This window comes from Phasianus colchicus, unplaced genomic scaffold, assembly GCF_987193195.1.
Source record: "Phasianus colchicus unplaced genomic scaffold, bPhaCol1.hap1.1 HAP1_SCAFFOLD_80, whole genome shotgun sequence".
Classification (NCBI taxonomy): Eukaryota; Metazoa; Chordata; class Aves; order Galliformes; family Phasianidae; genus Phasianus; species Phasianus colchicus.
The window spans coordinates 1-71,350 of NW_028325252.1; the positions used below are offsets into that span (position 1 = coordinate 1).

A 71,350-nucleotide genomic window follows, 5' to 3' on the forward strand; every position below is an offset into this window, starting at 1 on the left:
AGTAATTACAGAACTGTCATTCTCACTTCAGTGCCTGGTAAATTTATGGAGAAAATGGTGCTAAGAGTTACTTAAAAACACCTGAAGGATAATTCTCTCGTTGGTCACACCCAACACAAGCTCATGAGGGGAAGGTCCTGTTTAACTTAATGTCCCTTTATGACAGCATCACCCACTGAGTTGACCAAGAGAAACCAGTTGAGGTTATCCTTTAAGATTTCAATAGAGTATAGAGAGAATAGTTTGACTATTTCTCACAGTATCCTTCTGGGCAAAATGTTCTGCACAGGGCTACACAGAAACATAATTTGATGGATAAGCCGCTGGAGAATGGGTCAGAACATAAAGAACATAAAGGACATACAACTATGGGATACTATCTAAAGGAGGGCACTAGAACTGAGTGATCTGAAGTTCAAAGTTTCATTGGGATTGACTGCTTGTTCAGACTGGGCCATTCCCACATCCCACATCCTGGCATGAGACACACTGCTCATATGGGATTTGGGCCTCACGGTATCCCTGCACCCCATGCAGAGTGGCAGCTGCTGTCCCACAGTCTTCCATGTGACATCAGACAAACCTCCATCCCACTGCCCCAGGAAGGGCCCTGAGCCAGCAGGAGGGACACGATCTCCCTGCCAAGGCTCTGGGGATCAGGCCTTGGCCTTTCTGCTTCAGAAGACAAAGGAGGCTTTGCTCAGCATCACAGCCGCCATCCCAGTGCCTTGGTCTGCCTGCAATCATGGCTTCCAATTATCTGCTCTAACAAGTCCCTGGGGAAGCTGGCTTGTGAATGGTCCTCAGTGGGGCCCATTAATACTCCAGGAAACTTCACTGTTCCTTCAGACTTTGTCTTCTTGAGCACTTCATGCAATCTTCTCTGTGCACTGGAGGTTGATGGACTCAGCAGCAAATGCTCCCTGGGACCCATTACAACCTGAAGAGCCTTCCTGTGCCTTGTGCCTTCCTGTCATCTTCTTCAGGTGTTCAGAACTTGTGCAGCAAACTGGACAGGTATCGGGAGAGAGTTAAAATTTGAAGAGAATGATGGGTATTTATGAAGACTATTTATTTATTTATTTATAGTTGGGTTTAAACAAGAAGATGAAGCAGCACTTTGTAAATGATATTGATCCAGGATGTCCCCTAACGACCTTTGCCTCGTCACTGTGTGGACAAATGTCCTCTGCAGCTACCCCACCCCATTTCTACTCCCATTGGCCCCATGGGACTTGCATCAGTTTTCCTCACATCACTTTTCTCCTCTGCAGTCACCTGCTCAGTGCTAAACCTTGTTTGCACCATCTCCCACTGGCTTTCCTCAGAGAACCAGCTGCACATGGGTAATGAAAGATTTCTCTCTCTCTTTTTTTTTTTTTTTTTCCCAATAATTGTAAACATGATGCAATTGAACGAACTGTAGAGCAATGTAATCAACTGCATGCCTTGTCCAAGCCACACCTAATGAGGTTTGTCTTGGGAATATTTGTGCAAGAAATATGTTAGGCAGAGATAGGAAGGCATAGATAGAATCACAGTTAAGGAGTTGATCAAGGAGTCCATCAGACTTTGCAGAAATGTTGCAAGTTCCAATAATCTCCCTGAAGTTCACAGATCAGCCAGATAGTTGGGAGGTATCTGAGTGAACAAAGAGCAAGGGAAGGAAAAGATTGTAGAGCAGTGGGAAGAGCATGTGTCCAGATGGCCTGCTGAAAACTTGTCCTGAATCATGGTCATTGATTTAGGAGAGCTGGAGACAGCTGGAGGATGAGGGACATCAAACACACAGCAGGGTAGAGCAGCGGTGGACGCTGGGCATTGGTCACAGGGCATTGGCACTGGCACCAATTCCTCAGAGAACCAGCTGCACATGGGCAATGAAAGATTTCTCTTTTTTCCAACAAACAGAATTCCTTCATGATGAACAATGAAACACAGTCTGTGTCCCCGTATCTGAAGGCATGTGTTTCCTGCTAACACAGTTCTGCAAAATGTTGTTCTTTTTTGAATAAAATAGAAAGGACACAAAATCCCCTAGAACTCTTGAATTTTCAACTTAAAAAAAAAAACAGATCTCATGAGTATTTCAGAACTTGAGAGGTGTGTTAACTCATTTTCACTGATTTCCATCTTGGTCTTCAATCCATCCAATTCAATTCAATTCAATTCAATTTAGTTCAATTGCTTCAGTTTTATTGACAGGAACATCTTTCAGACTTACAGCTTCAAAAATAAGAGAAAATCCATCTCTGCTTTGAACAGAGCCTGGCACTCCCCAGAATTTCCCTGCTGAGAATTGTCCATGGCAGCTCTCAGTGTTTCCACTAATTGAGTCACACTGTGGTACTGAGATCTTCTCACGTTCTCAGACCTTGTTTTAGAAGGTCACATGCAGCACAGGAGGCTTCACGCCCTTCATGCCAGGTAGCATGCCCCATTTCACTGTGAGCTCACATTCACCCTAGATTTCCTTTTGTTGTGTATATATTTCTAAAAGCCCTTCTGTCTTTGATATGCCTGGGCAGGTTCAACTCTGTGTGAGCTTTAGACTTTCTAAACTAATCTCAGCAGGTACACTAGGACAAACACTCTGCATTGCTCCCAGCTGACCACTTCTTGTTTCCAATTCCTATATCTGCATTCTTTCTGTACTGGGCACCACAGACACTTGAAGAAGCCAAGGTGTGCTCTCCTGAAACCCAAGGTGTGAACTTGACTTTTGCCCTCCCTTCAGACTCCACAGCTCCACCATCCCATGGCCACTGCAGACCAGGTTCACTTGGACCTTCAAATTCTCCACCAGCCCTTCCTTGCCAGTGAGTATGAGATGCAGCAGAGCACCTCTCCTCTTTGGTTTCTCTAAGGCTTGGTGAACAAACTGTCAGCTGTGCTCTCCAGGGATATCCTGGATCTTGTATGCCCTGCTGTGCTGTCCCTGCAGCAGATACTGCAGTGGAAAAGGCCCCCAAAGGGGACAAGGGCCTGAAACATCAGGCTCCTATCTGTCTGCATTGGGCACCTTCCACTTCCTCCTCATGATCAGGAAGCCAGGAACAGACACTGTTGGTCTCCTCTATTTGCCATTGCCATTCACTCTCACCTGGCTGCTCTGCCATCCCAAGGAAGAGCTCAGGGCACACCCACAGAGGGCAGTTCCTCTTTTTTGTCTCCTCTCCCATCTATCATGAAGACTCATGCTACAGTCCAGTTGTGTTCCTGTGATCCAAACAAGAGCTCAGGCCTGCAAGTGTACAAAGCTATGTAGCCCAGCACATACTGGTGTTCTCATCAGTGTAAAATCACATAAGAAAACATCCTATTCAGGAGGCATTATTGGATTCAGTGCATCCATGGTATCTATGAAGGTGGCACATAATCATTGGACCCATTATGGGTAGCTAAGTTATCCAAGCAGCATGGATACTCCTGGACATGTCTTTCCTGAAGGCCCTGTGCTGCATTTGCAGCTGCATGTGAGTGTGCTGGACAGCCCAGGGAACTGGCATGACACTAGGCTGCTTCTGATGTCATTCACATGAGAGCACATAGAAAACTGAGGCTTCTTCAGACGAAGAACAAAGATGTGCGTCAGCTCTGTAGTGCCTTGAGCTCCAGAATAGGCAACAGATGGAGAACAGAGGAAGATCTGCCTCTTCTTTTGTGAGCTCATCCATTTAGTCAGCTGAATAACTCTGCCTGCTCCACGGAGATGAGTAAAAAAGACATACTCCAGTGCCCTAAACGCAGTGGTCTGTTGTCATTTAGGATGGCCAAGAATAGCTCTAACCCCTCTCTGGCCCTCAGCTGATGCTCAGGAAGGAGGTGTCTATCTCAGGGATTTCCCACACACTTCACAAGCACTAGCACACATCCAGGAGCATCGCAGGCACCTTGGTCATCACCCAGGGTCTGTGTGTGAGCAACTGACTCTCCACTGGAGGACCAAGGACTCAGAGCAGGAGCTCACATGCAGGCAACTCCTTGTGCACATCTGAACTGAACCAGAGAAATCCCAAACCCATTTCCACCATAGAGTTTCCATCTAGGGATGAGATGCCAGCACTACCTCAGCTGGATCACTGCCCTGCCCAGGGCAAGTCCACCCCTCCCTGTCCTTGCCTGTGTGCACTTTTTGATACAGCAACACTCACTGAAGGGCTAACCGTATGTCTGGAATTGGTCCTTGTCCAGTGGGCATTTGGTGGTTAATGCAGCAGATTTCAGAGTACAATCATGACACTGCTGTCTTTTAGGAGCTGTTGGCCACAGAGACCCAGGGACATCTCAGGAGAGATCATCGGGAGGATAGAAATCACATCCTCTGCTGCTGAGCTGGTCTGGGCTCCTGGGACACAGGGAGCTCCTACAAGTGGGCAGTGCTGCAGAGACACAGCTCTGACTAAGAGCAGCTCCCGTGTACTCTGCATCAGTACTAGCAGCATGTTCTGAGGTGACATGAAGATAGAAGAGAAAGGAGAGAGGGATTACAGGATGTGTGGGGTGTGAGCAGGCTGCGACCTCACTGCAGGAGCATTGCTTTCAGCCATTGACACAGTAAGTCTCTCACCATAGGTAATGCAAACACTTTTCCAAGAGGGATCACCAAATCTGGCACATCCCAGTGCAGATCAGGCTGCATACACTCTATGTTTCTTTATCATAGAATAAGAGCTGTTCCAGATGAGGTCTTCCCTGCTGCAGCAGGGAATGAATGTTAGGTTTCCTTTGCAATACATGTGCTGATGAGGCACTGCTGAAGTATGTTGAGAAATGATGAATATTCCGTGATGGGCAGTGGATTCCTCTGCTCTCAGCTGGGTCTGCCTTCTTTTCACAGTGTTCTGGGAGTGTAATCCATCTCCCTCTTCAAAACTGACAAGCTCAGAACAATTAGAAACAAGCCCAACCAGCTGCCCTTTCTCCACACTAAGCAGACATGAATCCTTTTGCCTCTCAGGTCTCATAGGCATTCATACTGAGTACAGCAGAAGTGCTCCGAATTTCTCAATTCAGCAAACCCTCCATGGACACACTGAGTGAGAGGATGGAGTGCAGAAAAAACTATCACTGCAACTTCCATTTGTAACCCACATATTTCTGGCTTTGAGTCCACAGATGCTGACAAGCACTTCTCTATTAGAATTTACTTCATGTGATACATTTTGGAAAGAAAACCTTTCCCTACACGACCACATTTCCCTGTCCCTATGGGGACAAGACTGCTTCCTGGAGAGAAAAAGTGCAGAAGCCCTCAAGACAAACTCAACGTCAAGAAATGTGGCTCACATAACTGGGGTTAACTGAAAATTTTCCACACTGAAATCTCTGTCTTTAACTTTTGTACTCCTTGGACAGGTTCTTGTGGCAAGAGGCAGCAGATGCCCAACAGCAGCTCCATCAGCGAGTTCCTCCTGCTGACGTTGGCAGACACGCGGCAGCTGCAGCTCCTGCACTTCTGGCTCTTGCTGGGCATCTACCTGGCTGCCCTCCTGGGCAACGGCCTCATCAGCACAGCCGTAGCCTGCCACCACCGCCTGCACACCCCCATGGACTTCTTCCTCCTCAACCTCGCCCTCCTCGACCTGGGCTGCATCTCCACCACTCTCCCCAAAGCCATGGCCAATGCCCTCTGGGGCACCAGGCACATCTCCTATGCTGGATGTGCTGCTCAGGTCTTTTTCTTTTTGTTTTTGTTTTCAGCAGGGTATTGCATTCTCACCATCATGTCCTATGACCGCTACGTTGCCATCTGCAAGCCCCTGCACTACGGGACCTTGATGGACAGCAGAGCTTGTGCCACCATGGCAGCAGCTGCCTGGGGCACTGGGGTTCTTTTTGCTCTGCTGCACACTGCCAATTCATTTTCACTGCCTCTCTGCCAAGGCAGTGTAGTGGATCAGTTCTTCTGTGAAATCCCCCAGATCCTCAAGCTCTCCTGCTCAGAATCAGACTACCTCAGGGAAATTGGACTTACTGTCCTTAGTGTTCTTGCCTTTTTTGGTTGTTTTATATGCATTGTTGTGTCCTATGTGCAGATCTTCAGGGCTTTGCTGAGGATGCCCTCTGAGCAGGGACGGCACAAAGCCTTCTCCACGTGCCTCCCTCACCTGGCCGTGGTCTCCCTCTTTCTCAGCACTGATTTTTTTGCCTACCTGAAGTCACCCTCTCTGTTGTCCCTTTCACTGAACCTGGTGGTGTCATTTCTATACTCAGTGGTGCCTCCAACACTGAACCCCCACATCTACAGCATGAGGAACCAGGAGCTCAAGGATGCAGTGAGGAAAATGATGTCATGGACAAATTCCATCTATGGCAAACAGGCTCAGACTCTAATGTGAATGATACAAATTGTTTTTTACAGGTTCTCACATCACTTATATACACTCACAAGTTTCCTTTTTTACCTTTCCTATCAGCCTTTACAACTTTCCCATTTGCCTTTTCATGTTGACAATGTATTCCACAAACATTCCTTTTCCGTGCAGACAGGCAGTAACCCAATCAGAGCTGTGCACCATTCCTTTTACTTTTCTTCTAGATATATCCTGTGTTCTCAGCCTTGCTTTCTCATGCTGCTTGTCTTGCTCCACCACTTCTGCTCTAAATAGTCTATCTTGTATTCCCACATCCACCAGGGATAAACTTCTCATCTGTCTCTACAAATAATTCTAAGTCTGTCCAGTAACAGGCCTACATTATGATTTTTAATGTTTATAATATTTATTTATATTAATAGATACGTTTTTCTCTGCTGTTCGTGTGTGTGTGTGTGAGTATCAGTAGTGGTTATCATGGTCCTATACAAGTGTTTGGCTTCCTTCCACTTGTACTGAGGCATCACCGTGCTCTCTTTCTCCTGGAGCCCATATGAACTCTGGGTCAGTGCTGACTCTACCACAGCCTCTGTGTTATCTTTCTGTATCTGTAGGCAAATAAGATGCCAGCAGGCACTGTGGAGGCAGTGGGGATGCAGCAGACCCAGGACAGGAGGCTGAAGGAAGATTCCTCAGGCATACCTGTGCACACACAGTGCCTTTGGAAATGTTCCATTGTCATTCCAAGCATTTTGCACACCCGCAGACTCTCAGGGAGAGGATTTATCAGCACTCATCCCTGTCGACCTGGGTCTGCTGCCCACTCTGATCAGCATGGCCAGCACAGTGTCATCATCAGATCAGATCAGAGGAGGGATGGAGTCTGATGGGAGTTGATGTGCTCATAAAATCTCCCTGAAGAATCAAGTACGACCAGGACCCCATGACCTTGCTGCTGTTGCTCAGTCTCTGTCCCAGGCAGAAGTCCTTGTGACAGTCTCCCAACCCTCAAGCTGGCCATTACCCCAAAGTCAACCGTGGTACAAGATGAGTGTGCTGGGGGACAGATGGAACATCAGAGTCTGGTTGTGACCATTCAAAGGGTAATCCCTCTGCTCAGTCCATGCAAGGACGTCAGCCTCTGAGAGCCCACAAGAGGAGGGAGCTGGCAGAGGTGATCCTGGAGCCCTGGAGACCACCCCATGCCTGTGGGGCCATGAAGCAGGGTGCCTCAGGGCACAGATCCAGCAAAGCTTCCTGTTGTGTGAACAGAAAGGAGACACTGCCCAAGGAAGCTAGCAGCAGATCCAGACCTCATGCCAGTGATTTCCAGCAGCACTTTTCACTGTAATCTGCTGAGGGCTGAGGGCTGAAATGGGACCATTCCACATTCTCCCTGGGTTCAGTGCCTTCACTGGGGAGTGGGCAGCCTGGCCGCACCCTCTCCCAGCCCAGAGCTCAACGGAGCTCAGAACAGGGATGGCTGTGAGCTGTATAGGATATGTTGGAGCTGGGCAGGGAACAGCCTGTGGGGGAGGCTGCTGGAGCAGAAGGTCAGTGCATGCTGACAGGGGCTATGCTGGGGGCACATCTCTGTACCACTGCACGCATGCTGCCCCACACAGTGCCTGCACTGAGCTCCCTGTGGGGCGGTGGGGGAGGGCTATTCTGCAGAGGGGAAGGCATATGGAGCCTCATGCTGCGGGGCTGGGACCCCAAAATCACCCTGGAACTCAGCACCCAGCTGCGCTGTGCTCACCTTGCCTGGCTCCCAGGTGCCCCTCCTCAACAGGACAGGGGAGAAAACACAACTCAACAATTCCTGGGTTGAGGGAAAAGGTGCTTTCTTCTTTCCTTGCTTAAAACCCAGTGACAATAAACTGTGAGTGTTTATGGCTACATATCAAATGCAGGCTTTTTCCTGCAAACTTTGGAACAGCTGATGAATTCAGCGTCCCTTTCACCTTAATATATTAATTGAAACAACGCCTAACCCACAACACATTTGACTAATAGTTTACATAATTTAAATCATTTCCAAGACAGAAATCTGCTCACAGTCAGTTAGGATTTCACATCCTTCATATTCCTTACCTATTTACTGTAATTAAAGTGATTTGCTGTGTTTGTATTTCAGTTTTGTTCTCTCACCTTGTTTGAAGGGTGAGAAAAGGGCCCCACAGTAAAAGAGTAGAAGGTGAGAAAAGGGCTTCACAGGGACTGAGGATAGGGGTAGTTAGAGATAGCTTATAGAAGCAAGAATGTAGAGATTGTTAAAGAAATAAGGGATGGCAGACACTGGGTCTGGGATAGTGAAGGGGATGAAGGCCATACTGATAAGGCTTGAGAACAACCCAAGAACATTTGGCAGGAAGGTGATGAGATGTCCACAGGGCAAGAAGAAACAGGTTTGGGGGGATGTCCTCCTGAAAGATCAGAAGTTTACAGCAAGAAAAGTCAAAAGCTTTTGTGAGGAAGACAACAAATCTTCATCCCATGACCCACAACGCACGTGCAAGAGGGGAGGGTCTGCATGCTAATGAACTCTCGGGGGTGTAATGAATATGTATCTGAATTCCAGGAAAACTATTGATTATGCATTTGTTTGGCCTATATCTGTAGCACCATTTTTCTGGATGGTGTGCAAGTTAGGTGGATCTACCCCTTTGCACCCAGTGTCTGCGCAGCACTGAATAAACCGTACCTGTTTTGCAACCTTACTTGGGTTACAGAGCTTGATTCCGCATGTCTGCACTTAACTCTGGTTTTATTCACACTTTTCTCTGGGTTTTACTGACACCATACTCTGGGTGTGTACACTCTCTCTTCTGGGCCTACACACACTTTACTCTAGGTGTTTCTCACACTGGACTCCGGGTTTGGTCACACTTTACTCCTGGTTTGCTCACAGCTTTCTACCGGTTTTACACACACTTTGCACAAGGCTTGCACACTTTTTACTCTGGGTTTGCACTTGCTCTACTCTGGGTGGACTCACACCTTACTCTGAGTTGTACTCACACTTTACTCCTCATTTACTAACACTTTACTCCGGGTTTTCTCACACTTGACTTGGGCTTACCTCACACTTTATGCCAAGTTTGCTCACTCTTCTTTCTGGGTTTACTCACACTTCTTTTTTTGTGTGTGTGTTTTACTCAAACTTTACTGAAGGTTTTGACGTGTGGAAATCAATCCCTATAGCCTGTAAGGATATAGAGAAGTTATTTTTTATTGGCAATTGCACAAAAGCCCTGGTGCAGGGGGTATCATTCCTCCAAGCTTGCACCACATCAGGAATACTTGTGGAACAGATATAGGCCAAACTAATACATCATCAACAGCTTTCCTGGAACTCGGATACATATTCATTACAATCCCGTGACTTCATTAGCATGCAGACCCTCTCATCTTGTGCGTGGGTAGTGGGTCAAGGGATGAAGATTTCTTGACTTCCTCACAAAGGCTTCTGCCCTTTCTTGCTGTAAACTTCTGACCCAAAGTGAGGGCATCGCCCCAAACTGGTTTCTTCTTGCTCTGTGGACGTCTAATCATCTCTCTGTGAAATGTCCTCGGGCTGTTCTCAGACCTTATTGGTATGGCCTTCTACACCCCCTCACTATCCCAGACCCAGTGTCTGACATCCCTTATTTTCTAACAAGCTCTACATTCTTGCTTCTAGAAGCTATCTTTAATTATTTCCCTTCACTCCCCTTATTCTCATTCACTTTGAAGCCTTCTTGCCTTTTTACTTCCACTTATGGGACCCTTCTCACCTTTCACTCACACTTTTCTCAGGGTTTTACTGACACCCTACTCCGGGTGTGTACGCTCTCTTTTCTGGGCCTACCCACACTTTACTCCAAGTGTTTCTCACACTTTACTCGGAGTTTACACACACTTTATGCCTGGTCTTCTCACCGTTTTCTCTAGGTTTTACTCACACTTTGCACCAGGCTTGCAGACTCTTTCCTCAGGGATTACTCTTGCTCTATTCCGGGTTTCCTTTCTCTGTGTTTAACTCACACCTTACTCTGTCTTAACTTACACTTTACTCCGGGTTTTCTCACACTTCACTTGGGCTTACCTCTCACTTTAGTCCAAGCTTACTCGCACTTTACTCTGGGTTTACTCACACTTCTTTTTTGAGTGTTGTTGACTCATACTTTACTCAAGGTTTCTTCAAACTTTTCTTCAACTTTACTCACACTTTCCTCTGGCTTTACTCAGGCTATTCTCCGGGTTTTACTGATACCCTATTTTGGGTGTGTACACCCTCTCTTCTAGGCCTACCCACACTTTACTCTGGGTGTTTCTCACACTTGACTCCGAGTTTACTCAGTTTTCTCCAGGTTTTACTTACACTTTGCACCAGGCTTGCCCACCCTTTACTGTGTGTTTGAACTTACTCTACTCCGCGTGAACTCAATCCTTCCTCTGGGATTTACTCACACTTTACTCCACACTTTTAGTACTCTTTACTATAGGAAAGAAAGACTTTAAAGGGCACCCAATATAAATGTTTTCTGATTTAAATTAGTGCAACTTGTTGCTTTTGGGGAATCATTCACCATTTGATATTGATTCAGACTGTCTCTGAAGGAGATCTGCATAGACAGGAAAAGCAATTGCTTGAGGCCTGACACTGTACAGACAACCTGACTGCTCACCTCCCCAGGCCTGACGTGTCTGCTGTATGCCACCTGGCACTTGCATCACTTTTCCCGACAGCAGAATCCTCCACTGAAATCTACAGCTGGACATTACAGTTCCTTTACACCGTTCCTTCACCTGCTTTCCTTAGAGAACTGTCTGCACACAAACACAGGGCGTTGCTTCCTACTTTAAAACAAACAACAGTAAAGCATGATACAATTTCACTAAAACAAGACACACTCCTCAGCCGTATCCCACCAGCATGGTTCACTTCCCAAAAGAATAAGTACTTTACATAGGTAGACAGGAAACAATAAATATTAATAGGAAATGCATATTAATTGAAGGATAAATGACAAGGAGCAAAGCTCCACTGTGTGATCACAAGCATTCCATGCCATCTCCAGAGGCCCCAGAGGTCCTGTCTGGGACAGGCAGCTTTCCGAGAGGACCTGCAGGAGACCAGAGCCCTCTAGAAGCTGCAGATGGAACTTGGGAAGAGGGTCTCAGGGCAGTAACTGCCAACTGTTGTCTTTGTCCCTGTAGCTGCAGCCCAACCCAGCACACTCAATGCCCCCCAGACAACTTAGTGGAGCCCTGGGGGTGACCCAGCACTGAAATGGCCACTAGGATGCCAAGAAACTCTGATTTATTCTCAATAAACAGAAACATTCATGAACCATTGTGGGTCATTGGTGTCAAACTCAGCCTAAAAGACTCAAGTATAGGTCACAGTCACTGCGGTGAAACCCATCACATTGGGAAAAGTCCCACCAAACTATGGAAGTTGAAAAAGAACAGTGTGAAAAGAACTATCAGGTCAGTCCTCAGATGAAGGGTATGTAAAATTTATCTGCTACAGAGGCGGAGAGCAAAAGGCATTGGATTGTGACTCAAAGAACTAAAAGAGGTCTAATTCATTTAATCCATGAGCTGATACAAACACTGTCAGAGTGAAGGACACTGGTTTATGACATAACGTGAGGAAGAAAGGAGGTGGCTGGTCTATGAAACGTTGTTCCTGTGCCATGACCAATGCAGATAGCGCTGGAGTAGAAGCTCCGGGCCACAAGCACACTGAGCACAAGTCCTCACTTGCCAAATGAACATGGAGGCCTCCACTGAAAAAATGCTGCTTCACATCACCTTTTCTCTCTGGACTCTGCTCCACACCATCAAGCCTACTATCAGTACCCCCAGGAGCCCACCAGGCTGGCAGCTGGGAAGAGTCAACGTGGGGACAGGAAGCACATCCCTACAGCACTCATCCCAGCAGGGACAGGACAGGGCAGAGGAGCAAGGGAGAGGCAGGCTGAGGACAGGTGGCTGGAGTGGTGATGTGAGCTCACTGTCACTGCAGCACCTGAATGGCCCCTGGAAGATGTGCCGGCCGGCAGCACTGGGAGGTCATGGAGTGCATCAGCAGTGACAGCACTGGAGAGGGGGGAGGGCAAGGCGGGTGGCAGAGCTCCATCCAGGTGCTGGCTGCGAGTCTTCTCTGGTGCAGCCACCTGCAGCAGGAGGGCAAGCAGAGCATGTTCCTTCTCATCCATCCTCTAACTCACAGAAATTCTCCATAGCGCTTCTCCAGGACCAGCCCTACTCCCACAGATCCTTGTCCAGGGCAGTGTGTCCTTGCTGGCCTGGCAGAAGCTCCCTGTTCCCTCCTGCTTCCCTCCCCATGCTCTGTGCAGGGCCCTGAGCTGGTGGAGCTGCTCTGCAGAGTGAGGGAGCTGTGGTGCCCTGGGACACCGGGCTGACCCTGTGCTGCTCAGGGTGGAGGCAGTCCCAACTGGATGGGATCTCTATTGTTGAGTCTCTCTCCATCTGCCCAGTTGGCTCAGCAGCACCACTGCAGAGCCTTCATTTGCCTGTGGGCTCCTCAGACTCCCCTGTTCCTTTGAATCAGTGGTCTGTTATTGCATAAGGAACTATTCTTTGCCTTACACTGACACAGTCTCTTACACTGTCCCTGGAGATCCCCTGGCATCTCCAGGATGCTTCAGATTCCTGTCCAGGACAGCATCTGCCATTAGTCCCACCGCAGTAGGGACAGTCCCACAGAGACATGTTCAAGACCCGTTACCATTTGCTGGGCCATGTACAACCAAGAAGGGAGCTCTCATCCATCCTTTGGTCCTCATTGATCACCCTGGGACTTTGAACCATGCAGAACCCCTGGAAAGCAAGAGGACTTTCCCGAGGGCAACTCCTTGGCTGTATTCCTGGCACAGATTTGGAAGGGGTGTTCAGCCCTCTGACCCTGCCCTGAGCAGCCCCTTCTGTTATGATGGTCTCAGCAGGGTGGCCAGCTGTGGCACACTCCTGCACACTGCCTGCCTGCCTGCAGCCAAAGGGATGCCACCATAGAGACAACAGCACTGCCACCAATTGCACCAGAACTGAGAGCTGACACAAATGCATGGACACAAGATAGCAGTTGGGAACATAAAGAGAGCAGCACTGAAAAGGCCACATCCTGCTGCTGCCCATGGCCGTGGCTCCAGGGAAGCAGCAGCACAATTCAAAGGCAGCAGAAAGTCCCCTCCAGGCTGTGATGAACATCCCTCAGGGACACTGCTGCTCCTTGTGGCATTTGTGTCTTAGTTCATGACCTTCTGCTGATGATCCATACTGGATGGGAGGCAAAAAAAATGATCCTGTGTTGATTTCTTTATCTATTCATAGAACCTGGTTCCTTAAGTACAATAGGTTCAACACATGGAAGTAAAAATAAGTAAACAAAAAGACTGATGATGAATATTATTTAATTGGAATTAAATTTATTTTAAGTATGACAAAGAAATATGAAGAAAAAATGGAAACATCACATAAAATCGATCACACTTTGCTTAACTTCTTTGCAGTCTTGAGGGTATGATGAACATCGTTTTGATGGAGAAACAATGTATAATGGATAACTTTCCTGATGGCACCCTTGAGCTCCTGGTTCCTCATGCTGTAAATGAGGGGGTTCACTGCTGGAGGCACCACCGAGTACAGAAATGAAAACACCAGGTCCAGGGATGGGGAGGAGAGGGAGGCAGGCCTCAGATGGGCAAAAAAAGCAGTGCTGAGAAACAGGGAGACCACGGCCATGTGAGGGAGGCATGTGGAGAAGGCTTTGTGCTATCCCTGCTCAGAAGGCATCCTCAGCACGGCCCTGAAGATCTGCATGTAGGACAGCACTATGAATAAAAAACACCCAAATAAGACAAGGACAGCAGCCATGATAAGTCCAACTTCCCGGAGGTAGGATTCTGAGCAGGCGAGCTTGAGTATCTGGGGGATTTCACAGAAGAACTGATCCACAGCATTGCCTTGGCAGAGAGGCAGAGAAAATGTATTGGCAGTGTGCAGCAGAGCAAAGAGAGCCCCAGTGCCCCAGGCAGCTGCTGCCATGGTAGCACAAGCTCTGCAGTCCATCAAGGTCCCGTAGTGCAGGGGCTTGCAGATGGCAACGTAGCAGTCATAGGACATGATGGTGAGAAGGAAATATTCTGCTAATAACAAAAAGAAAAAGAAAAAGACTTGTGCAGCACATCCTGCGTAGGAGATGTGCCTGGTGCCCCAGAGGGCATTGGCCATTGTCGGAGCTCAGCGGGAGACAAACACACGACCACAGAATTGATCAGAAAGTCTCAACTTTAATCAGAAGGTTGCGTGCATTTATGTTGGCGCTAATGAAGCTCATACACATTGCAAAGCCCGAGCTCCTGCTAGGCTCTTCAGCTACTTGTTGCCCCAGCCCTTCTTTGTACTTTTTGTGATTAGACCATGCCATACATCTTTCTTATTTCTACATTCTCCTGCCTTCCTACACATCCTGTTACATTGCTCAAGGACTCTCGTCTCATTAGCCGAATACTGTCTGTGTGGCCTTTCTCAACCAGCCAGGTCTCAATCACACTCTCCACACTTCCCTTGTTTTCTTTTTGGACAACTAGGCTAACTCCTACTACCTTATCAATTGCTCAGTGTATTAAGTGATGTAGACAAGAGAACACACATGGCACCACCAACAGTAACACAATTAACACCCCCAGTATCATAAGCATGAATCAGATGATGTCTCGAAACCAGGGACCAATTCCTAGCCCACGGAGCCAGTCCTCTAACCCCAAACCCTCTTCCTGCAAATGGCTGGTGAGGGTCTGTAGCTTAGCTATTTGTTGGTGTATTGATGACGAGTGTTCCATGAGGTTCATGCAGCACATTCCATCAAAGTCCTCACATCCGTGCCCATGAGCCAGCAGTAAAAAGTCTATAGCGGCACGATTTTGCAGCGTGGCATGCCTGACTGAATCTGTATCTACCAACAATTCCTCTAATACCCTTGAAGTGGCATTTGTCTGCTTAGCCAATCAGAGCCGTGAGATGTTCTTTCTTCTTCTGAAGGTGTCCTTGGTTCTCATGCCACTTATCTTGCTGCACAGCTGCTGCTCCGTGCAGTTTTTCTTACGTTCCCATATTTCCCCTTTTTTTGTTTATTAGCAAACTTCTACCATGCTATAAAGTAATAACACTAATTATATTAATAATACAATCATTATAACTCAATCAAGGCCTCGATTGACAATGCTATAAGTGTGAGAAAGGAAACAAGGCAAACATAACATCATGACAAGAAATACTGTTAACCTACTAAAAAGAACAAACACGTGTTTGGTCTGCAGCCCAACTTTCTGCAACCTGGAAATAAATCCCCAAGGGCCCCATTCTGTGCTAATCTCTAACTGCTTTGAAAGAAGTCTTCAACTTTTATATATTCTGATATATTGATTTTGAAAAATCACTAAGATTTGTACAACAGATGCTTTTAGAGTGCTCATGATTGTGCCTTTGGGCTAATAGAAAATTAATAGTTGAGGAACTTTACATGCCAGATAGAACTAGGGGCATTATTACGTACTGACCCTTGAGAAACAACAACCTGCAGAAAAAGGGTGGTGAATGCGATAGGCAGTGCCAGCAGGGCGTCCCCTGCTTCAAGGCGCACTTTTCCTCTCTCACCCACCACAGATTCTCTCTTTCTTTTGTTCTTCTCAGGGTCCAAAGAGTATTTTCCATTTGTACACTGCATCCGCATGGCCAATGCGTGATACAGAGGCCAAATGGAACATCTGCTTGCAGAATGAACTATCAAGGTTAACTCTCTTAGCGTGTGCCTTTGTCTCAGGTGCTTCATGATCATATTTTAAATTCCCAAATAGTGGGATGAAAGAGAGTTAATCATTCTATAATATAAGGTCATCCTTTGCTTGGGATTCCTTTCCAGGTTTTGTCTTAGCGCTACTAATACATTAAAATAGCTATCTCCATAGATTTCAGCATTAGTAACATTAAATCCTGTTAATTCACATTCAATCTATTACTAAAAAAAAAAAAAAAAATTAAAAAATAAAAATAAAAACCACACAACAAAGGTTACTACTCTGCTATTTGCAATACAACAAGTTACAAAGCAAAACCAAATAATAAGAAGCACATAATCCCAATCACTATGAGTTCATGGTCGTTTCAAGCCTGGTTTCAGTCTTTCTCATCATTTCACATCCTGACACCGTTCTTTTTGTGGGTTCCGTGAGCTGCAATGGGAGTACGCACAACCATTTCCCCTTTTTCCTTTTGTGCAAGCAAGACAGTAGTGGTCAGTTTGTTAAGTAAGCATGGCGTGACGATTGTGTTGTTTAATATCAGTCCGAGATATTTCCAGGGGGGTGTATGCTGGATCTTTTCCGGTGCTATCACTAGTCCTTTGCTGCCAGTGTTTCATGCAGGAGTGTCATCTGTTGCTCAGTGTGTGTGGACTTCTGACGCTCGCAAAGGTGCAAGAGCTGCCATTCCTGTGGCTGACTAGCTTGTGCCTGGGCTTTTAATCCCTCACCCAGATCTGCGATTGCCTTCACTAATAATGCTTGTGGACCACTAGGTATATTTGATATTCGCTGTAGTGCTTCTTCTATTGTCCATCCACTACTCAATGTGTTTAAAACTCCACGAGTTGTAGAATTGCAATTTTGTAATGCACATTGTTTTAACATAGCTCCCTTCATGTATTCAGGTACCCCTGCAGCCTCTATAGCTGTCGCTACCCTAACAATAAAGCTCCCGAAATCCTCACTCCTTCCTTGCTGGATTCCCATGTATGAGGGGAGTCCACCTGGTGCCTTAATTCTGGACATGGCATGCCTAGCCAATCGCATAGATTCCCTCAATTTGTCTGGACCTAAGAGGGCTTGAGTCTCCATCCTCACGTATGGTCCCAGCCCTAATAGTTCATCAAGTGTTACCCCATGCAGCGGATCTCCTGGCTGCCTCTGAATCATCACACTCTGCTGGCACAGATCATGCCAGTGAGCATTAAACAGCAATAACTGATGCTGAGTAAATATCAACTTTGCTACTCCCCTTATGTCTGCTTGTAGCAATATTTGTGAACCCCAGATAAAATCCAACATTTGCTTCACCGGCTCACCCATGACTCCACACTGGCTAACTGTAGCCCTCAGCTGTGACAATAATTTCCAATCTAATGCTGATATGGTTGCCTGCATTCCTCCTGCAGCCAAAGGAGTATAGGTCACAGGGCACGCCAATTCCTGCACCGCCGCCGCGCCTTCACCATCCCCCTGCTCCATGCATGCTTTCGCTATGCTCGCCCACGCCTCTCTGCGCTCTCTTGCGATTGCCTCCGCCAGGGCACTTTCTGCCCCAGGGACCGGCTCATCGCCTTGCTTTTCTAGGGCAGTTGCTGAAGGGGTTAATGGTTCCACAAGTGGCGCAGTTGGAATAGTCATTGGCTCCGAGCCCGCGGCTGGAGCATTTACAGGCTCTGAGCCCGTAGCCCGTTCAGCTGGGATAACGATTGTGCTTACGGCAGGAGGAACTGCTGGCGGCCAATTCCAGTAACCCTCATTTCGCTGGTGTGCCCCCACAGCTTGTTGAGCTGCCCTTTTCTCTCCCTGACTCTGAAGCAATTCATTATGAACTGCCTTCCATAATTTCCCCAGTTTCCTTGTCACTTTATCGTCCTCTATCATAGCCTCCCACAACACATCTCCAAACTTCCGCCACTCACTCAGCTCATGAACTGAATAAGGGTTAGCAAGCAAACCCCAGCTCTGACCATAGGCCAATAATCCAGGGAGCTCTTTATTAAGATCTATTCCTTTTATCCCGTGCTTTTCTAAAAAGCGAGTAAATAATTGATAAGCTGCTTGTCTTTCCATACCTAAGTTTCAGCGCTGTTGCAGCCTTGCAAGGTCCGGCAGCCCGTATCGGTCAGGTCTCACAGAGTGTCCTGAGGCATGGCACCTCTTCTTTCTTGGAGTGCTTTTGCCATCCCCGCTGCTTAGGGACCCGAACTTCCTACGCCGCTCGTCTGGTTCTATCCAACGGGTTATCACGTCAGGGTCACCATTTGGCGGAGCTCGGCGGGAGACAAACACACGACCACAGAATTGATCAGAAAGTCTCAACTTTAATCAGAAGGTTGCGTGCATTTATGTTGGCGCTAATGAAGCTCATACACATTGCAAAGCCCGAGCTCCTGATAGGCTCTTCAGCCTACGGCTGAACACATCAAAGGCAAGGCTAAGTCATGGAAAACAACAAAGAGAAGGCCGCGTCAGGGGCCGGGCCCAAAGAGAAGGCCGCGTCAGGGGCCGGGCCCAAAGAGAAGGCCGCGTCAGGGGCCGGGCCCAAAGAGAAGGCCGCGTCAGGGGCCGGGCCCAAAGAGAAGGCCGCGTCAGGGGCCGGGCCCAAAGAGAAGGCCGCGTCAGGGGCCGGGCCCAAAGAGAAGGCCGCGTCAGGGGCCGGGCCCAAAGAGAAGGCCGCGTCAGGGGCCGGGCCCAAAGAGAAGGCCGCGTCAGGGGCCGGGCCCAAAGAGAAGGCCGCGTCAGGGGCCGGGCCCAAAGAGAAGGCCGCGTCAGGGGCCGGGCCCAAAGAGAAGGCCGCGTCAGGGGCCGGGCCCAAAGAGAAGGCCGCGTCAGGGGCCGGGCCCAAAGAGAAGGCCGCGTCAGGGGCCGGGCCCAAAGAGAAGGCCGCGTCAGGGGCCGGGCCCAAAGAGAAGGCCGCGTCAGGGGCCGGGCCCAAAGAGAAGGCCGCGTCAGGGAATGCCAAAACAGCACAAGACTGATGAGACCATTACATAGAACACCAAAACGGAGGGCAAGGCCCAAGAAAACACCGCCAGGAACGCCAAAACGAAGGGCAAGGCCCAAGAAAACACCGCCAGGAACGCCAAAACGGAGGGCAAGGCCCAAGAGAAAAATGCAGGGAACGCCAAAACGGAGGGCAGGGCCCAAGAGAAAAATGCAGGGAACGCCAAAACGGAGGGCAGGGCCCAAAAGAACGCCACCACAGACACCAAAACAGAGACCAAAGAGAATGCTGCAAGAAATAATCAGGCAAAGAGGAGAGGCAAGGGGAACGCAGAAAGAAGACAACAGACAGCCTGTAAGGCACGCTGAAATGCAGAAATGAACTCCAGGTACTCTACCTTGTGTCTTACTAAGTAATGGGTAAACATTGCCCTTACCTCTTGGGCAGATTATTACCGTCAGCAAAGTTGGCTTCCGGGGCATCACAGGAAATGTAGATTTCTGTTCCTGGCTGTTCTCATGAAGAGCCACAGATCGCTCTGTGCAGTTGTTATGGCGCTCAGGAGTGCCACAGCTCTCCGCTGCCACCTGTTGGACACAATACAGTAATTAAGGCACTGCTCCACATATGTGGGGGCTGCACCCTGTGCACACTGCTCTAATGATGTCACAAAGGAGCATTAGGGATATAATTAATGCTATTTGTTGGCTTGAATTGTTAAACTAACTATGACTTCTTTTCTGCACTACAATTAGGATGAAGGTTACTTTGACAGAAAAGAAGGGGTGTTATTTTTATTGCTGCATTTCGGGTTAGAGACATTTTTTACATCAGGCTAAGGGTTAGGGTGACAGACACATTGCAGGTAAATGTAATTATCGTTAGAGCTCTCAGTAAGCTAGGGGTTCAGGTCAAGATTACAATTAACACTGCCTCCCAGCCAATCCCAGAGAGCCAAAGGCAAAGGCGAGCCAAACTCCCAGGACAAGCAAAGGGAAATCCAAGGTAAAGGCAAAGCAAACAGCTAAGGCTAAGGGAAGGGCAAAAACAAGGAAAATAGACAACAAAAAGCTATGGTGAGGGCAATGAGAGTGCAGCAGGGAAGGCCAACAGCAAAGGGCAAGAGAACACAGCAAGAAACACCAAAACAGAAGGCCAAGAGAACATGGCAAGAAATGCCTATGCAAGAGCTAAGAGAACATGGCAAGAAATGCCAAAACAGGAGGCCGAGAGGACGTGGCAGGGAACGCCAGAACAAGCGGCCAAAGAGAACATGGCAAAGAAAGCCAATACAGAAGGTCAAGAGAAGGTGGCTGGGTAGGCCAAAACAGGAGGCCAAGGAGAATGCCACAGGGAAGGGAATGCCAAAACAGGGCGCCCAGGAGGACATCACAGGGAACGCCCGGGCAAGGGCTATGAGATGGCAGGAAATGCCGAGGACAACGGGCAAGAGAACATGGCAAGAAATACCAAAACAGAAGGCTAAGAGAACACAGCAGTAAATGCCTAGGCAAGGGCTAAGAGAACATGGCAGGAAGTGCCAAAACAGGAAGCCAAGAGGATGTAGCAGGGAACGCCAGAACAAGTGGCCAGAGAGAACATGGCAAAAAAAGCCCATGCACAAGGCCAAGAAAAGGTGGCTGGGTAGGCCAAAACAGGAGGCCAAGGAGAATGCCACAGGGAATGCCAAAACAGGACACTGAGGAGGATGTCACAGGGAACGCCCAGGCAATGGCTGTGAGATGGCAGGAAATGCTGAGGACAACAGCCAAGATAACATGGCAAGAAATGCCAAAACACGAGGCCAAGAGAACATGGCAAGAAACACCAAAACCAAACACTGAAGAGAATGCAGCAAAGAAAGCCAAGTACAATGGCCAAGACAATGGGGCACAGAACACCAAAACAAGAGAGCAAGAAAATGCAGTAGAGAATGTCTAGGGTAAAGAGAAGGAGAACACTGCAGTGAAAGGCCAGAGACAAATAGAATGTGGGAAGGACAGGCAGCCTTTGGGGTACCCTAAAATGCAATAAAGAGCTCTGGGAGTGCTACGTTGTGCCACGCTACATAATGGGTAAACATTGGTGTGCGTACACTGCCCTTACCTGCTGGGCAGACAATTACCAGTCAGCAAAGTGGGATTCTGGGGCATTCCCGGAAATCCAGCTTTCCATTCCTAGCTCTTCTCATGAAGATCCACACATCACTCCATGCAGTCGTTACAGCACCTGGGAGAACCACAGCTCCCAGTAATGCTGCACAGTAATGAAAGCACTACCCTGCATACATTGGGGGGCTGCATTCTGTGCATGATGCTGCTCACCAGCAGCACTGTAGCTGAGAACAACGCACAAGGAAAAGGCTCAAATACCCAACAACACTTTTGCTTCCATCTTCTCTGATAACTGCTCATTATACCCAGCCCTCACCTTTGGCTGTGCAGGTGGAGATTGAGAAAGCAATGCCACCCCCACCAACAACCTCCCTGCCCCACACTGTGAGTCAAGATAGGGTTTGGGATCACCTGAGGAACCTGAACATCCAGGAGTCTATGGGTCCCAATGAGATGCATCCCAGAGTCACGAGGGTATTCGCTGATGCAGTCAACAAGCCATTCTCAATGGTATTTGAGAAGTTGTGGCAGTCAGGTGAAATCCCTGGTGAGTAGAAAAAAGGCAACAGCACACCTGTTATTACGGATAAAAAGGATGACCCTAGGAACTACCAACATGTCAGTCTCACCTCTGTGCTGTGAATGATCGCAGAACAGATCCTCCTGGAAGTGACTCTAAAGCACATGTTCCAGTGCATCACCACCCTGAGTGAAAAACTTCCTCCTAATATCCAACCTAACCTTCTCCTGTCTTAGTTTAAAACCACTCCCCCTTGTCCTATCATGATCCACCCTCATAAACAGCTGTTTCCCCTCCTGTTTATCCACTCCCTCAAGTACTGGAAGGCCACAATGAGGTCTCTCCAGAGCCTTCTCTTCTCCAGTCTAAACAAGCCCAGTTCCCTCAACCTTTCCTAATAGGAGAGGTGCTCCAGGCCTCTGATCATCTTAGTGCCCTCCTCTGGACCCGCTCTGAGAGTTCCAAGTCCTTCCTGTGCTGGGGGCTCCAGGCCCGGACGCAGTTAAGCAGATGGTGCCTCACGAGAGCCGAGTAGAGGAGGAAAAAAAAAATACAAACAACCTCCCTCTCTCTGCTGGCCGTTCTTCTTTTAATGCAGCCCAGGATATAGTTGTCTTTCCAGGATGCAAGTGCACACTGCTAGCTCACATCCAGCTTCTTATCCACTGGGATCCACAAGTCCTTCTCTGCAGGGCTGCTCTCAAGGGGTTCTTTGCCAAGTTTGTATAAACATCCAGGATTGCCTCTTCATCAGTGACATTGACAGTGAGGGTCAAGTGCACCCTAATGACACCAAGCTGTGGGGTGCAGTGACACACCAGAGGGACAGGACACCATCCAGAGGGACCTCAACAGGCTGAGTAGTGGGCATTCAGCAATGTACCTTCCCAGCCCAGAAAGCCAACTGTATGCTGGGTTCCATCCAAAGATGCGTTGTCAGTAGGTGAAGGGAGATGATCCTGCCCCTCTGCTCTACGCTGGTGAGGCCTCACCTGGAGTGCTGTGTCTGGATTTGGATGGCTGCAGTGTAGGACACAGGCATAGAGCTGTTGGAGTACATCCAGAGAATGGCCACAAATATGAACTGAGGGGTGGAATGCCTTTCCTATAAAGAGAGAAAATTGGGGCTGTTCAGCCTGGAGAATTGAAGGCTCTGAGGTGACCTGGTAACAGCCTTTCAATACCTAAAGGGAAGAATGAGAAAAAATTTAAGTTAGATATCAAGAAAATCTTGTGAGGGTGGTGACACAGTGGAACAGGTTACCCAGACACATGATGGATGCCCTGTCCCTTCCAAGGTGAGGCTGGGACAGGCTCTGGGCAACCTGATCTAGCTGTGAATGTTCCTGTTTATTGTGTGGCAGTTGGACTAGATCATTACAGATGGTACCAAGTACTCCAGCTGGGATAATCTGCATGCGTCACAGAGCCTCTCTGGACCAGTCCCAGTATTCAGCAGACCAGGGACCTCACTTCATCACACTGTTGGGAACCAGAGCTGTAGAGCTATTGAATGGGGGACAGGGGATGGAAGGAAGAGGGATGGGGGTTTGGGTGTCATAGAGATTAGGAAACTAATAGGATCTCCAGACAATTAGGATGAAGATATCTGGGGTGATGCTGAGTACATTGGTCCAGAAGAGGATAATCCTTGGCCTTCTATAAAGATGAAGTCAGATCTGCTGTTCAAACAGAAAGGACTGTAGGATCCCAAGGTGATCAGTCACGATGTGCTCTGAGAACAATGCCTTGGGATCCATTACCATTGACAAATTTGTAAGGGAGATATGGGAGAGAACTAGACAAAATAGGAACAGAATACTTGTTACCACTATGCTCAAGTGGTGCAGACCATATTACGCTCAGTGAGGATGAAGCAGATGGCCACTATGTTCTGGGAGTGTTCTTCATGTCCTGGTCGAAGCACCTCACTCTATCATCAGCCGTGTAGCGCAGCAGGCTGGGAGAATAGACCCCATGGAGAAAAGTGAGCCACCTGCAACCCATTTGATCCCTAAGTGAGCTTCCCACAGCTATCAGAAACCTGCCTGCATACAAGCTAGTGCACAAACACGGGGCTTGGAATGCTCTGTTACCTGCCCAGTAGATCTCAGAGTGCTTACACCCCTGATGAGACAAACTCCAGCAATCCCTAAACCCCATCAAGCTAAAAAAAAAAAAGAGATCAGCTGATTTATTACATGTAAGGGCGCACAGAATGCCCTTAAACAACTCTGTAGGTTTCGAACAGTGCATGACACTCTTAACTACAGTCATGAAATGGGATGATGGAGGTGCACACAAACCATGTTTGGAGCCCCAGGTTGGAGATCATGCTGTAAGAACCATGAAATGGTGAACAGAGGTGGAACCAGAAGATAACGAGCTCAAAGATTTGCTTAGAAGACCTGGAGAATGAAGAACCTCTTTATGGAAAAGGATGTTAGCTCTGGGCATTCCCACAACAGCAATGCTCAGTCAGCTAACCAGCATTATCCTGAGGCTGATAGAAGCATTCCAGAAATGAGGGAGCAATGAAAAAAAGAAACATGTTAGTCCTTCAATCACCATATCAGAGAAAGGGAGATAACACCTTCATCTCCCTTAGAGAAGAAAAAAGGGCATCATGATGACAAACATGCAAATACAGCTGCTCTAATCCAGTTTGGAATCCCCCCAAAAAGGTGGAGCTCACAGCCCTGAAATAAAGAATTACATGCCCCGTTCCAAATACTCACCCCACTCTCCAAGGGAAGCTGCCACCAGGATGCTGCATCTATGGCCACCAGCCCTTAAATGTAGTCAGGATACCCCAGAAGGGGATATCACAGCCCTGAAATAAAAAAAAGAATAAAAGTTATCCCATTCCAAGGATGAACACTCAGCCCACACTGCCAAGGAAGCAGTCTCCAGGTAGAGATGCTGCCCTTGTGGCTTCCACCCCTTAAATGTGGTCAGGATACTTAAAAAAAAAAAAAAAGAGAGAGAGAGAGATTACAGCCCTGAAATAAAGAAACCACTTACCCCCTTCCCAAGGACCAACACTTGCCCATGCTCCACAGGAGACAGCCTACAGAGATAAACGCTGCCCTTACAGGTGCCAGCACTTAAATGTGGTCAGGATGCCCCAAAAACAGGAAAAATCACAGCCCTAAAATAAGAAGGAATCACTCACCCTTTCTCAAGGACCAGACCTCGCCCCATACTCCCAAGGAGGCAGTCTCTGAAGACAGATACCACCTTTAAGGCTGCTACAGCCCTTAAGTGGGGTCAAGATCTACCAAAAAAGGAGAGATTGCAACCCTGAAATAAAGAATGAATCATTCTGTTCTAAGGGTTCACTCTATGCTCTAAAGGAAACATTCTCCAGGTACAGTAGCTGCTCATTCTGATGCCAGACTTTAAATGTGATCAGGAGCCCCCCAGAAAGGGAGATTACAATCTAGCAATAAAGAAGGAACCAATTACCCCATTCCAAACACACTCACCCCACACCCCAAAGGAAGAAGTCTCCATAGAGAAGTACTGCCCTTATGGTCTCCAGCCCTTGAAAGTGGTCAGGAACCCCAAAAAAGGGAAAGATTGAAGCAAGAGCCAACGTAACAACAACAAGCAGCAAGAGCCAACGTAACAACAACAAGCAGCAAGAGCCAACGTAACAACAACAAGCAGCAAGAGCCAACGTAACAACAACAAGCAGCAAGAGCCAACGTAACAACAACAAGCAGCAAGAGCCAACGTAACAACAACAAGCAGCAAGAGCCAACGTAACAACAACAAGCAGCAAGAGCCAACGTAACAACAACAAGCAGCAAGAGCCAACGTAACAACAACAAGCAGCAAGAGCCAACGTAACAACAACAAGCAGCAAGAGCCAACGTAACAACAACAAGCAGCAAGAGCCAACGTAACAACAACAAGCAGCAAGAGCCAACGTAACAACAACAAGCAGCAAGAGCCAACGTAACAACAACAAGCAGCAAGAGCCAACGTAACAACAACAAGCAGCAAGAGCCAACGTAACAACAACAAGCAGCAAGAGCCAACGTAACAACAACAAGCAGCAAGAGCCAACGTAACAACAACAAGCAGCAAGAGCCAACGTAACAACAACAAGCAGCAAGAGCCAACGTAACAACAACAAGCAGCAAGAGCCAACGTAACAACAACAAGCAGCAAGAGCCAACGTAACAACAACAAGCAGCAAGAGCCAACGTAACAACAACAAGCAGCAAGAGCCAACGTAACAACAACAAGCAGCAAGAGCCAACGTAACAACAACAAGCAGCAAGAGCCAACGTAACAACAACAAGCAGCAAGAGCCAACGTAACAACAACAAGCAGCAAGAGCCAACGTAACAACAACAAGCAGCAAGAGCCAACGTAACAACAACAAGCAGCAAGAGCCAACGTAACAACAACAAGCAGCAAGAGCCAACGTAACAACAACAAGCAGCAAGAGCCAACGTAACAACAACAAGCAGCAAGAGCCAACGTAACAACAACAAGCAGCAAGAGCCAACGTAACAACAACAAGCAGCAAGAGCCAACGTAACAACAACAAGCAGCAAGAGCCAACGTAACAACAACAAGCAGCAAGAGCCAACGTAACAACAACAAGCAGCAAGAGCCAACGTAACAACAACAAGCAGCAAGAGCCAACGTAACAACAACAAGCAGCAAGAGCCAACAATCACCATTTTCCAAAGGTCTGCACTCACTCCCAAGGAGGCAACCCCCAGGTAGGGATGCTGCCCTTACTGTTCCCAGCCCTTAAATGTGGTCAGGGAGGGGGTGGAGCCAAGGTCAGCCCTATCCGCTCCCATAGGTGAATTGCTTCCACCTGTGCTCACAGGGCTGGCTACACCCCTCACCACGTGCTCAATCACTGCTTCTGACTGTAACCTAACAGTTCCTATAAGGCCTGAAGCAAAAAAAAAAAGACAAATAACAAGCAGGCGATTGGATCTGCCTGTCCGGCAAGGGGAGTGTTATCAGTGGATGAGCAACAATGGCACACATATTTTGATTCAAGTCTGTCCTCAAAGGCAATTGGTAAAATTGCCTGACTTTCTAAAATTGGTGACTCTGCGGGTGACACTGGGGTGACATAGGGCTGACATTGGGCTGGGATGATGTGGGGGGGTGATGCTGGGGGGTGATGTTGGACTATCACAGGGGGGGACATCAGGGAGTGATGTTGGAGTGATATTGTTGGGGGGAATGTAGTGGAAACCCTAAGTTGTGGCTTGAAACAATGATTGAGAAGGGACAAACCAGAGGAGCTCAGGTTCATGAAACGCACCTGAGTGATGGAAGGGGTGGATCCTGGCTCCACCCTCCTCCCAGGCCTTATTTAAGTGTTGGCAGTGGGAATGAGAGGCTTTTGCTAGAGGTCCCTGCTTGCTTGAGATCTTCTAAAGTTAAGCAGATTTTGTTCCTTGTTTTTGTGTTCACAGCTGCTGTGTTTGAGCAAGTCCTCACTTATTGCAACCTATTAATGCTATTGTTGTTGCATTTTCCACCACATTGCAGTATTACAGGCGGTAATTACTGGTGGGGGTGATGTTGGGGTTTTTTTTTGAGTAGCATTGTTGGAGTGAAGCTGGGAGGTTACACTGAGATAAGACTAGGATGCTGCTGGAGTTTCACTAGGGGGTAACATCAGGGAGTGATATTGGGGTTACATTGTTGGGGTGACACTGATGGGGGCACACTGGTGTGATACTGGGGTGAAACTGGGTCGAGGTTGTGCAGTGATGCTGTAGGGTGATGTTGGAGTTTCTCTGGGGGATGAGATGAAGGAGTGATGTTGTTGGGGGGGTGATATTATTGAGGTGATGCTGGAAGGGAAGTGATGTTGGGGTATCACTGAGGGAGGAATCAGGAAATGACGTTGGGGTGACAAGGAAGAGACATTGGGTGGTGACGTTGGGCTATCGCTTGGGGTAACATCAAGGAATGATATTGTTGGGGTGATGTTACTAGGAAGGATATTGGGCTATCCCTATCTTAAGGGGGTTTCAACAGGGAGTGACGCTGCGGTGATGTTTGGAAATGACTCTGGGGAGTCCTGGTGGGGTGTGGCTGGGATTGACATCAGGAAGTGAAGCTGGGGGGTGACACTGGAGTGAAATTGGGGTGATACAGGGGTGATATTAGGGGGTGACACTGGGGGCGATGTTGGGTTATCACTGGAGGAAGTGATGTTGGGTTGATGTCGGGGAATGAAGTTGTGGGTTGATGTTGGGGTATTACTAGGGTTTAACATCAAGGAGTGATGTTTTGGGGGGAACGTGGGGGTGACACTGGGGTGATGTTAAGTGTGACATTGGGGGAGACATTACTGGGGTGAAATTGTTGGGGTGACACTGGGTTTATTTTGGGGAGTGACACTGAGAGGTAATGAGTATGACTGGGGGTGACATCAGGGGGTGATGCTGGGGGAACATTGTTGGGGTGATACAAGGAATGACACTGGGGTGGCACTGCTGTGACAGTGGGGTGATATTAGGGAGTAATGTTGGGGGGATGAGGTTGGGTTATTGCTGGGGGGGTTCAACAGGGGGGTGACACTGGGGTGATGTTGTAGTATTACTGGGGGCTGACATTGGGGATACTGGAGAATGATTCTGGTGTGTCATTCTAGTGACAAGGGTGATGTTGGGGCTTTTCTGGAGGGAGTGACATCAGGGAGTGAATGCTGGGTGGTGATACTGTTGGGGATCTAAAGGCCCCTGACTGAAGAATGATCCTGGAATTGAATAAGGTATTTTGGCAGTTTTAACAGAGTTGATATTTGTGGCTGTGGCTGCAAATGTTTTGTGGAGAGAGCTGTCCTTGGTATTTGGTCTTGTTCTTGCAAAGACTTGTTTTGCAAGTTGATGTTCCACTTGGGCTCTGTATCACACGCTGACCGCATGAGTACAGCATGCAAGTAGAACAAACCCTACAGACCCTGGGGAGAATGAAAGCGGGAGAAAGCACGGAAGTGCACTTTGAAGTGGGGGATGCTGTGTTGGTGCTGCCAATCGAATCTACCTCTGGCATGTTCCTTCTCTCTCCTCTTCGGTGGCTTGCCATCTCTCAAGGGTCAGATAGTAATAGCACACTTGCTTAGGGAGATTCTGCTTCCCACTTAATGGAATTATCTAACATTTCAGAGAGCGACACTGGAGGAAGTGACACTGTGGTTGTGGTGAAGTGATGTTGGGATATCAATAGGGTTGACATCAGCAAGTAGCACTGGGGTGACACCATTGGGGTGATGTTGGAGTACCACTGGGATTTAACATGAATGACTGATGCTGGGGTGAGAGCGTTGGGGTATGACAATGTTGGAGTGACACTGAGGGTTGATACTGTGGTGATGTTGGGGGGTGACACTGTTGGGTTGATGCTGGTGGGTGACGTTGGGATGATAGGGGGATGATATTAAGGAATAACGCTGGGGGAGTTATTCTGGAGCATCCTTGGGGGGTGACATCAGGGGGTGTTGGGGGCTGATGTTTGGGGTGAAATAGGTAGGGCTTGGGAGTAGAGTTTGGGGGAAAATAGTAAGGATTTGGGGCTGATACTTGGGATGAAATAATGAGGTTTTGGGAGCTCAATTTGGGGTGAATTAGCAAGGACTTGAACCTGGAGTTTGGTCTGAAATACTGATGGTTTGGGGCTGGAGTATGAGGTGAAATAGGCTTTGGAGCCTATTTGGATGGCAGTTTTCAATGTAAAAAACATGTTCTTTACAGTTTCCTTGCAGGAAGAGGATAAAGAAACTCTGCTTTTACACAGGAGGGGATACGATATACCTTCAGCAGACTCCCACTGTTGTTCAAGCCACCTCACTGAACTTTGACAGAAAGTTTCACTGCCTTAGAATGTGAAATTGTATCCGTGTGTAGATATTTTAATTGCAGGCACATACCCTGGAAAGGTGGGGGAAGTGGCAGCAGCACTAGATGACTCAGAAATTGAGATTCCACCTGCAAACTGTCAGGGACTAAGAAAAGAAGTAAAATTTTAAGGCAGCAAAGACCAGCAAAATTGTGCAGACTTGACTGAACCAAAGTGAAGATATGTGAACTAGTGTGAACAGAAGTGAAGCCATGCAAAATTTTACAAAACCACGTGAACTTCATGGAACCTCAGTGAAGACCAGTGATCCTGAAAAGTCTTCAGTGAACCAGGGCGGACTTCTGCAAAGCCCAGTGAAGACCCACAAACCTGTACAAAAATACCATGAATCCGCACAGACAATACAAGTACACCAAGTGAAAACCCACAAAATTGGGCATCCTTTGGTTTATTTGGGTTTGGAATTCTGGCAATGCAACCCAACTGGATAAGTCCCTTGTAGACTGGTAGTATTTTCTTCACAAATAATGAAATCTGAATCAGTAGGACATTGTTCATGCCCTATTACCTGACTCTTACCTTCTCCTCCCCTGGTTTCTCATTGCCTGAGTACTTCAGGTTCACAAAAGACAAAAATGAAACAACAAAAAAAAGAAAATAGGGGGAAAAAAAAAGAAAAAAGGGAAAAGGAAAGAGTAAAAGAAAGATGTAGAAAAAGAAATAGAAAAAGAATAATAAGAGGAAATAGAAAATGAAATAATTAGAATTATAAAAAGAAAAATTATTAGAAAAAGAAAAAAGAAGAATTAAATTAGAACGGGAATAGGAAAAAGACAAAATAATTGGAATTAGGAAAATAAATAGAAAACGAATTGGAAATAAACTAGAAGAAGAATTGGGAAAGGCTGTGGAAAAAGAACTGGAATTAGGAAAAAAAGAACTGGAATTAGAATTACAAAAAGAAAAAGGAAAAGAAAACTAATTAGGGAAAAAAGCATTAGAAAAGGATAACAATTAAGAATTAGAAAAAGATAAAAAGTAAAAGAATGAAAAAGAATTAGAGTAAGAAATAGAAAAAAAAAACAAGAAAAGGGGAAAGAATGAATTCTAATTATAAAAATTATTAGAATTAGAAACAGAAAAAGAAAATAATTAGAATTAGAAAACGAAAGAGAAAAATAATTAGAAAAAGAAAAATGAAGAAGAATTAGGATTAGAATTGGAAAAAGAAAAAACTGGAAAAAGAATTGGGAAATGAGAAAAAATTAGAAAAAAATATTAGAAAAAGAATTGGAAAAAGAACTAGAATTAGAAAATGAAAAAAGAGTGAAAAAATAAAAAACCATTAGAAAATGAGTGAGAAAAAGTCTAGAAAAAGATAAAAATAGAACATGAAAAATAAAAGAGTAAGAAAAAAGAAAAGAATTAGAAAAAATAGAATTAGAAAAACAAGAATATGGAAAAGAAAATGAAAAGAAAAGGAATTGGACAAAATGAACTGAGAAAATAAGTGGAAAACAAAATAGATGAAGAATTGGAAACAGAACTGGAAATGGAATCAAAACTGAAAAAAGAATTGGAAAATGAAAAAGAAGAGAAAGGAAACAAAAGCACTAGAGCAAGAGAAAGAATATGAAAAGAAAAGGAATTAGAAAAAGAAAAACCAATGGATAAAGAAAAAGAATTAGAATGATAATTGGAAAAGGAAAAAACTGCAAAAACTAAAAATGCAAAAAGAAAAACCTGGAAACAAAAATAATTAGAAAAAGATTGAGAAAAAATAAAATGAATTAGAAAAAGGAAAAATATAAAGAAAAAAAATAGAAAAGTATCAAGAATTACAATGAGAAGTAGAAAAAGATTTAGAATCAGAAAAAGAAAAGAAACTGATTCAGAAAAAGGACAGAAAAAAATCGAAAACGAATTAAAAAGAAGAATCAGAAAAGAATTAGAAAATGTAAAAGAAAAAAACTGAAATAGAAAAAATGAAAAGGATGTGGATTGGGGAAAAGATTTGGAATGGGGAAAAGAAAAAGAACTACAATTAGAAAAAGAGTTGGAGTTAGAAAAAAAAACGAAATAGAAAAAAAGAAAAAAAGACTTGGAAAAAGAATTAGAAAAAGAAAAAAACAAGAGTAGAATAAGAATTAGAAAAAGAATTAGAGAAATCATTAGAAAAGGAAAAAAGAAAATGAAACAAGTATTAGAAAAAACAGAAAGTATTATAAAAAGAAAACGAAGAATTAAAGTTAGAATGAGAAGTGGAAAAAGGAAACGAAAAGGAATTGGAAAAACAATGAAAAAAAATGAAAATTAAAAAAAAAATTAGACAAATAATTAGAATTAGACAAAGAAATAGGAAAAAAAAAAAATGGAAAATTATCCAGAAAAAGAGAACACAAGAACTACAATTAGAAAAAGAACTGGGATTCAAAAAAGAAAAAAAAGGAAATAGAAAAAGGAAAAAGACTTGCAACAGGAAAAAGAAATAGGAAAAGAATTAGAAAAAAAATAGAAAAACAAAATAGATTAGAAACAGGAAAGAAAAAACAGATTTAGAAAGAGAAAAAGAGAGATTTAGAAAAAGGAATGGAAAAATAATTGGTAAAGGAAAAAGAAATTGAATGAGAATTGGAATGGGAATTGTAATATGATGAAGAAAAAAATATGGAAAGGAATATGACAAAGAAAAGGAACATAATGAAGAAAAAGAGAAAGAAACAATTGGAAACGGAAACAGAATTGGAAACAGAATTAGCAAAAGAAAGAATTAGAGGAGTAGAAAAAGAATTCAAAACAAAAAAGAATTGGAAAAAGACTTTTAAAATAAATTAGAAAGAAAAATAAAAGGAAGTAGAAAAGGATGTAAAAGAATTAGAAAATGAAAAGGAGAAAAAAGAAAAAGGTAAAAAGGAAAAGAAAGGGAAAAAACAGATTAGAAAATTATTCAGAAACAGCAATGAAAAAAATAAAAGGAACTGGAAAAGGAATCGGAGAAAAGGAAAGCATTACAATTAGAAAGTGAATTAGAAAATGAAAATAAATTAGAAAAAGGGGGGGAAATAAAAAAAAAGAAACAAAAGAGAACTGGAAAGGGAACTGAAAAAGAAGAAGTTAACTCTAGAAACCCCAAGTCATACATGGCCCTCACTGGAAGCCTGTTTTGGAGCCTACCTCTTCTTTTTGCATCTCACTTGGTCAAAGCAGAGCAGTCAGCATTTGGGTCGCTGTAGCTCCAATGAGGCACAGATTGACAACATGAAACACTAGGAAAGAGAAACAAGAAACATTGCATAATGGCAAGAAATGATATTGAACCCAAAAAGAAAAGAACAAACCTGTGTTTGGTAGGAGTGACAGAAGCCGCAGACATCCCATTGGTAATTGGGAGCCTAAGCCAGCTACTGTGGACGTGGTGAGTGTTGGTCAAGCTAGAGTTGAACTCCATCAGGGTACATTTGAACTTTGTGAGCCCTAGAAGACAAGAGAGAGAAGGAACGTGCAGGCGGCGGATGTGAGAGGCAGTGCCAGTGGAGCATCCCTTCAAGGGACACTTCTCCTGTCTCACCCAGGACAGCTTCTCTCCTGTTTTTTTTTCTTCTCAGGGTCTGCATGCTTTGTTTTGTTGGCACACCGCATCTGCCTGGCCAGAGCGAGATATGGAGACCAAGAGGAACACTTGCTTGTAAGTATATGGTGGGGAAGATGGTGTAAAATAAGAACATCTGGTGAACACAAAGTGAGCACGAGGGACAACCAATGCCATGAATATAGGACCTCTACAAGCATGGGAGTGGCCTCAGGGGTCAACATAGCTTGTCGGACAAAATAAGGAGTGCATCTTGGCACCCATCTATGGCTCTGGTTTCCTGCTGTAACCACCAAGAGCCTCAGTACCGTCCTCGCACGGCTCAGAGGGCCACAGTTCTCCAATGCCACCTGTTGAACACAAGACAAGATTTTCTAATAAGGATGAAGGAATCACCCCTTTCCAAGCATGTGGGCATGTCTAACACTGCAACCCAAAGAGATCAGGAAGGGCAATAGCATCTGGAGTCTCCAGTCCTGGAAGGAGAAAAGAAACCTCCACACGAGATACTAAACAACACGGGTTAGTAAGACTTAGGTGTCATTCTAGAAACCACAAGTCATACACAGCACTCACCCGAAGCCTGTTTTGGAGCCTACCTCTTCTTTTTGCATCTCACTTGGTCAGTGCATAGTAGTCTGTGTTTGGGTCATTGTAGCTCCAATGAGGCGTCAATTAACAGCATGGAAAACAAAGGAAAGGAAGAGAAACACTCCATAATGGCAAGAAATGATACTGAACCCAAAAAGAAAAGAACAAACCCATGCTATTTGGGAGAGACAGAAGAGCTATTAGTACTGACAAACAACACAAGATGGGAGCAGAAACAACGACATAAAATACTCACGTTATTAGTTCTAATGCAGAAACAACATTCCATTCCTACATAAGTACACAAACACTGTGTAATTGCACAAAATGACCATGACCACTTTTGAGGAGCATGCTGCTCCATGAGAGCTCATGCAGTGGGAGAATGAGGAATGCCTGAATCCAGGTCCATGATCTCTTTTGGTACCATGTGGGGTAGCTTCTGGAGACTGCAGGACTCTGGCATGACAAGCAGCCCACAGGCAGGAACAGGAGAGCGTCAAGATCTGCTAGCGAGAAAGAAAAGGAAATCCCTGAATCTTCTTTCTCCACAAGCATTTGGGATTCTTTCTTCTTTGCAGGAAAAAAAACCCAACCCCATTGTGATTCAGTCCCAGCACAATTATTAGGTATATGATATGTACCAAAGCATTGCATATTGTTAGGACAAAAGCTGTGGCATAGTTAGTGAGAGGATCACAAGTAAAATTAACTAGATGTCACCAAGATTAAAATTCTCTTTGAAATTTGTATGCATTGTCCCAAATCACCTTTCAAAATTCAGTGGGTAAAGCATTTCTTTTACCTTCCACAACTTAGAGCTAGGGAGACATTATTTGAATTATGGCAAGTGCATCTACAATTAACTGGTGGACTTTTTATATTAGTTCTTTCCCACTGAGATAATACACTACATAATAACTGCTGATTTGTTCCCAGTGCTGATAGGGAAAACTGCAGGGGTGTAGCAATGCACAAGATCACTTGTTAATCTGACACCCTAGTTTTATTCTTTATCCTGCATCTCTCCGGAGTTGGGGGCAATCGGCCAGTGCTATCCTGGCCCTATTCATTTCCTGAATGCATTTAATCACTGTGTTTAACCATGGTTGAAAGGGTTAAGCCTCTGTTAGAATTAGAATTCAGTCCCATATGCCCAGTACGGCCAATATGGGCATGGCTCCATGAGCAGCCAGTGACTGTGGTAAGGTCATCATAAGCAATTACAAAAATTAATCTGAAGAAGATTCCTGTCCAAAACAGTGACTAATGATACCATGGGGATCCCAGAGAAAGGAACAGAGCGAGAAGGGAACATGTGAGGCACAGAAATAGGATCAGCATTCATTAGCATTTGGAAAACAAGAGAGAACTTCCCGGTTCCAAAGGAACCAAGGTTAGAGGAAGCATAACTGGAAAAGAAAACAAAACAAACATAAAACTTCCTGGTCCCAAGTGAACCAAAGTTAGAAGGTAGGTGAAATCCAGATAGCTAATTTTGTACATTTCCTCCTGATCATCTTGAGCCTTTCAGATGTATTTGTTAAGAGTCTCCCTGAGGGTTAAAGGGACAGGACCAGGGTGGGGCAAATCAATCAACACTAGTTGTCCTGGGGAGTAATCATCCCAATAATCAGCTCTTTGAGTAAGGGACCACGGGGCACAGTGGTTGCCAGTGGTGGTCCCCAGTAACCCTCTGATTCCTTTTCAATCAACAGGATCTCATCTCCCGCTGTTAGTGGCACTTTCCACACATACTGATTTCCTAGGTGTGTAACCAAAAACATTCCTTTATTTGGCTAGTTCTGTAGCAGAATAGGGAGACCTCCTCGATATGAACATCAGAATACCCACTTTCAGTCTCTTCATATGCATGCCCAGTTTCTATCGGAAGGCAGAGAAGGATCACCAGGTTTTCTGATTTGTCTTTGTAACCAATTCCTGCAAGGACTGAATAATTTGGGTTTCTGCCGTGTGCTGTTCATTGTGGATCTCTACGGCAGCAGTAAGAGCAGCTCCTGAAACTGCACAAGTGATTGATTTTCCCTTTTCCTCCACCATACGAGTTTGCTTGTGGAGGGAATCTATATGATCCACAACTCCCTCTAAGTTGGGCCAATTATTCTGTGCCCAATTCATCTCCGTGGGGGAGAATTTGGCACCGTGCTTTTCTAAGAGGTCAAGGAGTGGATTCCTGCCCTCATTCCTTTTTTTTTTTTTTAATTTGCTTTTTTTTTTTTTTTTTTTTTTTTTGTTAATGATCATGCCTCAAAATGAGGAGCAATCTCTTTGGGGGGGACAAACACATACTATCAAAGTCCCAACAATTTACTCCTTACACCCCCAAAGTGTACACACATACTCTCTTCTACCAATAGGGCACTTGCTGCTACCACCTGGACACATTCAGGCCAACCTCGAGATACAGGGTCTAGTACCTTGGACAAGTATGCAATAGGCTTTCTCTAAGATATTTATAAGCATTGTTGGAAATAGCCAAATAATTTTCCAGGACAGTATCTCTGATCGTTATATCTATCTTTATTCCCAACTGCAATGGCGGGCCTCCTGCAAGCAGGAGAGCGCAGAGAAAACAGTGTTACGTCTTTTATCCCCTACTGCCCGACCCTTATCTCTTTCTCCCCGGCTCCTCACTGGCTGAGTACTGCAGGTTCACACTCTTTCGCGACACTTCACTAATTGTACGAATACCAAGAAAGCACAAATCCTTACCACCCAACCACAAATATCTTAGTTGATCAATTGCCTTCTAACAACTGCTTTCTTAACAAACATCTGGTCGTAAGTTTTGGATGTCTACTTTACAACATAAACATAACCTCTTAACTGCTTCATTACCCCCTAGCATTTGTGCCGTTTACACTGGGTCATTGTTCAGGTCATCCGTCTGTCCTTGCTTAGAGATAAGCTTGGAAAGAGGACAGAGGGCAGTATCTTGGAGCCTGCCTACGGCATCCTAACGTTCCCACAGAGTGGGACAGTTCTGCTTTGTGTAAAGGCCCCGACTCCTTGAGAGTCTGTTCAATGGACTTCACTTCTGCTGGCCTAATGAACAACGTTACAGTACGTTTCCCAGGTCAGAATACTATACCCACATTGTTTAGAACATTTGAAGTCTGTTGCAGCTTTGGGAGAAAGAATTTGTCACGTAATTCGGTAACTATGTCTCTAAAATATGTCACTAATACGTATATGGTAATCTTACTTTTCACATCAGCTATTTCTAAGGACATGCTACAGCTTCATTCTTTAGATCAACTGCCCCTTTCAATATCCAATGCAGAAACACCACTTTCACTTTCCACAGCATTTACCAGAACCACAGAACGGCAGGGGGGCAGAAAAGGACCACAACGATCATCCAGCTCCCCAGAACCCCCACACCCCCTCGCAGCCGCCTACAGCCTCGGATCTCGCTAGAGCCCCCCCCGTCGCCTCCCTGCAGCTTCCTGGAGCCCCGCACGGCCCCCCTCCCCGTCCCGGGACCGTTCTCCCGCACACCTCCGGCACAGCTGTCCTCAGCACTCGCTCCCGTCGCGCCGCGGCTTCCCTCTCGGTGCTGCCCGGACATCTCCGGCTGCCTCCGCGCTCTCCTGCGGGGCGGCCCAGGCGGCAGGAGCGGCGCTCTGCGAGGAGAGCCGCGCCTCCGACAGCCGGCTCCCAACGCTCGCTCCCGCGCACGGCGGCTCGGCCAACGGCAGCCGGCGGAGCTACCGCGGACCAAGGAGACCCCGGGGGCGGGGCGGCGCCGCCGCTGCCCAATCAGAGGCAGGGGGCGGGGCAAGGGAGATGCTGCTCAAGGTGAGCTCCTCCTGCCGCAGCGTGATGACGACAGGTCTGCACGGCCAGCTCCTAGGTCGGGAGCCAGGAATGGACACGGCAGGAGGAGAGAGGCGTTAGGGAGCAGCCGAGGCTTCGAAATGCATCAAAAAGCCCTGAAAAGCATCACAAAGCCACAGCCAGGAAGCTCGGGATTATCACGAGCAGCATCCAGGATGCTAAACATCATTTGCTACCATACCAGATGGTAGCTGAGCTCTCGCTGCAGACGTCCCAAAGCCAGACAGAACGGGAACAAACCCAAAGCTCTGCTGCGCGCACCCCACAGCCATCGCGTTGCAAGCTGGAGTGCCTTGCTCTTCGTTGCATTCGTCCCAGTCTCTGTGAATGAAGACTCGGAAGGCAGTCAAGGCGTTGATTGAGCACGAGCGTGCTTTTATTATTATGTAAAAGACAGGAGGGCATGAGAGGTCCAGGGTAAAGATGGGACTCATCCTCTCTTGTCACAGAGAGAGTGGCTCAGAGCTCTCAGTGCTGCTGCCTGGTGCCTGGAGCTGGAGGCGTGATTCTAAGTCCCCCTCCAAGAGGCTCGGCTTCTCCTCAGCGATGCTGACCTGCTCCTGCGTGGAGGTGCTGCTGCTGGGGCACTCGGACTGTGCTTGGGCTGGGCTGCTCTGCAAAGGCACTGGGTCACAGTCCAGGCTGGTGACCAGGCTGGTGTCTGGCAGGCTCAGGTCAGCATCTTCAGCACAGCCGGGAAAAATGAGGGCATGAACTCAGATGAGCTCCTTCTCTCCATCGCTGTTGTTATGTGGAAGGCTGTCATCTGAACAGCAGCAGTTTGTGCTTCCTAAGAGCTCTCCATTGATGGAAGCACACAGCGCATCATCGCTGCTTGCCCTGGCTCTTCTGGGTAGACAAGGGCTCGATTCACCTAGGAAGGATACACAAGGGTTAGTGTCAAACTTTCACTGTCCAATGTCTTGGTGTTGTCTGTCAGGTAGCTTTAAGCAGCATGCTAGATGCTCCCTGGCCAGCTCTAAACAACAACAACAAAGAATGGAGTTAGCAATAGCTGTTAATTAAGTCTGCGCTGTCAGCTGAGCAAAGAATCCCGTGGTCTCCTCGTCCCCCCTAGGGAAACAAAACCGAGACACTGACAGGCTGAATTATGAAAGCGGTCGTTGACATTTGGTTAGGTAGTGATGGCGGAAAGAAGCAAATAGGCTTCCAGCAACAGTGCCACTGTCTTGACAGCAATCCTTGTGCAGGTCCAGATCTTGACTTAACAAGAGACTCATTTGGGAAAGACAGGAGTTAACCGAAGTTGTGGTTAGGCACGGGCTTGAATGCTAGAAGGAGGTACAAGTCCACTTGTATTGCATGAATTCTATGTTGCTGAAAAGCAAGGCTTTGAAAGCTGGATTCGCACCCTTACCTGCCAGCACCACGACTTCTGTCTCTGAGGGCTCCCTGGGACTGCGCTGCAGTCGGCGTTTGGCCACAGAGGATGGTTTCCGCAGGCTGAAGCAGGAACGCCAACTGCCAGCTGGTGATTCCTTCGTCTTGCTGGGTGGACGTTGTCTGGAGAGAGAAAACAGTGACTGGTGTGAGTCGTGCGTGGTGCGGGGTGAGGGAAGAGCTGCACTGAGCTCTTGCCAACAGTTGCTTGTTCCTGGCACCGCCTGGTTTCTGCTGAAGCACAACTTAGAAACTCGCTCTCTTTCAAGCAGTTGAGGATGGTTCCGCTCCTATAGCTCAGCCCTGAAGTCTTGCTGGCTAAATTCCCCTAAACTGTGTCAAGCAAGATGCAGAGCACGTGAGCAAAGGCTCCGCGGCTGTACAGGACAGCATCTAAGGGATGGCTCTTCTGGAGCCAGCAGGCGTAACTGCTTTCTGAGGAACCGTGCAGCCATAAAGGAAATTCAAAAGCACCTCTGACTCTGACATCAACACCTCGTCGGCCCCATCTCACCGCCAAGTTTAGTTTCTAGTGCCAGCAGGTCTGACCAACAGCTCTGCTTAGAGGAGAACCGGAACTGGTTTCAGGCATGTGGCCCCGACAGCTGGAAAACCCCAACGTTTCAAGGTAGAGCCAGCTCAGGCCAGGGTAGACGTCAGCATGGCTTTATACATCTCGTGACTGCGTGCCCAGCAAGGAAGGAATGGCAGCCTCGTGTGGCTAAACCGAATATGTTAGTTGAATCTCAGAGTCCAAAGGGAGCGGAGATTCACTGCAACAATTCACTTCAGGCACCATTACTTTAATTTAGTTTCCGCATGTTTTGGCGCAAGAAATAATGGGGGAAAAAAAAACAACAACACAACCCACCCAAACAATGATGATGGTTGCTGGAAAACAAAGTCCTCTTTACCTTTCAGATGGAAAGTTGATGATTGTGTGGAATTTCCCCTGTACAGCTGTGGGGCCTTCTTCCACTTCTATGTCCCTGCTCTGTGTCACAACGGAAGAGCTGCTGTGGCCTCGCCTATGAGCCTGTGCCAGACCTTGCCAACTTGGCTGATCTGAGCATGCCAGAGGGGATCAGATCACAAAGTGTCCATTTCAATTGCAGCTTCATGTAGGAAAGAAAACCAGCTAACAGGTGTGAATGAATTAATTCATAAGCTGCACAACGAGGCTATTCTTCATAAAAAGACCCACATGGATTCCTAATCCAAAAAGAGAACAACAAGATTTAATACCGATGGAAGAGGTTCCTGGTCCGAAGCCTCATCCTCTTACCCAACTTTCCTTGCCTCGTACTCTTCCCCAACTCCTGGACGATGCCCACAGGCTTGAACTCAGATCTCAAATTCATAGGACCTGGCCTGGTCCCCAAGCCTCAGTCCTGCCAGACATACCCCGGTGCGTAGACTCATCCCCAGAATCTGACTGGACATTGTCATTCTGCAAACGCCCCATCCCAGCAGCAAGGGATCAAAGCATTGGGACAGCTGAAACAAAAATGTCATGAAAGTTTCCTATTAGCACTGATCAAGAACACATCTACCCCTGAGCAACAGGATGGGAGACAAACAGCAGAAGACAACCAACCTGCAGAACCCGCTCCGTTGGGGTTGGTCCAGATGTTTGTATGCTCCCTTCCATGGCCCAGGCCAAGCTTGCTGAGCTGCTCCTCCTTTGTGCAGGGGGAGAGCGGCGCAGATGCTACGTGGTGGCTATGCACAGCATGCCTTTGACTTGATTCTCCTCTCTCCATCTTCCATTAGCAAGCAGCATTTCAAATCTCTCCTTGCAAAAAATCACCTAGGTAAAAAAGAACTGGCAAACTTGCTTTTAAAGTTTCCTTATTTATACAACTTGATGCTTTAAAGCACAAGCTCACCTAGCAATCACCTACCTTAGACAAGCTCAACCTGCAAGGAAAAGTAATTCTTCTGTGTCTGCAGACTTTGCACACATTTCCAGGTGCAGTAGTCAGCCCAGTTCTCAGCACAGCTTTACCAACCACAGAAACCCAGTTTACGCCCGCCGTGCTTTTCTCTCTTCTGAAACGCTGCATTGCTGCAAGAAGCAATGAATAAAATCACAGAATCACAAAACTGGGGTTGCAAGGGAGCTCCAGAGATCACTGAGTCCAACCCCCCCTGCAAAATGGGTTCCCTACCACAGGCTGCACAGGTGGGCATCCAGGCGAAATATCTCCAGAGAAGGAAAATCTACAGCCTCCCTGCTCCAGTGCTCCATCATCCTTACTGTGAAGAAGTTCCTTTCGTTTTGGTGCGGAACTTCTTGTGTTCCAGTTTATGGCCATATCCCCTTCTTCTGTCCCCAGAGACCTCTAAAAAGTGGTTGGCCACGTCCTTTTGACTCCCACACTTAATATAATAAGCATTAATCCAGATCCCCTTTTAGTCTTCTTTCCTCAAGGCTGAACAGACCCAGGTCACTCAGCCTTTCCACATTGGGGAGATGCTCCAGGCCCTTTATCACCTTCGTGGCCTTCTGCTCGACTCTCTCAAGGAGAACCCTGTCATTTTTGTATCAGGGAACCCACAACTGGATGCAGTACTCCAGGTGAGGCCTGACCAGAGAGGAGCAAAAGGGGAGGATCAGCTCCCTTGCTCTTTTTAATGCACCCCAGGATTCCATTGGCCTTCTTGGCTGCCAAGGCACACTGCTGACTCATGGCCAACCTGTCATCCACCAGGACACCCAGATTCTTCTCTGCAGAGCTCCTCTCCAGCATGTCATATCCCAGCCTGTACTGATACTTGTGGATATTCCTTCCCAGGTGCAAGACTCACCACTTGCTTTCGTTACAGCTCATCTGGTTTGATACTACCCAGCTCTCCAGCCTGTCCAGGTCTAGCAGCACAGCCTTTTGGCGTGCCAACCACTTCACCCGCTTTGTCTCATCAGTGTACTTACTACGGGTGGACACTATCCCCCTCAGCAAGGGAGCTGACAAACATATTGAACAAGACCATGTGAGAAATACTCAAAAATTTCGGGTTAGGCAAGAAACTTAATGATAGCAGCAAAGTTTATTTGTTATTGCAATACTGGGCTCATATGCCCCATTAGCAAGGGAGAAACTGTGCACCAGTCAGCGAAATTCATTCCGTTCTATACTCTAAACTGAACGCAGGTAATGCTCTCCTGGCACTCGCTCACTGGTTGAGCATCTCAGGCTTGCAATCTCCCCGATGCTGTTGCTATGATACATTTCCAATGAGGTCCATTACCAACCTGTTGTTTTTCGGTATGTTTTGTACTTCTCCATGGAGATACGAGGGCCAGATTTCCAAGAGTTCTTAAGAAACTTATCCTTGGTCTTGAGAGTGAGCATCTCACCCCTCCCTCTCAAGTATGGCAACCCAAACAGCATGTTATATGGTGATACTCCTAAGTCTTTTCTGGGAGCGGTTCGTATTCTGAGAAGGGCTAAAGGTAAACGCTTTGTCCATGGTCATTTGGTCTCTAAAATGCATTTTGACAAGTGCTTTGTCAGCATCTGATTGATTCATTCTACTTTCCCTGAAGAAGGAGGGTGCCAGCAAGTATGGAACTCCCACTTGATTTCTAAAGTTCTCATTAGCTCTTGTAGGACTTGAAGTAAAGTGGTTTCCCTTATCTGAGACCATATTCTACATAATCCCATATCTAGGGATCGTGTCCAGATGTAGAGTCCTTAGTGCAGAAAAGACATGGACCTGTTGGAGCATCCAGAGGACCAAGGGTAAATCCTGCTTGACTAATCCATTGGCTGTCTGTGATGGTGTCCCTAGACATCAATAGACAAGCGAAGAGCCACTGATATCATCTACCAGGACTTCAGTAAGGCCTTTGACACAATACCCCGCAACATCCTTTTTTCCAAATTGGAAGGACACGGATTCGATGGGTGGACTGTTCAATGGACAAAGACCCGGCTGCAGGAGGGAGTGCAGGAGCCGATGGCTCCGTGTCCGGATGGCGATCGGTGATGAATGGCATCTCAAAGGGGTCCGTGCCGGGGCTGAGATTTTTCGATATCTTCGTCAGTGACATCACCAGCGGGATCGAGCGCACCCTCAGAAACCCTGCTGACAACACCAAGCTGTGGGGAGCAGCGACACGCCAGAGGGACAGGATGCCAGCCAGGGGGACCTAGACAGGCTTGAGAAGCGGGCACAGACAAACCTCATCAGCTTCAACAAATCCAGGCGCAGTGTCTTGTACCTGGGACAAGAGAACCCCCCACTACCAATACATGCTGGGGGATGAAAGGGCTGAGCCTAGGCCTGTCCCAAAAGAGCTGGTGGATGGCAAGCTGTACACGAGCCAGCAAAGTGCCCTCCCAGCCCAGAAAACCAGCCACATCCTGGGCTGCACCAAAAGATGTGCGGTCAGCAGGTGAAAAGAGGTGATCCTGCCCCTCTGCTCTGTGCTGAAGAGGCCTCACCTGGAGTACTGCGTCCATATGAAGAGCCCTCAGTGCAGAAGAGACATGGACCCGTTGGAGCACATGCAGAGGACGGCCACAAGGAAAAAAAAAAAAGAAGAACCAAAGGATCAAACACCTCACCTGTGAGGACAGGTTGAGAGAGCTGGGGCTGTTCAGCCCGGAGAAGTGAAGGCTCCGAGGTGACCTGGTAACAGCCTTTCGATACCCAAAGGGGAGCTAAAGGAAAGAAGGAGGGAAAATTTAGGTTAGATATAAGGAAAATATCCTTCATAGCAAGGGACAAGGGGAAACGTTTTAAGCTGGGGGAGGGAAGATTTAGCTTGGATGGCAGGGGGAAGTTCTCCACAGAGAGAGCGGTGAGGGGCTGGAACAGCTGCCCAGAGAGGCTGTGGATGCCCCGTCCATCCCTGGAGGTGTTCAAGGCCAGGTTGGATGGGGCCCTGGGCAGCCCGGTCTAGTATGAAATGGGGAGGTTGGTGGTCCTGCATGTGGCGGGGGGGGGGGGTTGGAGATCCACGATCCTCGAGGTCCCTTCCAACCCGGGACCTTCTGTGACTCTGCGCAGTGGACCAGGTTGCCCAGAGATGCGGTGGATGCCCTGTCCCTTCCAAGGTGACACGCAGGGCAACCTGATCTAGCTGTGAATGTCCCTGTTCATTGTGGGTGAGTCGGACTAGATCATCATAAATGGTCGCTTCCGACTCTAAGGAGTCTCTGGTATGATACCTGAAGCCATGTCCACAAAGGACATCGATGGCATGGTGAGCAACCAGGGTAGGTGGGGAAGCCTGTGTGCTCAACAGCTCCGGGGAAACTCACCAAGTAGTCCAGTCGGGAAGATTCACATCAGCCATAGAGCCTCTCTGTGCCAGTCCCAGTATTCAGCACACCAGAGGTACTGCTTCATCACACTGGTGGGTCCCACAGCGGCAGAGCTAGCTATTGAATGGGGGCCAGGGGATGGAAGGAAGAGGGGTGGGGAGGTTGGGTATCATACAGACTAGGAAACTAACAGCATCCCCTGACAATTGGGATGGAGATATCTGGGGTGATCCAGACAAAGTGGTCCAGTAGAAGACAATCCTTTGTTTCCTAGAAAGACGAAGCCGGATCTGCCATAAAAACAGAAAGAACCCTAGGACCCTGGGGTGGTCGGCCACAACGTGCTCTGAGAACTGTGCCCTGACATCTGTTACTACTGACAAATCTGTAAGGGAGGTCTAGGAGAGAACCAGACAAAACAGGAACAGAATACTCGTGTTCAGTATGCTCAAGTAGTGGAGACTGCATTACACTAAGCGAGGATGAAGAAAACGGCCACTGGGGCTGGGGCTTTTCTTAAGCTCAGGTCCCAGCCTGATACACGCACCTCACTCTATCACCAGCCACGTAGCTTATTGGGCTGGAAGAATAAACCCCAGGGAGCAAGGCGAGCCCCTTGTGACCCCCATTCCATCTCTAAGTGAGCGTCCCACAGCCATCACAAAACCCACCTGCATACAAGGGATTCGTGGTGTTCTATTATCTGCTCCACAGATTTCACAGTGCTTAAACCACTAACTAGAAGAGCCCCAGGAACCCTTAAACCCCATCGAGCTGCAAAACAGAACGGGATCCAAAGAGACACGGAGCATAATTTAAATACGTGCCCTTAAACAATACTCAGCATGGGTGAAATTAATACGTGGCGCAGGAGACACAGGGAGGACTCCAAGACACAAACAGGACACAAGGACACAGAGGGAATGTGCCATAAAAAGAGTTGGGGCAACAAGGTAGCAGACAAACCAAGTTTGGAGTCCCAGGTTGGAGATCATGCAAGGAGAATCACGAAAGAGGGAACAGAGACTTCACGAGAAGATATTCAACTTAAAAAGAGCTGTAAAGAAGATCTGGAGAACACAGAATCCCTTTACGGAAAAGCTCCAGGCATTTCCAGAGTTGCAATACTCAGTCAGCCAACCAGCATTACCTTGGGGCGATTGAAGCATTCCAGAAATGAGACAAGAGCAAACAAACGGAATAAACATCAGTCCTTCCATTACCAGTGCTTGCAGGGCTACACCCCTCACCAGGTGCTCCGTTACTGCTTCAGGCTGTGATCTCAAAGTTCCCATAAAAGCATGAAGGAAAAAAAAGAAAAAAAAAAAGACGAGCTATGAAGGCCCACATATTTTGATTCCAGTCTGTCCTCAAAGGCTACTGGTGAAATTTCTAATGAGTAGGGGAGTACAGATATCTATACTAATGCAGCAAGGCGCTGAGAAGCTGTGTGTGCAGCCTGGACAGCAAAGGGCTGCGATTATGGTGTGAATGGAGCGAGCGCTGTCTGCCAAACTGCCGGGGTCAGCTTATGGCTTCCCAGTGAGAAACATGTGTCATCTACTCGCACAGCAATTAAAGACCATTGTGAACTTATTTTAGGATTTGGTGTCCTCAGCGGGTGAACCTGGCACCTGCCCGCATGGCAGCGTGAAGCCCTTTGGCTCAAACATCGATCCCAAACCCCAAAGAAGTCGGGAGGCTGTAGAGTGCGTACTTCGTGCAGCCCCTGCGCACCTCAAGTCAGAGATCACTGACGTACTGCAGGACCCCATTTCTGCTGCGGCACGACATGGGATTGCTGAAGTCACAGCACATTTGGAGAAAGGACAAAGCATCACCAGAATGCAGTCCCCATGCAAGTTGCCCACACGCGTGGGGCACAAGCCCCATTTTGGGGGCAATGACCCCCACTTGTGGGGCACTGCCCCCACCCCACTGTCACAGATGAGGACACCATCACCCCACTGCGCACGGCCATCAACTTCTCCCAGGACTCCACGCACCCCACAGGCATCCCTATCCCTGTCAACCCCATGGTGACATCGACCCGGAGCGAAGTTGGCCAGGGGGCACGGGGGGACTTGAGGGGACATGGGGTTGACGTGTGGGGTCAGAGCCGCAGAAATGAGAGGAGATAACACAGGGAGGTAGCAGGCGGTACCAGGAGGTGCCAGTGACATTCAAGCAGACATTCAGCCTCCTTACCGTGCAGCTGCGGGAAACAGTCCAGCAGCTCAAGGAGGCCTCTTCCACATCCAGAGAGGCAGATTTTATTTGTGATTGCAATGGCGGGCGTCCCGCAAGCAGGAGCGCACCTACGGACACAAGATGACAATCTTTATACCCTGTTTTTCCCTTTATCCATCCCCTGCCCAGTTTCCCCATTGGCTGGGTGCTCCAGGTTCACAATCTTATCAGTTTACATTTGTTGATTTGTGTGTTATCTGGTGTCAGTCAGCAGCCATCCTGTTGTTTCCAAGAAGTCTCAGTGCTCTTCTTGTCGTCGTATCGATACGGTGATTGTCTCCGAAGTTTTCGTTAAACAAAGAGCACCGGGGGGGATGATGGCAGGCCTTCAGATGTCTCTTCAGGCGCTTCCTCAGGCATACCATGACTTGTTCTCCGGTTTGATCTCGTGCAGGATATTCTTGCAATGTGTGTGACAAAATATACATATATACACCTATATACAGAGTGGGCATTCCTGGGAAGATTTGGCTAGAGGATAAGTGATGCAAACTATCCGAGATCTTCCCCGAGTTAAGTAGAAGGACTCCCAAAAAGAACTATGACAACAGAGTTCATGAAATAAAAAATATTATCCAATTCTAATGCAGAAACAACATTTGATTCCCACAATTCCCCCCCCCCCTTTTCTTTTTTCATACACTGTTGCTTTCTGCAATTTTTAAAGTTTCACTTTTATAGACATCTCCCTCTTCTCCACTTTCTTTATTTCCCATCTCCTCTAATACCATCATTTTATCCAAATGTGGTGACTCCATTGGTGTTTGCTTCAATAGTGCTGTCTCGATCAATCACTGTACCAGTCCCCTCACACAGGGAATAACACAGCAACCAGTGGCCATCGGGCTCCTGCTACTACTATGAAAGAAGTAAACGTGGATACAATCACCCCTTTCCATTCACCAAACCAGGACTCCAACCATCCAGTGATAGAAGTATCCCCGATTTTTCTGCCAGTTCATTGGCAAGGGTGGTAAGCCCTTGCAATGCCTTAGTTATTGTATCACCTGGAGCTGTGTTATTGGGATGAAGGTGCAACAACCGGTACCCAGCATTACACATACACCCTTTTTTTTTTTTTTTTTCCAGCTTGTATCATATCTTAGGAGATTCTATTTTCCCAGGCCATCCTACTTATGGCATGTAACTGTTCTGCAGTTCCCTTTATTGCACTCTTTTGTATAATTTGTAAATCTCCACTGATTATAACAAATGTAGTTAATCCAATCTACATTCTTGTTGATCATCACCCACAAGGACAGTGACTCAAACCCTGCAACAATTTGATTTCTCGCCTTAAAATCATCAGGGACAACAAGAAGTGAAAAGTTTAAATCCTTAGCTTGCCCACATACCAAACAATTACTGATGTAAGTATACTTTGCAATGATGTTTTTCACAAGAGATACATAAACATTTACATCAAATGCTGCACTTAATCAAATGAACATTTCTAACAATTATTCCATTGTATTTGAGGGACCTTCTTAACCACTGCTGTGTGGGATGTTAGCAGCACCGGAACAGACTTACCCACCTTGATTTCAGGGGCAAATGTGAAAGACATCTTCTATATACATATAATCTCTTGTTAAAATATTATGTATCAAGCCGTCAAGGCCTTGGGCTCTAGTTCCTAGAACCAGTTTCTCTATTTCCTGAAGCTGTTCTTGTAGACTTACCACATGCTCAGTATTTCACTCCCTACCTGGGTAGAGATCCTGTTTGTACAACATAAGGCCTTTTGTACAGTATTTTGAAAGACTTAACCCCTCTTTGGCTCTAGGTTTCATTCTGCTCCTAAGGAGAGCCAAAGGCAACAACTTTGGCCAGGATAATCCAGCTTCCTGGCCCAGTTTTACAACCTGTGATTTAATTAGATAGTTCATCTTTTCCACCTGACCACGCGCCTGTGGTCTGTGTGATATGTGCAATTGCCAATTTATTCCCAATGCTTACTGACCTGTTGGACAATCTCTGCAATAAAGTGAGTTCCCTGGTTGAAGGGTATTGTTGCAGGACACCCAAACCTTGGTATAATCTCCTGCAGCAATACCTTTCATTTCTTTGGTTTTATTGGTCCTGCAAGGGAATGCTTCTGGCCACCCTGAAAAGGGTATTTGTTAGAACTAGCATATACCGAAACCCTCCTTTTTCCTGGCAGTTCTGAAAAAAATCAATTTGCAATTGTTGTCCTAAAAGATTCCCTTTCCCAACAAGCCCCTCTTGTACCCAGTCCTGGTACTAGGATTGTACAGTTACTTTCTGATGTCTGTACCCCCTTGTGTTTTATTATGTTCCCTTAGAGCCAATTTCTATAAAATAATAAAGGGCACAACAGTGTGTCCATCTGGGTCACCCACCTGTCAGCTTGCTCTCTTCCCTTCTAAATTATTAATTAGATTCCTATCCTCTCTACAATACCTTAGAGGTTCTGATTAAGGTTCAGATATTTTAAGTTTGCCGTCTGGAATTAAAGCCAGTTCACCAATTTCTTTTCCTTCAGCTGCCTGTTCTGCCACCTGATCCATCATCATATTCCCAGTTTCCTGTACAGTGTCACTCTTCTGATGTCCTTTATAATGTACAACAGCCACGCAGCTCCTTGGTAGATTTACATCATGCTGAATTTGTTTTCCATGTGTGTAAGAAAACCTCGCTCTTTCCAGATGGTACCATGAGTGGGTACCACCCCAAAAGCATATTTAACATCTGTCCATATATATAAGGTTCTTGTCAAGGCAGTTATTTCAGCCTTCTGAGCAGAAGTCCCCACAGGTAATGGTTTTGCTTCAATTACCTTGTCAGTAGCCATTACTGCATATCCTGCCTTACAGTTTTCTTGTCTCACAAAGCTGCTTCCGTCAGTGAATTCAGGAATCCTCAGCGTTGTCCAGCGGTTCCTCCTGTAGGTCTGACCAACTGGCATAGACAGCCTCCCTGCAGTGCACACTGCTGGCTTGGAGGTAGCTCTGTGTTGATGCTCTGGGTGTTCCACAAACTGCTTCCTTCTCTTTGATCAGTTGTGCTTTCTGTTGAGAAACTTGATAGCCATTTAAATCAAGAAATTCAGCAAACTCACAGTCCACTGTACACAGTCCTCCTTTGTTACTGTAGTATCCACGTACTGCAGTGAAGTTCCACTGTGAGATGGAGGAACCCAAATCTCAGGCTCACGAGTTGACCAGTTCTCAAAAATTACTGGGCTGTTCTCACAACCCTGGGTAACACTGTCCAGGTTAGCTGAATTTTTCTTATTTATTTATTTATATATATGTGTATTTTTAATTTTTTTTTTTTCCTTCTTCCCATATTGGAGTTTTCCTATTCAAAGGCAAATAATCTTAGACTTTCTTTGGCAAAACCAGGCAGGAAAAGGCGTACTTCAAATCCAGAACGGTAAACCCCGCCTACTTATTCCTTAACTTGGTTAATAAAGATATACACCACGGGTTGTATATATTCAACATTTCTATTAATTGCCCTCAAAGCTTGAACCAAACTATAGCTCTTGCCATCCAATTTTTCATTTGCAAGATTGGGGTGTTCTATTTGGATTTCTATCCAATTAATAATCCAAAATTCAAAAAGTTATTTATTATTTCTTTTATCCTCCTGCAATCTTGTATCCTTAAAGAGCACTGCTTTACCCTGGTTAAGCTGGCTCCAGTCTTTAACTTAACCTTTATTGGGCTGCATTTTTGGCTCTGCCAGGCATTCCTGATGCCTGCAATCCTGTGTATGCCTGATTTAGGATTTACCTGACTTCTGGGGGTACAACATTGCTTTTCCCAGTTTGTGTTAAAGCCAGACTTAAAATTTTCCATCAATTGGTCTTGCTTGACACTTAGCTCCAATTTTCTCTACTGAACTTAATCTCTACATTCAACTGTTCTAATACATCATGCCCAAGTAATGGTTTTGGAGAACCTGGCATGTACAAGAATTTATATAATCCTACTTGTTCTCCTAACCTGTATTTAATTGGTCCCCCAAAAGTAAACTTCTCTTGCCAGAGCTCCTACAACTATTACAAAAATCATCTATGGGTAATAATTCTTGATGTAACACAGAGTAAGAGGCACCCATATCAGAAAATAAGCGTCTTTACCCTGCTTCCCCAGCTGCCTTCGGTCCAGTGGGGGTGGAACTCTCCCTGAGCCCTTCCAGGCTCCCCCTTACCTCTTCTTCTAGGTAAGGACATCCCTGTAACACCTTGCTCAACTTTGCCTTCCTCAGTCCGTGTTTTTCCCAAACCCTTTTCACTTTCCAGACTTTCATCATTACTGAAATATAATGTTAGTAATTTCTGTTTCACATCCTCCCCTCCCCAGGCTTCCAGTGCTTACACTGGGATGTCGGGTTTCCCGAGATCTCTGCAGATGACAGCTATTCTCACTCTCACTGTCCCGTCCCATCCCCATTCACAATTAATACACCCCGCACAGTTACAGCGGGAGGCTCCGGCCCCCAGCCCTCTCTCTCGCACCAAGTTGTTCTTACAAGCCGCGGTGGGGGGGGTAGTGTGGGGGATGTGTTCTTGTGCCGACCCAAACTCTAATATCTCAAGCTCACTGTTTTCCTTAACCTTTTTGCCGTTGTTTTTTTTTTTGTTTGTTTGCTTTTCCACAATTCCACTATTTGTACACCCTCAATTACATTTCCATATACCATTACCAATTGCACCATTAACAACTGCACTTCCATATATCATCAAGACAGTTTCTCCCACTGCCTTCCAAATCCACAAATCAAACAATACAGTTCTTCACCTTCAACAAACACCCAGCACTTGGTCTTATGATTAGGGCACTCAATTATAAAACCGGTCCCATTACTCCATTTATGTTCCTGATTTCTTATTCAGTATTCCCCCTGGCTCACCAGCAGTGTTTCTCCAGTGAGCCAAAATACAACCCAGGGGGTCTTCCCAGTATCACTTTAGACACCCTTTGTTCCACAACAGCCTCGTACATGATATAACATAACATAATGTAACGTAACATAACACTTTCACAACATAAACATTTAACAATCACAAAGACAATGACAATAATAAGTACAATTTATCCTCAGGATCCTTCCTCTCTCCGCCTCCTTCCAGGGCCCAACCTGCCCTCTGTATTCATTTTCCACACTTGCATAGGTGCCCACCTAATCATACCTCTTTCCTCTCCAGTAAACAACATACCAAATAATAGACATCATTTCCATCCACGAGTAGAAATTAGGCCCTAGAAATTGATCTAATTGTTCTACTACACTTCTAGGATCCTCAACTAAGGAATTCTTCTTGAAACTCCTAACTTTTCTTCTAGTAAAAACAGCAGGCATTAGCATACCCTATTTCCCATGACTTAAGGAGACTGCCCTAAGAGGATAAAGTGAAGTATTAGTAAGGTCAGTGCTGGGGAAAGGAAAACTCTCCAGGTCCCATTCACATTACTCCAACTCCCTCAGTAATCGAGAGTGCATCCTCTCTCCAGAACCCTGCTCAGGATCAGCTGCACAGCCACTCTCCTTCTCTGGAGATGTCACTGCCACTTCCACTGCTTTAGAAATTGAAGGGGGGGGGGGAGTTATATAAGGGATCCCATTTATGATTTTTCTGCTTCTCTTTCCTTTTTCTTTTGAACTTCAACTCCTTCTTGTGAGGAACATTTTTTTTTACTTCATACACCCATTCAGCAACATAAGCCAATTCTGTTTCAGAAAAAGGAGTCTTACTGATTACATATAAATACAAAGTCTGACAGGCCCAATCTCCGTCAGACCCCTATTTTGGTCAAAATCATGATTTTCCCCGTAGTGGCTCTCTAGACTATGTCTGTATACAGTATTTAAACATCTTTTCCCTGTTCTTATCCCTGGTCTGGGGATTATTTTCCAATTCCGAAGCTTCTTTCCCAAGGGGCTATCTCTAGGCACGAATTTGGGGACCCTTCTCCCCTGTTCTACGGAGCTCCTATTCCCCATCCCTCCGGAATGCTGCTGTGAACTCCCCAGCTCACAGGTTACCACACTCCGATTCTCAGATCTAGGGCCAATCCCTCTGGAGCACCTCGCTCCGATTCTCGGATTAATAGGGGTGTACTGCTGGCACTTCGTCAAGTGTCCAGGGTACCGCACACCAACAGCTCCCTGCCGAGACTCTTCCTTTTACCAACACAGCTTTGTCCGTCCCTGGCCGTGCCCCTCGCGGGACAACAGAACCGCAAATCGGGACTCAGCACTCGCTTCACACTGAAAGCGCGTCTCAGTCATACACACTCACTCGAGTCTCCACCGACCCCCAAGGTAAGAATCAAACTCCCTTACCTTGGTCCGCGCACGAAGTTACCGGGTCTCCAGGGATCAATACCCATGCCTACCTGCCCCGTGGCTTTCACAGAGCCCACCTTCATGGAACAGCCTCGGTTTCTTATCGGCCGTCCCAAGGAGTCACCTCACTACACGGACAGGACCGCTGAAATCAGCAGGGTGCACCTATCCTGTCCAGGGCAGTAGGGAGACATCCAAAGAGGTGATAATAATCCCAGACGAGCCCCAAATTGTTGGAAACATCCAAATACTTTTTGTCAGGACGGTATCTCTGATAACAGCAGATTTTATTAATTATTAAAATAATTTTATTATTTAATTTTTTAATACGGCCCTGTGCTTTCTGCCAACGGGCTTTAATTTCGTTATCATTAAATTTGCTGGGCAGTTACACTTTGGTAATGCGAACATTTAGAAAAGATGCAACGGATGCTGGCAAAAGGAAAAAAAAAAACCTCTTTTTTTACAGCTATTTATAAGCACTTAGCACAGCTCTCCTGGGTTTCAGCTTCAACAAATCCAGGCGCAGTGTCTTGCACCTGGGACAAGAGAACCCCCCACTACCAATACATGCTGGGGGATGAAAGGGCTGAGCCTAGGCCCGTCCCAAAAGAGCTGGTGGATGGCAAGCTGTACACGAGCCAGCAAAGTGCCCTCCCAGCCCGGAAAACCAGCCACATCCTGGGCTGCACCAAAAGACGTGCGGTCAGCAGGTGAAAAGAGGTGATCCTGCCCCTCTGCTCTGTGCTGAAGAGGCCTCACCTGGAGTACTGCGTCCATATGAAGAGCCCTCAGTGCAGAAGAGACATGGACCCGTTGGAGCACATGCAGAGGACGGCCACAAGAAAAAAAAAAACCAAAGGATCAAACACCTCACCTGTGAGGACAGGCTGAGAGAGCTGGGGCTGTTCAGCCCGGAGAAGTGAAGGCTCCGAGGTGACCTGGTAACAGCCTTTCGATACCCAAAGGGGAGCTAAAGGAAAGAAGGAGGGAAAATTTAGGTTAGATATAAGGAAAATATCCTTCATAGCAAGGGACAAGGGGAAACGTTTTAAGCTGGGGGAGGGAAGATTTAGCTTGGATGGCAGGGGGAAGTTCTCCACAGAGAGAGCGGTGAGGGGCTGGAACAGCTGCCCAGAGAGGCTGTGGATGCCCCGTCCATCCCTGGAGGTGTTCAAGGCCAGGTTGGATGGGGCCCTGGGCAGCCCGGTCTAGTATGAAATGGGGAGGTTGGTGGTCCTGCATGTGGCGGGGGGGGGGGGTTGGAGATCCACGATCCTCGAGGTCCCTTCCAACCCGGGACCTTCTGTGACTCTGCGCAGTGGACCAGGTTGCCCAGAGATGCGGTGGATGCCCTGTCCCTTCCAAGGTGACACGCAGGGCAACCTGATCTAGCTGTGAATGTCCCTGTTCATTGTGGGTGAGTCGGACTAGATCATCATAAATGGTCGCTTCCGACTCTAAGGAGTCTCTGGTATGATACCTGAAGCCATGTCCACAAAGGACATCGATGGCATGGTGAGCAACCAGGGTAGGTGGGGAAGCCTGTGTGCTCAACAGCTCCGGGGAAACTCACCAAGTAGTCCAGTCGGGAAGATTCACATCAGCCATAGAGCCTCTCTGTGCCAGTCCCAGTATTCAGCACACCAGAGGTACTGCTTCATCACACTGGTGGGTCCCACAGCGGCAGAGCTAGCTATTGAATGGGGGCCAGGGGATGGAAGGAAGAGGGGTGGGGAGGTTGGGTATCATACAGACTAGGAAACTAACAGCATCCCCTGACAATTGGGATGGAGATATCTGGGGTGATCCAGACAAAGTGGTCCAGTAGAAGACAATCCTTTGTTTCCTAGAAAGACGAAGCCGGATCTGCCATAAAAACAGAAAGAACCCTAGGACCCTGGGGTGGTCGGCCACAACGTGCTCTGAGAACTGTGCCCTGACATCTGTTACTACTGACAAATCTGTAAGGGAGGTCTAGGAGAGAACCAGACAAAACAGGAACAGAATACTCGTGTTCAGTATGCTCAAGTAGTGGAGACTGCATTACACTAAGCGAGGATGAAGAAAACGGCCACTGGGGCTGGGGCTTTTCTTAAGCTCAGGTCCCAGCCTGATACACGCACCTCACTCTATCACCAGCCACGTAGCTTATTGGGCTGGAAGAATAAACCCCAGGGAGCAAGGCGAGCCCCTTGTGACCCCCATTCCATCTCTAAGTGAGCGTCCCACAGCCATCACCAAACCCACCTGCATACAAGCGATGCATGAACAAGGGATTCATGGCGTTCCATTATCTGCTCCACAGATTTCACAGTGCTTAAACCACTAACTAGAGGAGCCCCAGAAACCCTTAAACCCCATCGAGCTGCAAAACAGAACGGGATCCAAAGAGACACGGAGCATAATTTAAATACGCGCCCTTAAACAATACTCAGCATGGGCGGAATTAATCCGTGGCAGAGGAGACACAGAGGGGACAGGGGCAGAGGACACAGGGAGAACACAAAGACACAAGTAGGACACAGAGGGAACGTGTCATAAAATAGGTTGGGACAGTGTGGTAGTTTGGAGTCCCAGGTCGATGATTGTGCAATGAGAGTCATGAAAGAGGAACGGAGACTTCACAAGAAGGTACTGGGCTTGAAAAGAGTTGCAAAGGAAACCTGGAGAATGCAGAATCTCTTTACAGAAAAGCACATTAGCTCCAGGCGTTTCCAGAGTTGCAATGCTCAGTCAGCCAACCAGCATTACCTTGGGGCTGATTGAAGCATTCCAGGCATGAGATAAGAGTAAAAGAGAGGAATGAACGTCAGTCTCTTCATTACCAATTCAGAGAAAAGCAGATAACCCCTTCACTCCCCTCAGAGAACAATTGGAAGGCATCATAAGGAGAGGCATAGCGGACATAGCTACTCTAAACCAACTTAGGATCCCCACAGAAAGGCAGAAGCCAAAACCCTGCAAAAAAGAAAGGATCACTTACCTCTTTCCAAGAACCAGAGCTCACCCAACAATCCACAGGAGGCAGTCTCCAGGAAGAAACCCTGCCTTTGGGGCTGCCAGCCCTTAAATGAGGAGAGGGAGGGGCTGGAGCCAGGCTCAGCCTCATCTGGTTCTCTAGGTGCATTGCTTCCACCTGTGCTTGCAGGGCTACACCCCTCACCAGGTGCTCCGTCACTGCTTCAGGCTGTGATCTCAAAGTTCCCATAAAAGCATGAAAAAAAAAAAAAAAAAAGTAATGAAGTAATGACTGGCAGCCAATTGGGCAAGGGGGGAGGGAGGGGGTTATCGATGGACAAGCTAGGATGGTCCACATGTTTTGATTCCAGTCTGTCCTCAATGGCAATTGGTGGCATTTCTAATAAATAGGGGAGCACAGATTTCTATACTGATACAGCAAGATGCTGAGAAGCTGCATGTGCAACAAAAGGGCTGAGACTACCGGTGTGAATGGAGCGAGTGCTGTCTGCCAAACTGCCAGGGTCAGCTTTGGCTCCCCAGTGAGAAATCTGTGTCATCTACTTGCACAGCAATTAAAGACCATTGTGAAATTATTTTAGGATTTGGTTCCTCAGTGGGTGAACCTGGCACCTGCCCGCATGGCAGCGTGAAGCCCTTTGGCTCAAACATCGATCCCAAACCCCAAAGAAGTCGGGAGGCTGTAGAGTGCGTACTTCGTGCAGCCCCTGCACTCCTCGAGTCAGAGATCACTGACGTACTGCAGGACCCCATTTCTGTTGCGGCACGACAGGGGATTGCTGAAGTCACTGCAGATTTGGAGAAAAGACAGATCATCTCCAGAATGCACTCCCCATACAAGCGGCCCACGTGTGTGGGGCACAAGCCCCATTCTGGGGGCAATGACCCCCACCTGTGGGGCGCTACCCCCACCCCACTGTCACAGCCGTGTGCGGAGGACACCATCACCCCACTGCGCACAGCCATCAACTTCTCCCAGGACTCCACGCACCCCACAGGCATCCCTGACCCTGCCCTCAACCCCACGGTGACATGGGCACGGAGCGAAGGGGGACAGGTAGTGTGGGGGGAGGTGAGGAGACATGAGGGGACATGTGGGGACACGGGGTTGATGTGTGGGGTCATAAAAAGCCAAAAATGAAACTTGGAGTTGAAGAAAGGCCCTTGGAAAAAAATACATTAAAGTATAAAGAAGACAGAAGCTGCGTGAACATTAATACGGCCCTGTGCTTTCTGCCAACGGGCTTTAATTTCGTTATCATTAAATTTGCTGGGCAGTTACACTTTGGTAATGCGAACATTTAGAAAAGATGCAACGGATGCTGGCAAAAGGAAAAAAAAAAACCTCTTTTTTTACAGCTATTTATAAGCACTTAGCACAGCTCTCCTGGGTTTGGAGAAGTTTCCCTCTTTTTTCTTCGTCTTTCCCCCCACACACCCTCCACTTCTAACTTCGTGTTCTGCCCCCGTCATTACGAGACACAGAGAGAACGAATCGCCAGGGACTGCGCCGCGGGTCCCCGGCAATCCGTCAGAAAAGTTCTTTCCGCGGTCTCTGCTGCCACCTCGTGGCCAATGCGCGGAACTGCCGCTGCCCGCTGCTTAGGCCGGCAAGCGGTATAACGCATGCGCGTAGAAACGCGGAAGTGGCGTTTTAACCGCTCTGCGCAGCTAATCCGCCACTCTCTGTGGTGATCAGTCCTCCAGGTAATAGCGAACACGCGCCCGTCAACTGAAAGATAGCAATTGTTTCGACAAACCACTACGGGGACGGGCAAGCAGCCGATTCTCGGACCGCCGGCTCAGCGATATTCTCCCCTTCTAATCCAGGATGCCCCTCGTCTATTTCCGCCCTTTTATGCCCGAGCCCACCCGGGAACGGACCGGGTCGGCTCAGGGCTGCCTCTCAGCGCCTCGTGGCACCCAACGTGCTTGCCGCCGCGGTGGAGGAGCAGACGTCCCGTTCCAGCCCCAGCTCTGCACCGCAGCGTTCCTGGAAAAGCAAGTCTCGCGAGAGCAACGCGCACGTGCGAATCTAGGCACTGCGCACGCGGCAGTCTCTCTAGGCACCGCACTACGCAGGCGCGGTTCTCGAGACAACAGCACGGAGTACGGACGCGCGGTTCATGAGAAAGCACAACGCATGCGCCAGTGGTTTAAAAAAAAAAAAACAAAAAAACCACACACCACTACGCGCGCACTGGATTCTGCTCCGAACGGGGCATGCGCCGGATTCTGCCCGCCACGGCGCATGCGCCTGTCTGTGCCCCGCAATGCGCATGTGCCAAGTGCTCTGCGCACGCGCCAGCTGCAAGAGCGCATTGGGCATGCGCGACCGTTCGCACCGCTCTGCGCATGCGCGAGTCTCGGCACCGCGATGCGCATGCTCTCCTCACGGCCGCAAAACGCATGCGCCATCGTTTGCAGTGCGCATGCGGCAAGCATGTCACCGAACTGCGCGTGCGGCCGCCTTGGCACGGCACTGCGCATGCGCTTCTCGCGCGCGGATTACGGCGTACGCTCGTTTTCGGGCACGCACCTACGCGTTCGCTTTTTTCGTCGCCTCATTGCGCAAGCGGCGGGTGCACGGTCCGCCTAGACAGTACGTTCTGGAAGCAGACCGGGGCATAAAACCGCCCGAGGAAATAGACAAGGAGCATTCTGGATTGGAAAAGAGAGAATAGTGTCGCGGAGCCGGCGGTCCAAGTATTGCCTGCTCACCTGCATCTCAGGGCTTCGAAGAAATGGATGCTATTGGAAAGCTGGACGGCGCATGCGCACTACTTCCCGGAGGACCGAGCATAACGCAGATCGGCGGGGTGCCTGCGCAGAGGAGCAGGACCGTGCGCGCACCACTTCCGGATCAAACACCTCACCTGTGAGGACAGGCTGAGAGAGCTGGGGCTGGGGCAATACATGTTGGGGGATGAAAGGGCTGAGCATACCCAACCCCTTCAAAGCAGTGTCTTTCCACCCCAGTTTTTGGACTGCAGCACCAGCCCCACACAGGGTCCAGCCTTCTCCGGTTTGATCTCGTGCAGGATATTCTTGCAATGTGTGTGACAAAATATACATATATACACCTATATACAGAGCGGGCATTCCTGGGAAGATTTGGCTAGACGATAAGTGATGCAAACTACCTGAGATCTTCCCCAAGTTAAGTAGAAGGACTCCCCAAAAGAACTATGACAACGGAGTTCACGAAATATAAATATTATCCAATTCTAATGCAGAAACAACATTTGATTCCCACAACACCACCTCCTATCCGTCTCCCTCAGAGATTCCCAGGAGCACCTCAGGCTGCTGCTTTCTCGTGACAGCCTGGCCATCTGCCCCAGCAGCTCCTTAAGCAGAGTACGCCTGCAACTAGCTTCCTTTAACTGGCTGGTAGGTATGGTGAGATAGTTCCTTTACGGGAATCGAAATGGAAATCACAATGAGTTGGATGGCATCCTGCTTTTCTTCTCCAGTGCCAGAGAAGTCCACATATTCCAGCACCACAAAAGGTCATGCACACAGCCCAGTGCTGCGGAAGGCAGTTCTGTCCAACACCGCGACGTCTCTGCCACCCAACGCAGCTTGAAGCCACCGTGCCTCAGCCTCCATTTTGAGCTGGGGCCAGAAGGCCGCCCCGCCCTATAGCCCCACCCTCCCTTCATTGTGAGTTAGGCCGGAAGGCTGCACTGCCCAATAGCACTGCAGGCCGCTGCCCCACCCTCCATTACGTGCCAGGCAGGCACACAGCATAGAAGACTGTGGGCGCACCCCCCCACGGCATTCACTGTCTGCACACCCTTGCGACAGGGACGAGAGGCAGTGGGCGCTACGGGGCCAGGGGCAGCTGTCCTTGCAGGCCCCAGGAAGGAGAGTAGCTTTCAGCGGCCTTCGGCCACAGCTTTTGGAGGCTGAGGGTCTCTTCAGGTCCCTGCGACCATGCCGCAGAGACAGGCAAAGTGCTGCCAGCCCTCTCTGCGCCGGGGCCCGGCCCAGCCCCCTGCCTGCCCCGCACAGCGGGAGGAGCACAGGCGGGAGCTGGAGGCGCTGCGGGCCCAGCTGGAGGGCGAGCGGCTCCGCTCCCAGGAGATGCAGCGCCGCCGGGCCGTCGAGAGACGTGAGCTGCAGGAGGCGGCAGAGCGGGAGCGGCAGCTCCTGGCCGACCGACTGCGCTCCAACTGGGAGCGACAGCGGGCGTCAAAGCTGCAGCGCCTGCGGGAGCAGAGCCAGAGGCAGCGGGAGGCGGACATCCGCCAACTGCTGCAGATGAAGGAGGCCCAGCTCCGCCAGACGCAGGAGCAGCTGCAGCAGCGGTGCAACAACGCCAACCGCCAGGTACGGGATCTGCTGCGGCAGCTAGCAAAGGAGCTGCTGAGTGGCGAGAGCAGCAGAGAGGCCCACAGACTGCAGCAGGAAGTCCAGCGGCAGCTCTGCAGGAAGCCCTGTGCAGAGCAGGCCGCCCACGTCCTGCGCCTCCAGCGCGAACTGCAGGAGCAGAGGAGACGCTTCCTGCATTACATCCTGGAGCACGGACAGGGGCAGCCGCCCGCCTCCTGCAACGGGGCCAGGGCTGCAGCCGCTGGGCCGCGCACACGGCAAAGGCCAGCCTGCCGTCGGGCTGTAGCAGAAGCGGGTGTTCAGGCTGCAGAGCAACAACAGGCCTGCCCACCTGAGCACAGGGAGCTGCGGGAGCAGAGTGCCCATCTGCTGAGGGCACTGAAGGACTTGCAGAGACAATGCAGCCTCCTTGGAGAGGAGAACTGCCTGCTGAGGAGCAGAAGCTCTCAGCAGATGAGGGAGGAGGTGGAGCGGCTCAAGGACAAGACGCATACGCTCAGCCTCCTTACCAAGCAGCTGCGGGAAACAGTCCGGCAGCTCAAGGAGGCCTCTTCCACATCCAGAGGGGCCGCAGAAAAGGCAGAGGAAGCCAACCAGCTGCAGGGGCAGCATTTGGAAAAGGAGAGTGGGAAAAAGCTGGAGCCGCACGGAAATCCAGAACAGGAATGGCTGGAGAAGTCGGGAGGGTGGCTGATGGCAAGCTGCAGCCTGCATTCTCGCAGACGATCACCAGCACTAATTCGAAGATTCATAGCTCGTCACAGCTACAATCCTTTTGAGGGCCCTAATGAGGACCCAGAAAACGAGCTTCCACTGACTGCTGGACAATACCTTTACATCTTCGGAGACGTAGATGAAGATGGCTGGTTTCTGGGAGAGCTGACGGATGGCACAAGAGGACTGGTCCCTTCCAATCTGGTGGAAGAAGTTTCAGATGATGACCTGGATACGACTGTGCCTCCACAGCTTCGTGATCTCCTGCTGGATACCGACGATGACGAGCAACTAGGCAGCAGGAGCGGTGGCAGAAAGTGATGGTCACCATCCAGAAATCTGTGTCCGTGTATTGGCTGAGCCTGGGGGATGCGGAGATTCCTCTCCATAATACGGCAGCATCCCATCAAGATTCCATATTTTCATCCACATAGATGAAGAATACCTCCTGCTCCACTTGATGTTCAACTGAAGCATGGTCCATCGGCACAAAGACCTTGAAAATTTATCACTTGTATGACTGGGAATTTACTACATTTGGACTGAAAAAAATCTAAAAAAAATTAAAAAACACCATAAAATAACCAAACTCAAAACGCACGTGTGAAGTCTTCTTGTTTTCTGGCAGTCCGCTTTTGTAAAGGTATGAGGAAAGCAAGAGGCTGAGGAAAGCCTCCAAAGTCTTTCTCAAGCGCACTACCTACAAGTATTGGAATCGAGAGAGAAAGGAATCATTACTGCTTGCTTCTGTTCTTCGGGATACCTGAAGTACCTTGGAAGGCCACACTTCCTGAGCAATATAAACATTCTGTCCCAAAGCAGCTCTTTGACCGTTTCCACTGGGTGATAAGGCATAGCGCTTGCATCATCTGAAGGCACGGACTCAGGTGCCAATCCAAATCCTTAACTGCAGGTCCTTACATTCTATACATACATGCTCAAGCTCCCTCTTGTAATTTTCCATCCATCCCTACGTGTCAGCAGAGCGCTTAACAAGTCTCCTTTAGTCTAGACACCAACTGCGCACACAACTGAGACACAGCTGCACCATTCCTAGAAAAACAGCTTTACAATTTCCCATAATAAAGTACCCGGCTCGCTCATATCCAACTTACTATAGGACACAGATTTATGCCTTATTTGCCCATCTCTGATATTGATAGCACCTGCCAGCCCCCAGAAATTACTATTTTAACACAAGGCCCAGAGGCAAAAACAACAGAATCCTACTAGAAATCATTCCGGTCAATGAGAATAGTTTTCTGCTGTGCCTGTTTCGAAAACCCATGTAATCAGTGACACGTGAAAATACGTGAACAATAGTCACCGCATCTCTGCGGCGCTACCTGAAAATATAAATTTGCTGGAAAGCATTAAGGTTTGAATCTCAGGGTTACCAAGTGCTTTGGTACAAAGCCAGCATTCATCCGCCCTATACCACGGTGAGGCATTAAATTACCAGAAGGAGCAACTCCACCTATTTCACTGATTACACTTTCGTCTTGGCCATACGTAATAGCTCAACTCTCTGCAACCAGCAGAGAAGACTGACCAGGCTTTAGGAAACGACATATTCATTGGCATCAGAGAGAGGCCTTTCTGACACTGACTTTTTTCACACAGCTCAGCTATCTCAAATGCCCACCCCCTGCCCCCTACACCCGGAAAAAAAACAGACAGACCCAAACAAAAAACACTTGCACATTGGACTCCTTGGGCTTGAGAGAGGCTTAACTGGCTTAACTTCTATTGTGCGCTAGTAACATGGAGCGCAAGAAAAGCTTTCCAAAGGGAATGAGCTGGAAACTGGGTATGTGAACAAGTAATCCTCAAAAAAGGAGCGCCTGCCGCAGCTGGCTGGGGAGGGCCTGCGTATACCCCGTGCCCTTGTGGGCTATCTGTCCAGCTGCAGGAGGACCAGAGAAGGGCAGCTGAAAAGATGAAAAGCTGCAGCTGAGCCTGATAGACCCGCACAGCTCTCGGGCCATCTTGCCGATGGCAGCTGTGACGCATCGATTCGTTCTATGCAGGTGAATTAATTTTTTCCATCTGCAAACTTAGGTGGAGAACTGCAGTTTTCGTTAGTCTTTGTGGAAACGCTGTAATGGTCCACACTAATCTCAAAACAGCAACTCTGTGCTGTGACTGCCTGCGTAGACCTGCTGGGGCCTAAATTTTAGGGCATAAAAAAGAATAAAAAGCCAAAAATGAAACCTGGAGTTGAAGAAAGGGAAAAATACATTAAAAGTAGGAACAAGACAGAGGCTGAGTGAACATTAATATGGCCCCGCGCTTTCTGCCAATGGGCTTTAATTTCGTTATCATTAAATTTGCCGGGCAGTTGCATTTTGGTCTGTGAACATTTAGAAACAATGCAACAGATGCTGGCAAAAAGAAAAAAAAAAAAAAAAAAAGAACTTATTTTTTCACAGCTACTTATAAGCACTTAGCAGAGCTTGCCTGGGTTTGGGGTAGTCTCTCTCTTTTTTTCTTCGTCTTTCCCCCCACAACGCCCCCGCTTCCAACTTCGCGCTCTTCTCCCGCCATCACAAGACAGAGAGAACGGGTCGCCAGGGGAGAAAAACGCGGGCCGATCCCGTCAGAAAAGTTCTTTCCGCGGTCTTTGCTGCCACCTCGTGGCCCATGCGCGGAACTGCCGCTGTCTGTCGCCGCGTCCCGCAAGCAGCACAACGCATGCGCGTACAAATGCGGAAGTGGCGTTTTAACCGCTCTGCGCAGCTAATGCGCCGCTCTCTATGGTGATCAGTCCTCCAGCTAATAGCGACCGTGCGCCCGTCCACTTAAAGACAGCAATTGTTTCGACAGACCACGACGGGGACGGGCAAGCAGTCGATTCCCGGGCCGCCGGCCCAGCGATATTCTCCCCCTTCTAATCCAGGATGCCCCTCGTCTATTTCCGCCCTTTTATGCCCAAGCCCACGCGGAAGCGGACCGGTTGGGCTCACAGCTGCCCCTCAGCGCCTCGTGGCATCCAACTTCCTCTCCGCCCCGGTGAACCAGCAAAGTCCCTTTCCACCCCCAGCCCTGCACCGTCCCCCAGCCGTTTAAAAGCCCTCCCAGCGGCAGTGGAACGCGAGCAGCTCGGAGAGTCGCGGTCGCGGTACTGGCGTGCAGCAGCACCGACGCGGCAGCAACCCGCGAGCAGCGAGCCTCGGGAGAGCAACGCGCACGCGCGAGCCCGGGCACTGCAGTGCGCATGTGCCGGTAGCGGCTCGGCGCTACGCATGCGCCCCTCTCGGCAGAGCACTACGCGTGCCCAAGCCTAGACGCTGCACTGCGCAAGCGCCACCCTCCGCACCGCACTACGCATGTGCCTGTTCCCGAGGCAGGCTCGAGCGTCAGACCGTCGGAGGAAATAGACAAGGAGCACTTCCGACAGCAAGAGAGAAAACCGTTGCTGAGCCAGCAGGAATTGACTGCTCGACTGCATCTCAGGGCTTGGTAGATTTGAAAGCTATTTATGAGTTCTCTGGCGCATGCGTGCTGTTGCCTGGAGGACTAACCCTAACAAAGCTCGGCAGATTCGCTGCGCAGAGCGATGAGAACGTACGTACGCCACTTCCGCGTGCCTGCGCGCATGCGTACTGCTGCCTGCGGCACCGAACATACGCGGCCGCAATTCCACCGATTGGCCACGAGGGGGCACCAGAGACCGCGGAAACAACAGCTCCGACTGGACTGACGCGGAGCCGCGCCGCAGCTTCTGGCGCTCCGCTCCTTCTCTCTCGTGAGGGCAGAGGAAAAACGCAGTTAGGTCGGGGTTGAGGGAGGAGAGAATTACGTCAGTTGGAACAAGACGAAGAAAAACAAGGAAAACTTCTCTATGCCCAGCAAAACTCTGCTAAGTGCTTAAGAATATCGGTAAATAAATAAATAACGTCATCATCAAATTGATTTTGTCATGCTTTTTTTTTTTTTTTTGAAGGCAACTGAGGTGATGAAAAAGCTGGTGTCAATTGGACAGGAGGGCGCAGTGAAGCCAAGGATGGCGAGGAATGATTAACAATCCTTAACGTTGCAAAAGAAAACAAACAAAAAAACCACCAGTAAAACAACTTCTGTACCTGGCCATGCAACTCTGAGATCCCGTCTGGGTCTCCCGGCGCTTGTAAATATCCACCGGGTCAATTTTGATATCGAGCGATTTGTTGTCAGTTCTTCCATTCACAGTCAATGCCAGGATCTGCCGCCGCAGGGCGTTCTGACCATGGGCACCACTGCTGAACTGTTTCAATATCAGTGGGATTCCCAGGCACGGTTTCAAGGATTTGGTCTACTTTTGACCCAAAGGGAGAATTGATATGAAATGCGAGGTATGCATAAGTCATCATGAGGCGTGTTTCTCAGCATCACCTTTGGGAAACAAAGGATTTTTCATAAAAGTCTCAATACAGCAGTAAAATAGAACACTGTATAAAAACAATGAGAACGCTTTGTGAGCAGGCAAGGAGCTTTACGACCTCTGCCTGGGAAATCCAGAGCCACTTGCCCACAGACTCCTCTTTGGCAGCTGTTCTAGATTCAGCTGAACATTCTGTTCCAGAGCACAACTCAAAACTACAGAGGAAACAAAGGGAGTTCTACATAGGCAGAATAAAAAGAATGCTATGTTTCTTCAGTATTGAAAAACCAACAACAGAAGCCATTCCCCAAATTCCACTGCGGGAAACATAGCGGCAGAGAAGAAAGCATCCATATTTCCCCGAACCAGTGCTCGAAGGAAAAAAGGAAAACAAACAAACAAACAAGTTTCATATGTTACCTGCTTGAAGGCGTATACCACTCTCACTCTTTAAAAGCATTAAAGAAAAAAAAGTAAAATGCATAGAGTAATCTCTTCCAACAACACGTGCATTTGGTCTGGGCAGCAAAGGGCGCAGCTCTGTATCACAAAGAACCGAAGGCATAAGCACCAGGCTCCTAAGTTCCAGCCAAACCAACCAAACGTGCCTATGGACAGGCAGAATCCTTAAGTAGGACAGCCAGTGAAAACGTCAAACAAAGCACCCGATTCTCAGCCTTCTTGTTCCTTTTTGAAAATCCAGAGGTCTCTGTGTTAGCTCCACCTCTAGCCTGTAAAGCCCGAGCTCGCCGTCTGGGGGAAGTCCAAGAAAAGGCTGGGTTATTACAGCGAGTCCCCAGTAGGATTGACATTTTTTCTAGCCTCAGGTCTCAGTTCTTTTACACATGCGAGGTATCTCTCAGGGTCATCTGGTGGTCTTTTGATGAAGGCCATGTCTTTCTTGCTGTGCACACTTGGACCTGGTTCAAGCTGAAGGATGCTTGACTCACTCCAGGCAGTCGTCTTATCAGCCACAACTCAGAAACCTTGCTGACAACACCAAGCTGTGGGGAGCAGCGACACGCCAGCAGTGACATGGGACGCCAACCAGAGGGACCCAGAGAGGCTTGAGCAGCGGGCACAGACAAACCTCATCAGCTTCAACAAATCCAGGCGCAGTGTCTTGCACCTGGGACAAGAGAACCCCCCACTACCAATACATGCTGGGGGATGAAAGGGCTGAGCCTAGGCCCGTCCCAAAAGAGCTGGTGGATGGCAAGCTGTACACGAGCCAGCAAAGTGCCCTCCCAGCCCGGAAAACCAGCCACATCCTGGGCTGCACCAAAAGACGTGCGGTCAGCAGGTGAAAAGAGGTGATCCTGCCCCTCTGCTCTGTGCTGAAGAGGCCTCACCTGGAGTACTGCGTCCATATGAAGAGCCCTCAGTGCAGAAGGGACATGGACCCGTTGGAGCACATACAGAGGACGGCCACAAGAAAAAAAAAAACCAAAGGATCAAACACCTCACCTGTGAGGACAGGTTGAGAGAGCTGGGGCTGTTCAGCCCGGAGAAGTGAAGGCTCCGAGGTGACCTGGTAACAGCCTTTCGATACCCAAAGGGGAGCTAAAGGAAAGAAGGAGGGAAAATTTAGGTTAGATATAAGGAAAATATCCTTCATAGCAAGGGACAAGGGGAAACGTTTTAAGCTGGGGAAGGGAAGATTTAGGTTGGATGGCAGGGGGAAGTTCTCCACAGAGAGAGCGGTGAGGTGCTGGAACAGCTGCCCAGAGAGGCTGTGGATGCCCCGTCCATCCCTGGAGGTGTTCAAGGCCAGGTTGGATGGGGCCCTGGGCAGCCCGGTCTAGTATGAAATGGGGAGGTTGGTGGTCCTGCATGTGGCGGGGGGGGGGGGTTGGAGATCCACGATCCTCGAGGTCCCTTCCAACCCGGGACCTTCTGTGACTCTGCGCAGTGGACCAGGTTGCCCAGAGATGCGGTGGATGCCCTGTCCCTTCCAAGGTGACACGCAGGGCAACCTGATCTAGCTGTGAATGTCCCTGTTCATTGTGGGTGAGTCGGACTAGATCATCATAAATGGTCGCTTCCGACTCTAAGGAGTCTCTGGTATGATACCTGAAGCCATGTCCACAAAGGACATCGATGGCATGGTGAGCAACCAGGGTAGGTGGGGAAGCCTGTGTGCTCAACAGCTCCGGGGAAACTCACCAAGTAGTCCAGTCGGGAAGATTCACATCAGCCATAGAGCCTCTCTGTGCCAGTCCCAGTATTCAGCACACCAGAGGTACTGCTTCATCACACTGGTGGGTCCCACAGCGGCAGAGCTAGCTATTGAATGGGGGCCAGGGGATGGAAGGAAGAGGGGTGGGGAGGTTGGGTATCATACAGACTAGGAAACTAACAGCATCCCCTGACAATTGGGATGGAGATATCTGGGGTGATCCAGACAAAGTGGTCCAGTAGAAGACAATCCTTTGTTTCCTAGAAAGACGAAGCCGGATCTGCCATAAAAACAGAAAGAACCCTAGGACCCTGGGGTGGTCGGCCACAACGTGCTCTGAGAACTGTGCCCTGACATCTGTTACTACTGACAAATCTGTAAGGGAGGTCTAGGAGAGAACCAGACAAAACAGGAACAGAATACTCGTGTTCAGTATGCTCAAGTAGTGGAGACTGCATTACACTAAGCGAGGATGAAGAAAACGGCCACTGGGGCTGGGGCTTTTCTTAAGCTCAGGTCCCAGCCTGATACACGCACCTCACTCTATCACCAGCCACGTAGCTTATTGGGCTGGAAGAATAAACCCCAGGGAGCAAGGCGAGCCCCTTGTGACCCCCATTCCATCTCTAAGTGAGCGTCCCACAGCCATCACCAAACCCACCTGCATACAAGCGATGCATGAACAAGGGATTCATGGCGTTCCATTATCTGCTCCACAGATTTCACAGTGCTTAAACCACTAACTAGAGGAGCCCCAGAAACCCTTAAACCCCATCGAGCTGCAAAACAGAACGGGATCCAAAGAGACACGGAGCATAATTTAAATACGCGCCCTTAAACAATACTCAGCATGGGCGGAATTAATCCGTGGCAGAGGAGACACAGAGGGGACAGGGGCAGAGGACACAGGGAGAACACAAAGACACAAGTAGGACACAGAGGGAACGTGTCATAAAATAGGTTGGGACAGTGTGGTAGTTTGGAGTCCCAGGTCGATGATTGTGCAATGAGAGTCATGAAAGAGGAACGGAGACTTCACAAGAAGGTACTGGGCTTGAAAAGAGTTGCAAAGGAAACCTGGAGAATGCAGAATCTCTTTACAGAAAAGCACATTAGCTCCAGGCGTTTCCAGAGTTGCAATGCTCAGTCAGCCAACCAGCATTACCTTGGGGCTGATTGAAGCATTCCAGACATGAGATAAGAGTAAAAGAGAGGAATGAACGTCAGTCTCTTCATTACCAATTCAGAGAAAAGCAGATAACCCCTTCACTCCCCTCAGAGAACAATTGGAAGGCATCATAAGGAGAGGCATAGCGGACATAGCTACTCTAAACCAACTTAGGATCCCCACAGAAAGGCAGAAGCCAAAACCCTGCAAAAAAGAAAGGATCACTTACCTCTTTCCAAGAACCAGAGCTCACCCAACAATCCACAGGAGGCAGTCTCCAGGAAGAAACCCTGCCTTTGGGGCTGCCAGCCCTTAAATGAGGAGAGGGAGGGGCTGGAGCCAGGCTCAGCCTCATCTGGTTCTCTAGGTGCATTGCTTCCACCTGTGCTTGCAGGGCTACACCCCTCACCAGGTGCTCCGTCACTGCTTCAGGCTGTGATCTCAAAGTTCCCATAAAAGCATGAAAAAAAAAAAAAAAAAAGTAATGAAGTAATGACTGGCAGCCAATTGGGCAAGGGGGGAGGGAGGGGGTTATCGATGGACAAGCTAGGATGGTCCACATGTTTTGATTCCAGTCTGTCCTCAATGGCAATTGGTGGCATTTCTAATAAATAGGGGAGCACAGATTTCTATACTGATACAGCAAGATGCTGAGAAGCTGCATGTGCAACAAAAGGGCTGAGACTACCGGTGTGAATGGAGCGAGTGCTGTCTGCCAAACTGCCAGGGTCAGCTTTGGCTCCCCAGTGAGAAATCTGTGTCATCTACTTGCACAGCAATTAAAGACCATTGTGAAATTATTTTAGGATTTGGTTCCTCAGTGGGTGAACCTGGCACCTGCCCGCATGGCAGCGTGAAGCCCTTTGGCTCAAACATCGATCCCAAACCCCAAAGAAGTCGGGAGGCTGTAGAGTGCGTACTTCGTGCAGCCCCTGCACTCCTCGAGTCAGAGATCACTGACGTACTGCAGGACCCCATTTCTGTTGCGGCACGACAGGGGATTGCTGAAGTCACTGCAGATTTGGAGAAAAGACAGATCATCTCCAGAATGCACTCCCCATACAAGCGGCCCACGTGTGTGGGGCACAAGCCCCATTCTGGGGGCAATGACCCCCACCTGTGGGGCGCTACCCCCACCCCACTGTCACAGCCGTGTGCGGAGGACACCATCACCCCACTGCGCACAGCCATCAACTTCTCCCAGGACTCCACGCACCCCACAGGCATCCCTGACCCTGCCCTCAACCCCACGGTGACATGGGCACGGAGCGAAGGGGGACAGGTAGTGTGGGGGGAGGTGAGGAGACATGAGGGGACATGTGGGGACACGGGGTTGATGTGTGGGGTCATAAAAAGCCAAAAATGAAACTTGGAGTTGAAGAAAGGCCCTTGGAAAAAAATACATTAAAGTATAAAGAAGACAGAAGCTGCGTGAACATTAATACGGCCCTGTGCTTTCTGCCAACGGGCTTTAATTTCGTTATCATTAAATTTGCTGGGCAGTTACACTTTGGTAATGCGAACATTTAGAAAAGATGCAACGGATGCTGGCAAAAGGAAAAAAAAAAACCTCTTTTTTTACAGCTATTTATAAGCACTTAGCACAGCTCTCCTGGGTTTGGAGAAGTTTCCCTCTTTTTTCTTCGTCTTTCCCCCCACACACCCTCCACTTCTAACTTCGTGTTCTGCCCCCGTCATTACGAGACACAGAGAGAACGAATCGCCAGGGACTGCGCCGCGGGTCCCCGGCAATCCGTCAGAAAAGTTCTTTCCGCGGTCTCTGCTGCCACCTCGTGGCCAATGCGCGGAACTGCCGCTGCCCGCTGCTTAGGCCGGCAAGCGGTATAACGCATGCGCGTAGAAACGCGGAAGTGGCGTTTTAACCGCTCTGCGCAGCTAATCCGCCACTCTCTGTGGTGATCAGTCCTCCAGGTAATAGCGAACACGCGCCCGTCAACTGAAAGATAGCAATTGTTTCGACAAACCACTACGGGGACGGGCAAGCAGCCGATTCTCGGACCGCCGGCTCAGCGATATTCTCCCCTTCTAATCCAGGATGCCCCTCGTCTATTTCCGCCCTTTTATGCCCGAGCCCACCCGGGAACGGACCGGGTCGGCTCAGGGCTGCCTCTCAGCGCCTCGTGGCACCCAACGTGCTTGCCGCCGCGGTGGAGGAGCAGACGTCCCGTTCCAGCCCCAGCTCTGCACCGCAGCGTTCCTGGAAAAGCAAGTCTCGCGAGAGCAACGCGCACGTGCGAATCTAGGCACTGCGCACGCGGCAGTCTCTCTAGGCACCGCACTACGCAGGCGCGGTTCTCGAGACAACAGCACGGAGTACGGACGCGCGGTTCATGAGAAAGCACAACGCATGCGCCAGTGGTTTAAAAAAAAAAAAACAAAAAAACCACACACCACTACGCGCGCACTGGATTCTGCTCCGAACGGGGCATGCGCCGGATTCTGCCCGCCACGGCGCATGCGCCTGTCTGTGCCCCGCAATGCGCATGTGCCAAGTGCTCTGCGCACGCGCCAGCTGCAAGAGCGCATTGGGCATGCGCGACCGTTCGCACCGCTCTGCGCATGCGCGAGTCTCGGCACCGCGATGCGCATGCTCTCCTCACGGCCGCAAAACGCATGCGCCATCGTTTGCAGTGCGCATGCGGCAAGCATGTCACCGAACTGCGCGTGCGGCCGCCTTGGCACGGCACTGCGCATGCGCTTCTCGCGCGCGGATTACGGCGTACGCTCGT

The 71,350-nt window shown here is 48.3% G+C and overlaps 2 protein-coding genes, 1 long non-coding RNA gene and 1 pseudogene across 11 annotated transcripts; 1 reads left to right on the forward strand and 3 right to left on the reverse strand.

The window, feature by feature from the left end:
* Positions 1-5,381: 5,381 nt before the first annotated feature.
* Positions 5,382-6,341, forward strand: LOC149911596 (olfactory receptor 14J1-like). Its single transcript, XM_090133605.1, has one exon. It carries the CDS (start codon positions 5,382-5,384, stop codon positions 6,339-6,341), a length of 960 nt encoding a protein of 319 aa, XP_089989731.1.
* A 7,418-nt stretch (positions 6,342-13,759) lies between these two features.
* Positions 13,760-16,328, reverse strand: LOC149911597 (olfactory receptor 14J1-like; annotated as a pseudogene).
* A 64-nt stretch (positions 16,329-16,392) lies between these two features.
* On the reverse strand, positions 16,393-18,600 carry LOC149911598 (uncharacterized). Its single transcript, XM_090133606.1, has 2 exons — positions 18,208-18,600; positions 16,393-17,535 (listed from the first exon to the last, which is right to left on the reverse strand). The coding sequence occupies exon 2, from the start codon at positions 17,528-17,530 to the stop codon at positions 16,724-16,726; it is 807 nt and encodes a 268-aa protein (XP_089989732.1). The 5' UTR covers positions 17,531-17,535; positions 18,208-18,600; the 3' UTR covers positions 16,393-16,723.
* Positions 18,601-19,058: 458 nt separating this feature from the next.
* On the reverse strand, positions 19,059-40,859 carry LOC149911599 (uncharacterized). Of its 9 annotated transcripts, none has more exons than XR_016463138.1 (9): positions 40,607-40,859; positions 39,924-40,506; positions 38,987-39,132; positions 37,270-38,482; positions 32,906-34,253; positions 32,742-32,833; positions 24,452-24,546; positions 21,823-23,880; positions 19,059-21,737 (listed from the first exon to the last, which is right to left on the reverse strand). It is a non-coding gene; the product is annotated as an uncharacterized LOC149911599 (long non-coding RNA). The 9 variants fall into 9 exon arrangements; XR_016463137.1 differs by having other exon boundaries at positions 19,059-21,308; positions 21,605-23,880; XR_016463134.1 differs by having other exon boundaries at positions 19,059-19,666; positions 21,186-23,880.
* Between the last annotated feature and the right edge of the window lie 30,491 nt (positions 40,860-71,350).

Bases quoted from the DNA above. Each gene is read 5' to 3' on its own strand.
- LOC149911596 (XM_090133605.1), top strand. From the start codon at position 5,382: ATGCCCAACAGCAGCTCCATCAGCGAGTTCCTCCTGCTGACGTTGGCA.
- LOC149911598 (XM_090133606.1), bottom strand. From the start codon at position 17,530: ATGCAGGCAACCATATCAGCATTAGATTGGAAATTATTGTCACAGCTG.